This window comes from Protobothrops mucrosquamatus, unplaced genomic scaffold (genome assembly GCF_001527695.2).
Source record: "Protobothrops mucrosquamatus isolate PMUCROS unplaced genomic scaffold, P.Mucros_1.0 scaffold498, whole genome shotgun sequence".
In the NCBI taxonomy this organism is placed as follows: Eukaryota; Metazoa; Chordata; class Lepidosauria; order Squamata; family Viperidae; genus Protobothrops; species Protobothrops mucrosquamatus.
The window spans coordinates 196,023-268,111 of NW_015386814.1; the positions used below are offsets into that span (position 1 = coordinate 196,023).

A 72,089-nucleotide genomic window follows, 5' to 3' on the forward strand; every position below is an offset into this window, starting at 1 on the left:
TTGTTCTTTTTTTTTTTAAGGCTATGCAAACACAAAAAAGAGAAAACATATAGGAACATATCATCAGAGATCAGGGTCTTCTGGCTTTGGAATAAGTCCATTACAAACACTTCTGTGGTCCCAATTAATGTATCCCTTCGCAACAAGAAGAGGAAGAAAGGGGAAAAAAGAAAATGAAATCCCAACAATAAAATCCAAAATTGACTTTACAATCACAGGTACAAATTGCTCAGGTTGGTAACTTCTTTTTTTCTTAAGGATGACTGTTATCTAAAACTAATCAGATCTGCAGATTTCTCAAGGAACTGTCAAGAGTTAACACAAAAAGTGGCATCAAGAAGTTTTCCCCTTCTTCGGTGATGGCAGTCTGATGGGGGTGTTTGGAATTATTGGCAGGTCTAGCCCAGTTCTAGGAGGATGCAGAAGCTTCTTGGGATTTGTTGTTGTCATTTGAGGACTGAATTCCTGTTCCAGCTTGCAGGTTAGGATTCACCTTGTTTTTTCTTTATAATGGAAAGACTAAGAACCCTGAAAAGGTTGAATATTTCCATCCACCCATGAGATTTCCTCTCTCCAGCTTGAGATGGACTTTGTCTTCTCTTTCCATAAGAAGCAGGACTCCATTGCTGGCTGCTTCCCTGGTAACGTCTTGATCTCCAGCAAAAGCAGAAATCACAGGATAGCCATTTTGCATTAAACTGACCTGCAGTACAAAAAAAAAAAAAATGAGCTAAGTGGTCTCGTGACATTTATCTAAAAGTTTAGTTATACTCCCAATATATCATACAAACACGCATTCACATAGTACATTATAACCAAAGGGAAGTCAGTTTCTCCACATGAAGGAAACCCAAAATAATGAGTGGGTGACAAGTAGGATAGAACATATCTCTCTCATACAGGATGATACTGAAAAGGTTTCAGATGATCTACAAATTCCTTCCCAGGTGATCTACAAATTCCTTCCCAGCCTGTCCACGCTCAGTTAGTTCAGTGAAAGGAGACTGACCAGGGATGAAAAATCATACCCCTTACAAAGGCAAATAAGCCCATTTCATAACACTGCTAAACAGTAGACTAATAAATCATTTAGTGCATGGGTCCATTCCTCATTGCCTTATTTGACGAGCCTTTTGTATGAATGGTTTTGTGAAATGAAATAACTGCTCTAAGAAGGAACTCCTAATGTTGGCACATACCTGGATAGTTTGTCGGTTATATACTTTCACAACATGGAAACTGAAGCTATAGATTCCTTTTCTTGGTGCTACAAATATACTGGAAGCGAGGTCAAAATGGTTCCCAATATTAACTAATACCTGGAGGATAAAAGGAAAGAAATCAGGTTGTTCCTTCATTAAATAGAGAGTGAGGGGAGAGGAAAGACATTTCTCAGACAACCCACCCCCCCTGCTCTCCCAGCAGTGCAAAACCACTGGCATTTGCTGTACAATTAAAATGGACTGCAGGGGAAAGGAGCCAGTTCCTAAGGTGTTGTAAAAGGATCGGTTCAGACAGCTGATTGATTTACCCAGTGGTGCACCCAAAGCTTCTTTGAGAGCATGAAAAGCATATGATGGCAGCCTATGTCTGTACAGTGAAGGGAAAAACAGATCAAATCATTGCTGAGACATACACAAAGAAGGAAAATATTCCATTGAACAAGCCACTAGATTTTACATTTTCACACAACTAATTGTGTCTCTTGGGGCTTGCAGCGTTAATGTGAAATGAAACAGGCTTAGTCATGTTGCATGGGATGAAATGTGGAGAAGGGAGTTATTAAGGTATTAAGGTAAGTAGCGTTCTTAATCTGCATTCTTTATTCTTTTTTTCTGCTCCCACACCCATCCTAAAACAAAACTTATTCAATGAAGCTTGAACAAATAAGGAGGATGTATCTATTTTAACCCACAGAGACTTTGAACATGGATTTAGTGGTAAAGAAAATGCCAATTGCCAATTATAATAATGTAAAATGATACCTGATGCCAAGTTATAAATGTTTCAAAGCATCATCAGTATCAGAAAAGCAGAAAGAGTGAACAGTTTTTTAAGGTAAGGAAGGTCTTCATCTCAATATAATGCACAGTGCAGTCTGGTTTCTTAAATCCAGACAATGCAGATTACATAAAAATATGAGAAAGAAAGCTACAGACTCTTGAGAATCTAATGAACATTCCAGAACAAATGTTTAAAGTTCTTCATACAATTAGTTATTTATTGGCAGAATCAGATCTTTAATCTTCTCTATAATCCATATTCATACATAACTATTTGCTAACACTTTTTCTGGGATCTTATTTTTTGAATAGGTAGGCTTCCAAATGGGAGGATCCTAATACAGTCACTGTTCATTTGTTTTGTCTGGTTCTGAATTTCCAAGCTTATCTTCACCTGTTTTAAAACAGGTTTCATGTTACAAAACAAACAGAAATCAAAACTTCTTTTTTTTTTTACTTCTCAGAGATCTGCAGTTCTGTGCCCTTTTAAATAGAATTAACTCCTAAGGAATTAATGTCCTTCTGGGCACACATGTAAAAAATTTCTGTTGTGTGACTGGATAAACTGGACTTTATTTTCTTAGATACAGGATTCCAGCTTGATCTTCTAAACATAAACTAGCAATTTTTACAATTTATGTGTACATACAAAAGCAACAATTATGAAACTATAATTTAATATTTTGTTTTAAGATGTTTCATGAGTTGAAGATATGAATATGACAAAATGGTAGACATAAAGCATTTCTAGAATGACATATTTATTTGCCTTTGTGTATCACAGAAGACTCAGAATAATTCTGCTAATATTAAAACTCTGCCATTTATGCTGCCATATTTTTTTATTTTCTTTTTTTATATTACAACAAAATATATTTAACATAAAATTCCTATGGGTTTGAAGAAGCTATTTTTCGTTGAGGAGTTAGATAAAATGCAACAATAGTACACACAATGCATATAAAATTATTTTAATCTACTTAAGCAATTAGCCTGAGGTGTACATATGTATCCATACAAAGATTTAATAAATAGTTAATTTAAAAATCCCAGTGTATCCTTTTTATATTTCTGGACTGACAAGAACCCAATCGGTTCTTTAAAGATTTCCTTATTAAATTTTTCAGCTTGTCCCCACTTGGCATGTTGTGTAGATTTCTAGACTGTCCTCCCTGTCCAGTTTATAGAAGGATGTCTCGGAGTCACCAATTTGGAGAAATGAGATGTAGCTATGTCTTAGAAAAGGACACATGCACTGAAGTCAAGCTTGTTCCAACAAAATGAGAAAGGTGTCCTTGGCGGTATTTATTGGTGGACACTAAAAGGAAATTCATAAAATCACGATTCTCATCCAAGAAGTTGATGAGAAACAAGTGCTGCCAAGAGGCTGGCTGTGAATTATTGTAGTGGATGTTCTTAAGATTCCTGAAGCAAGCTTGAACCTGACAAAGAACTCCGGTGAAATAAGAATACGTTAGCAGAGAGGACACACATGGAGGAGGGTTTAATTGGAATGTGGGCAGAGAATACAAAGTAAGACCATAGGTAGCTGGTGCAGATAATATGGGACGCTTGGATAGAGATGGAATCAGAACTGGGGAATTAATAGTGGTCACAGATGCTAAGGGGAAGGACTCAGCCAGGAGGAGAATGAAGATGGAGCTAAGGACCAGAAATGTGTGACCCATCCTTCTCAACACAAGGGGGAGCAGGAGCAAAACGGTTGGCGGCTGGATGGGATGAAGGCTTACTGAGTTAAAGGGGGAGGGAGGTAAGGAGGGCAGCTGGGCGGGGCTTTGACTTTGTTACTGATTCTGGGCGGGGCTTAACCAAGAGCCAGGTTGGGGAGGGGAGAGAAAGGAGACTGGCGCGCCACCTGACCTGGTCGAAGTAGATGGTCATGGTGCGGTTGCTCATCTCAGACGGCTCGTGATTGGTGCTGCGCGTGGCCGAGAAGGCCACCTTGGCGCTGCCAGAGCGCACGGAGATGCCCAGCGATGAAGTAATGGCGCCGTCGGCGGACGGGCTAGAGTCGCATACCACCAAACACTTGCCCTCCAGCACGATGGGCTCGGTGTCATTCTGGGCGCCCACCGCCGGGCAACTGGTGGGCAGCAGGAAGAGCAAAAAAGCCAGCACGGCCGCCATGCAGGAGTAACTGCCAGCGGGTTCCGCCAGCGCCCCCCGCCGCCGCCGCCACCACAACCGCCGCCCGGGCATCGCGTTGCGGGGGCCCGTCACCAACCGCGGAGTCCAAAGGGGGCGGCGGGGCGGCAGCGAACGAGAGCTGCCTTCACTTTCCCGGCGGGCGCGTAAGCCGTGGCTCTGCTTGCCTTGGCCCCGCCCGAGCCCCTCGCAGCGCTTCCTCCCTCAGCGACGGACGGGGCAAACTGGAGACTTCACAGGAAGGTGGGAGGCGCGCAGCAGTTGCAGCCTGCAGGAGGGAAGAGAGCGAAGAAAGGGCGGTCAGAACTAAGCGGAGCGTGGAGCCACGCGACCCCCCCCCAGCCCGCTTCTCTTCCCCCCCCCCCTCAGCCCTCTTCCTCACGGGCCAGAGTCTTAGAGCTTTCCCCATGTGGTGCGAGGAAGCAAAGCAAAGGCACGGCGTCTTTTATAAGGAAGCTCTTTCCTCAGGAACAAAGGGGAACCAGACGAAAGGCTGGGGTTTTAGGGGTCCCTAGTCGTGCTGCGTTTGACTAAACCAACCGTCCATCTAGTCCAGTACCTCAGTTCCCACAGTGGGCAGAAATAAATATTTTTTTAAAATATATATATATATATGCGGGTGTCAGCATGCGGGTGTCAGCATAAAAATATTTTATCGGAGGGAAAACGAGCGCGCGGGGAAAACGAGCGCGCGGGGAATGAGGCTTGCCCTGCAGCTTTTCGCTCCCTTCACTCTTCGTTCACGCCGCGACGGTGAGCAAAAAGACAATTTATTTCTCTCTGCGATAGAAGCCTCAACGCTACACCCTGAACCTGCAAAATGGAACAAGTGCTAAGCATAGCTTGAACCCCCAGGGTTGATTTAGACTTGGTGGGACTGGGACGAAACCTCGCCGAAAACACGAGGGACACATATGTCAGACTAAGCTGCGCCTCGATCCTAAAAAAAAAAAAAACCCTAAAACCCCAAAAGGTGGGAAAAGCCGGCCTGCCACTCCCATACCCATAAAAACAACTGTCGGCAATTCTCTTTCAGACACTAGTTCCCTATTTCTCACATTTCTCATAAACCCTGAGGAAAAAAGGAGACATTCCTGCGCCACGCGCCGTGAAGAGTTACTTGGTTCCATCAGGCTTTGAACAACCGAACTGGATACGTTAGTTAAAACTTCCGCGTCTGCCTGCCACTCTGTCTCCTCTTGCCGAGATCAAGTCCCCTGCCTGCGAAGTCCGTTAGATTTTTTTTTTCCCTCCCCTTCACCTTGATTCGGCGCATCCAAGCCGCCTTTCCTGCTCGAATTTCCTTTCCAAGGAACCCCGCTCAGCTTTTACTCCCCGCCGGCACTGACGTCTCCACGGCCGGTTGCGGCAAATCCGCCCGATAAACTCAAGGCGGGAATAGTACAGAACCAGGTTAGCCCCACCTGAGAAGTTTGGACTGGCTGCTTCTGAAAAGTTACACCTCGGCGTCTCGACTCTTGCCGTCTCACACACACACACACACACACACACACACCCCTCCGGCTCTTCTTCCAACAGTTTTATCAAAAAGACACATTGCTAGGAAGTCTTGCTTTCCCCCCCCCTACACTCCCCTCCACTCCCATTCTCAGTTTGTAAGGAAACCCGCCGGATTTTCCAAGTGGTCAAAAGAGCAAGCAAGCGAGCGGAAGGATGGATGGATGGAAGCGCCGGTTACCTGGAAAGTCCATAGCGGAGGAGCGCCGGCTTTGCCAAAGCTGCTGTCCTCGAAGTTGTATTGCTTGGGGGGAAAAATGAGGCGAGATTAAATTGAGGGAATAAAGAAACAAGATTGGCCTCAATCCCCCCCCCCACCCGCCCATTGACAATAATGCCCCCCTTCTTTTTCCCACCCTCTTGCAGACACATTCGCAGCCGTCACTGTTTCTCACACTGGGTAAACTCAAGCAACCCCCCCCCCTCTCACATACACACAACTCAGAGAGAGAGAGAGACGCACACAGCGCTGCCCTCCTGCCCAGCACCCAGCTAGCCAAACGCGCGCACCCGTCCTTTCCCCACGTTGGGGATTCATTCCTCTGCTCAGTTTCCCCAGGATGTCTTTGGAAAAGCCAACCATTACCTCCCGCAGGTGGCAGGCTAAACTTCATCCGGAACGAAGCAGGACGCTCTTCGGATTCCAGTTCCTTTTCAAAGAAAGGTCCCGCTTTCCTTTCATCCCCTTGAGGGGAAAAAAAAAATGAGTAAAAAGAAATCCGCTTCTCTTCTGCTCAGGTCCCTCCCCTTCGTCCAGGTAAAGGGTTAGCAGCAGCCGCGGAAGAGGGCTATCAACTCCTGGAGGGGCGGGAGCAGGGAGCAGCGCGCCCGTTCCCTGCCTTGGAAGTTCCTTTCTGGTCCGGGCAGTGCCAACAGCTGGCAAGTGGTGAGAAGGGCAGGAGGTCTGTCCCTTTAAAACCTCAGGACACAAGAGTTGCCTAGGCGGCAATGCCTTATTAACTGGGCTTCCAAGCCTCCTTCTTTTTTTCCCCAGGAATGCCCAAACGGTCGGGGATTAGATATGTGAGGGGGTTCGGGGGAGGCGTCTTACCCGGATGGAACAGGACCGCCGCTCAGACGAACTCCAAACCTGGTTGTAGAGCGCCACCTCGCGGCCTCCGAGCTTCCCGATAAATATATTCAGGAATGAAAGGGATGAAGGGAACCGAGTAGATTAGAAAAGGGATCTCGGTAACGGCATTCCCGGGTGAACTTTCAGTTAAAGTCTCGCTCCCTTGGCCGATCTGTCCCCCTTTTCTTTCTCCTTCGTTCAATCAAAGGCTAACCCTGCGCCCGCAAACCTTTTGCTGCCTTGGCAGAGGCGCGGCGCCACACTGCAGCAGGCAAAATTAACATTTGTTATTGGCGGTAAAATGCAGACATGTATAAAGCTTTAAAAACGGCTTCGGAGCTGTTGCTCCCGAAAAATAAAGCAGAAAGGTCAGAGAAATAGAATCCCTTAGAATGCTTTCATTTATCCTACGATTGCCTTTCCATTTTCCACTCAGGGATTATGTAGGTCAATTTTTATTTAAAAACAAAGAAAAGAACCAAATGTATTACCAGTGGAAAACACCTTGTCTTCCTATCATCAACAATCCCTGTTCCTTAAGAAGTGGTAACATAATAAATGAGTCCTTCATGTAATAGGTCCTGGGGGTGAAAATATTATCCAACCACTTCCAATTTTACAATACTGCTTTATAACATGGAATTTAAACTTAGCTATTCCTAAGAAGGTAATTAAGTCATTAGCTTTGCAGTTTGGAAAGTGATATTCACATCAAACCACTGAAGCCAAATGAAGTAAAACTACATATAGAAACTAACTAACCATTCATTCATTCATTCATTCATTCATTCATTCATTCATTCATTCATTCATTCATTCATTCATTCATTTTTGTAAATAACTCAAGACAGCAAACATACATAATATTCTTTCCTCTTCCTATATTCTCCACAGCAACAAATTGTGAGGTGGATTGAGCTGAGAGTGAGTGACTTGCTCAAGGTCTTATTTTTATTCAAACACATATGGGTAATCCTTGTTTACCAACCATGACCAGAATCTCCTTTGGTGAGCAAAGTGATTGCTAAGTGAAATCTTGCTTCATCTTTCTTTTGCTTTAGAGCAGGGGTCACCAACCCCCGGTCTGTGAACCTACACCAGTCCATGGCATTCCAGCAACGGGTCCACACAAACAAGCGAAGCCCCATCCGGGGGATGCAGGCAGCATGCAAAACCACACACCCTTCAGTCCATGGAAAATCCTTTCTCCATGGAACCGGTCCCTGGTGCCCAAAAGGTTGGGGGGCACTGCTTTAGAGACCTGTGAAGGTCATAAATGTAAAGGTTTGGTAGTAAATTTATTTTTATCACTTTTGTAAAGGAATCAATCGCTAAATGAGGACTATTTGTATATGCAAAAGGTGGGTGAACACTATCAATTTTGTTCTAAATAAGCAGTAAACAACTTTCTTCCCTGTACTGTCTACAAGCAGAAGCTAGAAAGGGGTAGTCAGGAAGAGGAGTCTCAGCCAGGAAACTATTTCTGTCTCCCTCCACATCCCCAATGCACCCTCCTCTTCTGAGTTCTGCAGATTCTGTTAGGGAGTAGGAAGAGAGTACATTGCACACATACCTGAGGAAGTAGGCCCTGAGACAGGACAGCTCTTAAGCAAAATATAATTGGTCTGCCCTACCAGTTTAGCAGCCGGACCTCCCCCATTGAAAAGTGCACACAATTAAATGCAACATATGCAAGAGAATGAAAAATAGTAATAGGCACAATAATAGCACTGTGCTGTTACCATTTTAGCAAATGCTAACACATTCAGATAAAAACTTGCCGTAACTGCCCATGGCACTTTTTATAGTGTTTCTTTTTATATGTCCACATCTACGGTACATCTATATCTGCCTCTGAGAAGTTAAATAAAAACTGCTCCCACTTGCTGTGTCCAGTTTACTGAACTACCAGATGAAATTAATCATCCAAGGGACAAATTTCCTTTTTTTTGACTGAGTTTTTACTGCATAACCTGGCCACTTAAAAAAAATCATGCTTAAGTAGTAAATGTTTTGTAATGGCTCCACTCATTCCCCCCTCCCTCCATAAGCAGAGTTTTATAACTCATTGGAGTTACATTTTATGAAGGCAGCATGTGCAGGAGCATATGGTGAAGTGCCTTTCCAGAAATAGACTTGTGGATATATTTTTAATGTCTCTTCAACTTTTTCTACTTCTGCAATTTTTTTTTAACCAATTCCCACATCGAGAATGAGCTTAAGATGGCAAAGTATGTCAGGTATATCTTGTTTAAGATTGCATATACTTTTGTCTAATCTCCATCCCTCTATAAAAACATTTCAGTTAAGGTATGGATTTTTAGTTAACAGGTTATCATGGCCGGAGTGCCAATTCAGTCCTAAATTTCAAGAAATAGTATCCTCCTCTGGGAGAAGGTTTCAAAATATTTCTAGCAGGACTCCCCGATTCTGTAATAGCTTTATTCCCTATGCCACCCATCCGGTAAACTCGCAAGATTAGTTTTTCTCGCCATGCACATGTATGCATAACCAGAACTAGACTGTTGTTTCTCCGTGTCATATAATATATGTGGGTATATGCATAATTCTGTATTTATTTATTTATTTTTGTCATATTTATGTAGTGCATATCGGAGGTGGTGACCCTTTGAGAGCTGTATGCAAAGAATTTCATTTTAATGTATGCCGGTTAGTGTACATTCAAAGTGACAATAAAGTTATTATTATTATTCTATTATTATTATATTACTCTATTCTATTTCCAGGTCAGTCAAAAAGATACAGTAGGTGAGTTGATGATTATTCCTTAGTTTGCCTTGGGGAATTAGAAGAGGAATATGAATAGCATTTTTTAAATACCAAGGTCATTATAAATTCTCTCATCATACCAGATAGTACCTAATTGGTTTAAATTAAGAAATGTTGAATGTTACACAGAGTTTCTAACAACAGCTATTCATCTGTAGAAAGTTTAAGGAGCCCAAGAGGCATTCAAGAAGAGACTGTTGTTGCTACATGTTGGAGACACTTTAATTTAGATTTCTCTGTTTATAAAAGTCATCTTATTAAGTCACTATTCATCCTGTTTTCAAGATTCTTATTTAAGCTTAATTTCCCCTCTGAATTCAAACCATTCTTATCAGTCATAATTTTCTCAGTGTTAATTACCACTCAATATCCAAACTTTTCATTCACATATACCATCCCAATATTTTTATATTTCATATATTATAAATAATACTATACTACATATATCTTATCCCTCTTATTGTAGGGCCCCTTTATATCCATAATTTATCTATTCTTTTAACCATATTCAAACAAGTGTTTAATAATATAGTACTTCATCTGGTAAGTCGAATTAAATCTCTTGAATGTAACTCTAGCCTTCTTCTTTTGCAAAGTAGCTTTCCAAGTCAGTGTGTTCAGTTTGCCAGGGGATTCTTCCTGTATTTTTGTGAATGTTGTTGGGAATAGAAAAGAGAAGTTAGGTAGGATGTGTGTTTTTTGTCTCCCAAACTCTGATAATTCTCCTGGCTGTTCTATAATCCATTTTGTTAGATCTTCTTTCCTATCTTCAAGTTTATTTTGAAGTCCTGAAAAATAAGATATCTTTTCTATTTCCATTGTTGGAACATCTTGCAAGTTTTCTTTTGTTTGTATTAGACTGTGGTTCTCTTCATTTGTAGCTTCTCCCTTTGGGTCACTGTCCTCTAGTTTGTATTCTGTTATCTGGTTGGTTTGTTCATTCTTTGTCGTCGTTTTCTGAGAATTTTTTAATTGTAGGTTTAAGTTAAAGATGTGCTCATTTATTTGTCAAAGTTGTTTTTAATCTCATCATGATTTGAAATCATTGTCATTTGAATCTGTTACAGCATTGCATACATTTCCTCCTGGAAAGTATTTACCTTGTCTTGAAGTATTGCTCCTGCAGATCTCTGATGTTCTAGGCTAGGGCTTTCAGAAGGAGATATTAGGTGTGGTTTTTTGCCACTTTTAGATAGGTATGTAACATCCATTTTATTTCCACCCTCCAGATAGTCTTTCACCGGTACCATATTCTCTGTAATTAGCCTTGTCAAACCAGCCAATCTTAAAGTCCAAACAACCAAATCTTATATAGTTCTTATCTTTATATATGGTTTTTATAATCCAATGTATTTCCAATTCTCAAAGTATCGCTAAAAGCAGTATTTTATAATAGTTTTTCTATTCAGGGGTCTTACAATTATCAGCTAGTCAAATTTTAACCAGAAAGTTTAACCACCTAGGACCTTTCCAGTAAACTCCCCCCTAGAAGATTAGGCAAAAGTCATGGTTTTTCTTTCTCTGCAAACAATTCTTAAGTTTAGAAATCACAGCTCAGTAAGTATTTATACTCCCAGAAGGAGGATTAGTTCTCACTCTGTAATAGGTAGCCCAGTGTGTTTTCTTTCCTCTGTTCCCAACTGTTCTCCATTTGGCGAAAAGCCACTGCAGTTCAAAGGAACAAGTTGTTCTTTATTCCTGGGTGTCTTACCAATTTCTGAGTCAATGCAGCTGTTGTTTTATGCTCTAATCCTCCACTAGATGTCAGTAGCTATTTATTTTCCAACTTTTAAAGCAAAGAGTTATTTTCTTGTAATTTCATCAGTACTCTTTCAGATGTAAAGTCTTAACATTTTCATAATTTTCAGATTTATCTAGACTGTTGTATTATTAAATTCATTTCAATGTATTTCTGTCCTCCATAAAAATTAAATTGCTGCTTCTGTCTATGGAAGGGTGGGTGTGTGGTCCTCTCCCTTCTCACTTTCAGAGGATTTTTTGCTTCTTGGGGATCTTTTCCAGGAAATCAATTACAAAATAGAAGAGAGAAGATCAATATTCTCACCCAGTTCCAAGCATGCTGTTCACGGTTGTTCTAGTTAGTGTTTTTGGACTTCAGCTGCTGGTAGCTTGGGCTAGTCACTGGTGTGCAGCTAGCCTTTCTCCTGTCAAGTTGGAGGGCTTCCCCCAGATCAAACGGATGGATCAGCATCTTTCCCTGGGGGGGGGCTCCCTCGCCACTTCTCCGGGGTGACTTTAGACCCATTTGGGGTCCCCTGGCAGGGCAAAACCACCCGTGGGGTGCAGAGCTCTGCAATCCCTCGGCCTTACACTATGGCGCAAAACCAGAAGTCTCTCTCATATGACTTCTGAATTGTGAGTGCATCAGGACAGAGCACTAACTTCTGGTTTAGTTATGTAATCTTGAACTCTTATTTTTTCAAACAGATAGGTTAGTAACAAAGTCACAATGGGAGATCAGTGGGTTCAACAAAGACATCTGGAATATAATATTGATATCATATTGTTAAGTCTAAGTGGTATAATTTCCAATAAACAGATCCCTTCACAGGGTGATCTATGAACATATGAAACAATTTAATGACTGTATGTTTGGTCATGTCTCTCCTATATTTATAGAAATTTTTCAAGTAACTGTGACAGAGCCATTTTTTAAAAAAAATTCACTTCTGTTATATTTTTTGTATTAAAAAAGATGCCACAAAGAAGAGGGGGTCAACCTAATCTCCAAAGCACCTGAAGACAGAACAAGAAGCAATGGATGGAAACTAATCAAGGGGAGAACCAACCAAGAAATAAGCAGAAATTTCCTGACAGTTAGAGCAAGTAATCTGTGGAATGTTTTGCTTTCAGAAGTTGTGGATGCTTCATCACCTGAGGTTTTTAAGAAGAGATTGGACAACCATTTGTCTGAAATGGTATAGGGTCTCCTGTTGAACATGGGGATGGACTAGAAGACCTCCAAGTCCCTTCCAACTATCTTATTCTGTTCTGTTAAGTTTTTATTCCATAATTGAGTTAAGTTGACCCTCTTCTGTTTCGCCCAAATGCTTGGCTGTACAGCCTGCATATGGAAACACTGAATAATATTTATAATAATTAGGAGTGGTCAAAAATAAAGCTCTTGCCTGAGGGGGGGAATGTTGAGACTGTTCCTCAATGTCTGGGTAATCTTGTGTTCATATTATTGTATGTTGTTTAAATTCTATTGCTTGTTGATATGTAATCCATTCAGAGTTAGTTATGATTGAAGTGATGAATGGATGGAAGAGCTTAATGTCATATTAAGCCTGTGTCCAGTAGGTTGCATGCTTCAGATAACATAATTTGCAACTATTCAGTGTCCATAAAGCATGTTCTCGAATTTTAGCAGCAAAACACTCAAATTTTGGCAGCACAAATTCAACCCGTTGGCAGGAAGAGGAAATTAGCAGCAGCTTTTAAGGATGGAAATAATGCTGTGCCACCTAGTAGCCATTCCCATTCATTTCTCCAACACAAAAAATGATCCTAAATAATTTCACATGGGGTCATTTTCAATTTGGGGAAGATGTAGAGTGGAAATAGCAGCCACAGACCTCTGGGAGAAAAGTGTACTATTTTCCTTAAAACCCTAGAAATATTATAGGTCTGCAGAAAGTTGAAAGGCTGAAATACAACCACCAATATACCCCAACCCCACAACACATACTTCCTTTCTTTCCGAAGTTGAAAATTCTGAATAGGGTCAACTTATTTTCCCAAGCACCAGAAGGCAAGACATGAAACAATGGATGGAAACTAATCAAGGAGAGAAGCAACCTAGCAGAAACGTCCTAGCAGTGAGAAAAGTTAACCAATGGAACGGCTTCCCTTCAGAAGTTGTGGGTGCTCCATCATTGGAAGCTTTTAAGAAGAGACTGGAAAAGCCATTTGTTTGGAAAGGTATAGGGACTCCTGTTTGAGCGGAGGCAGGGGGGTTGCAGTAGAAGACCTCCAAGGTCCCTTCCAACCCTGTTACTCTGTTATTCTATTCTGTTATAAAGGCTGCTATTGCTTGAAATGGTGCCTCTAGCTACTAAGCGCTGGATGTGGATCTTACAGTCCAAAGAAAAGACAGTGGCACCTCAAGCATCCTTGGCCTTCTCTCCAGGTCTTTACTCAGCATGGATATAATTAGGCCAAAGCTCTCATTGTGTGTAGCAAACACAAAGTGCCAATTGGGCCTAGCCAGGTCCCCAACCTTTATTACCAGTGAATCCAACAGCTACTCTGCCTCCCCTATGACATGCTTAACCATACTTGAAGTACCTAACTACCGGAAGGCCTTTACTTTGGCATGATGTCATGCCCTATCCTCAGCTGTCCTTGAAGGATGATACAGAAAGATCCTCTACCCTGTGACTCTGGACCGATGGGAACAACAGAGCATGTACTTTTCCAGTACCTGCACTACAGAGATATTCATACTAGCCTCATCTCACCATTACTTCACAAATACCCAGGGAGCACCGGACAAGTGTACCTATCCCTGTTGCTTTCAGATACCAAGACTGCTACAACGTATAATTTGCCAGGTTCTGTGCAGCAGCGCTTAAAATCTATCAGAAACCAATTTTAATGAGGACCTACTGTAGTTCATCATTCTAAAATGCTTTGTATTGCGATAGTTTGACATGCTCCCTACACCGATCTATTGCTCCTACGCCTTGTTTTAGATTTTATTAGATTTTTTGTTTATATGGTTTTTTTAGCTTTTTGTAAAAAATGTATTTTTTATTTTGATGTATTTTGATGCTTTTTAAATTGTTTGTATCCAACCTTCTGTATAATGGCCTTTGACAATAATAAAGGTTTAACTTGATACAGCCTAAAGAATTTTGATCTGAAAGCTACATTTTTCTTTAAATAAGTATAATAGTCAAAATTGTGTCCTGAATTCACCTTTTCCTCCAACTTTTATTCTCTGCTTTGACTTGCAGTTTTTTTAATGTTCATGGAAAGAGAAAGAAATAGAAGACAGACAGACATTGAGGATAGAAAAAGGGGAGAAATAAAGGGAGCACAAGAATAGAGGGAGAGAAAGTATATAAAGAAAGGAGAAGTGGCAGGGGGATACACTGGTTATTTAGGAAGAGACTAGGAATATAAATGAATGCCCCACTCGATATTGTGTCTAGTTACTACTGCTGGCTCATTTTCTTATTGTTTAGATAAGGTTTCTTTATGCTCAGTTGTCCCCAATTCATTCCCTCTATCCTTTTGATACGTTTGATTGTTTATTCTATGCAACTGAATCCAAAAGACTTTTTGGTGGCTGTAGAAGCAGGTTCAGCATTGCAAAGAAAAGGACCATATTAGGAATTGGAAATGGCAGCATTCATCCATCATTCTTGTAGGAAAAATCCACAGATGCACATAACATCCACTTATGAGCTGCTAACAAAGATTATTGCAGCAACGGAAACTTTCTGAGACTGCCTCATTGGCTAGGGATGAGAGAATCCAGTGTTTTGCCCCATTCTCCCATACTTTAACTTCAGTCTTGTAGAATACTCCCTTTGAGAGTGTAGCATAATTAAGTGCTGCTGCTCAGGGCCACATTGTAGAGAACTACCAATACACCAATGTCAGGCAAGACAAACCCCTGGTGAATTTATGCTTCAAACTTCAAGCATTTGGTTCTCACCTCCACAATGAACAATCCTAAGAAATAATTGACTCAGTGATTCACTATATGGCGGTGGAGTATAGTATGTTTTCATCCTAAAGGAGTACGTGCCAAGGATGCAGCATGGTTTGCAAGGTTGGAATTGTGAGAGTGTCACAACCCCCTCTATATACAGGTTTCCCTATTTCTGATCCAAATAAGTAAGGAAGATGCATAGGAATATACAATATTCGTTCTCTCCTTACAGATCTAATGCCATGGTTCCGATAAATGAAACCAGTCGAAAGAATTTCAAGGCGAAAAATTTGTCCTTGAGAATATTTTTTTTGGAAACAAGATATCAGCACTTACATAGTTGAACCCAAAACTGAAAGTTCCCTCCCCGATACAAAGTTACAAGTTTTAATTCCCACCCCAAACCAAGCTGTCACACATCACATTCCCCAATGACAAATAAGCACGGGCTTTTTCCTCCCACCCTCCTATCGCCAAAATTCTTTGCTCACAATGACTTTGATTAAAAATGCAGCTGCAGTTGTTATGACTAACTAAGAACGCTCATACCTCTCCCTCCCCCCTTATTCTATCTACGTGAAAAATCCCCAGCTACAGAGTGGAAAGTTACAATGAACAACAAAAGTAAAATGACTACAGTTTCTTCTGTTGTCACAACGCTGACATCTACTACAGATGTTCCCAGCAAGAATTAAACTTCACTTACCAGGAACTCATGAAGCCACCCAGTGCAGCCAGATTCTGACAGAAGGAACAATACAGCAAGAAGTTGTATGGATGGGCACCTTATAAGTCAATTTGGTAGCATTGGGAGGATCATTCGTGGCTTTGGGGTGGATTTCCATCAGTACGCTGATGATACTCAATTGTACATATCCACCCCGGGCCACCCCAATGATGCCCTTGACGTGATGACCCGGTGTCTGGAGGCCGTGAGGGTCTGGATGGGGAGAAACAGACTCAGGCTCAACCCTTCCAAGACCGAGTGGCTGTGGCTACCGGCGCCTCGGCATAGTCAGCTGATCCCATCGCTGACTATAGGGGGTGAAATTCTGGCTCCCTCGGATGGGGTACGCAACTTGGGTGTCCTCCTGGATCCACGGCTGACACTGGATGACCAGTTGGCGGCCGTGACCAGGGGGGCGTTTTATCAGGTTCGCCTGATTCACCAGTTGTGACCTTTTCTGGACTGGGACGCCCTATGCACAGTCACTCATGCCCTTGTCACCTCCCGCCTGGACTACTGCAATGCTCTCTACATGGGGCTCCCCTTGAGGAGCACTCGGAGGCTCCAGCTAGTCCAAAATGCGGCCGCGCGGGCGGTGTTGGGAGGGACTCGTCGCTCCCATGTAACACCGCTGCTGCGCGAGCTGCATTGGCTGCCGGTGGCCTTCCGGGTGCGCTTCAAGGTGCTGACCATCATCTTTAAAGCGCTCCATGGCATCGGACCCGGATATCTTCGAGACCGCCTCCTGCCGCAGANCCATCGACCTGTACGCTCCCACAGAGTGGGTCTCCTCAGGGTGCCGTCGGCCAGACAGTGCCGGCTGGCGACCCCAAGGGGGAGGGCCTTCTCTGTGGGAGCTCCCACCCTCTGGAATGAACTACCCCCAGAGATCAGGGTGATCCCTGATCTCCCTTCCTTCCGCCGCGCCCTTAAGACATGGTTATTCCAGCTTGCGAGACTGGCCTAGGGGAAACTTTTAGAGGGGGTTTTAATTATAATTTTAATTAGACCAATTATTAATATTTCCCTTTTAATTAACTTTTTAAATTTGTAGTTTGATATTTTTGTATTTTTATTCGGTTGTTAGCCGCCCTGAGTCCGCAAGGAGAAGGGCGGGATATAAATCTAAAAAATAAATAAAATAAAAAATAAATAAATAAATAAATAAACCTCCTTATGCATGGCAATCAACCATCTATTATTCCAAGGAGGCATTATCATTTGCCTCCTAGAAGGTCCTCAACAGTAAGACTTGAAGCTTTCATGTTAGTCCATGCAATGGCAGCAGGTGCATGCATGCCTCAGACTTCTCTTCCTATAAACAAAAAAAAAAGGTGGAAAAAACCCATGCAGGCTTTGGCCAATATAGCCTTGCACAAATATATTGATGTACACTATTTTTCAGACTGTGAGATTTGGGGATTAGTAATGCAGAAAACAAAAGAGGACCTTGTGGGTTCAGACATAGTGTTTTGCTACCCAACCAAAGGACAGGTTGTAATTACCAGATGCCACTGCAACAGCCTATGTTTTGACTCCTATGTGGATCTAATTACAGTTCCAGGTGCAATTTTTAGGCCCACTCCACAATGTCTCTGGGAGCACAGTTGAGGGTGGATTCTCATGTTGTGAGCATCTAATCCATGGACGTAATCAATCATTGGCATGTATATAATACACATATATGAATTTGCAAGTGACTCCAGATCGGGGACGTCCAAACAGGAAGGTCAGAGAAATAAGTGAGAGGAAGAAATGAATCGTAGAGTTAGGGAAAGCAAAAGTGCTGTGAAGTGAAGAAGAAAGGACGGGGTTGGGGCCAAGAAGCATCCCTAGATAATGTCATGGTTCCAACAGATGAAACTCTTCAAACATCTCCATCTGTTGTCAAAGCAAAAACATTCGATGTTAGCAGCGTTGACAGATACTTTACTGCAGACCATGCCTGGATTCCATGCCAAATCAAGGAAGAAGAGACATTGCTTGGGAAACTGAATTGACTCCAGGTGTTAGATTAGAATAAGAAATTGCAAGAGAGTGGAGGCTACTGCAAATCAAGGTAAAGAAGAACTTTGGTTTTATAATGGGAGATTAGCAAAAATTAAAGGTTACAGATTAGTGGTGACTAAAGAAGTCTAAGTAGAAAAGAGATCAAATGCTTCCATTTATGACAAAGAAAAAGAAGTTGTCAAGGAATTTAGAGCTAACCTTGGGGAAGATACGGATAAGGAAGGAACTTGGAGAAGAGATTACACTTCCCAAAGATATAAGAATATGTGAGAAAGAAACTCAGAGTCACCCTGTCTTCATTTTGCTCAGTATAAGATGGAACAGAAAGAATACTGGACAGGCTTTCAAGATTTTATTAATATACCTATTTTAATAAAGCTAATATACCTACTATAATAAAATTATATTCCCCATGCCCTTGGTAACACAATTTCAGGTCTCTTTGGAAATCCCACAATTCTAATTATTTCCCACTGTGAGATATAATTTCTTTCTCAGTCTCATAATTGGAATTAGTTTGATCAGGATCCAAGAGAGACTACATCCAAGAAGAAGACATGAGATCCAGTAGAAGCCATAGCACATTTGGCAATAGAAGTTTTAAAGTATCATACAAATACTTATGTGCATATTTAAACCAGAGATAAACCAAGTGTAACAACACAATGGTTCAGAGAAAGTGTAAATGTATAACCCTTATGGAATATCTGTGCAATGGAACATGCATTAATAAGGAAGTCCAGTCCATTACCAATAAGCCCTATATAGCTGTATAACCATGGCTATCATTATGGATATCCATTAAGTGCAAAGACTGACCACATTAAAAGCATTATCCTTACCATATGAATGGAGACTTAGATTTGTTATTCATCACTGACCACCCAGAAACATATCTTAAAATGCTTAATGTAAGAAGTAGAGTAATAGGTAGACAAAAAAAACTTGTTGGTGTATATATCTTTTCCTGTGTATCTAAAACTCACATATTTATCTTGTTCTGGGTATATGAGTTACTTAATATTCTTGAATTGCAGTATGCATCTTTTATATCATTAAAGGTGGAGAGGAAAATTAAACGAATTAATATTAGAAGAAACTGTGGATGGTGGGAACTATTAAGTTGGCTTTTACACCACTCTGCTTATTAAATTATGCTACAGGTATAGGTTAATATGCATTGAACATAACAAAATGGCTAATACAATAGAAGATGTGAAATTAATTTATCTGCAGAATTGCAGTATGATAATAATTAATTTATCTGTAGAATTGCAGTACTATGAGTTTTTCCCCTCTATTTCATACATTATTGAGATTTACAAATTTGGTAAATTGAATGAAAGTAATGTGATCACTACACAATGAGGCTCCAAAATTATGGAATTTACTAACTGATTTATGAACTGATTATTTTTAACATTCTATTTTACAAGGTTGTATAATTTCACGATTCCTTTGTGTCTCTGGAATTTAGACTGTATACATGAGTGTGAAAAGGATTCCTAGCTTCTTACTGAGACATTGGGATTGTATAGGTACAGTAGAAATATGGAAGGAAAGAAGCTTAGCATTTGAAGGGAAACAGATATGGGCAAGATTTTTATTTTCTTGTTTCACTGTTTTTATTTTATTTGTTTTATTATTACTATGAGCCACTCAGAGTGGCTTAAGATAGGTGGCCATATAAATCTTTTAAATAAATTAGTAATAAATACTTAGAAGTCTCCAGTCAGCATAGCTATTGTTGAGAATTCTGAAACTGAAGTCAACGCATCTAAAACTTGCCAAATATAAATAACATTTATTGATCAACAGTGTACATTCTACAGTACACTGGTGGACTGTAGCATTAGCACATATCATCCCAACAATCTAATCTGTTCTGAAAAAGAGAAGCCAATTATACCTTGTAGATCAATTGCCAATGTTAACAATAGAGGGAAATTGGACTTAATAGACTGGCCAATATCTCAATAAAAACTTGTGATCTACAAAGCTCTCAATTTGATGGATTTGATCATATGTTTAGTACAAACATGTTTGAAGAGACTGAGAGAGGTAAACCTCTCTGTGTTTCTTTGTTTTTCCATGTGTTTTGAAACATCACAAGGCTAATAAGGTCTGTCATTCTCACCTTACAGTACGCACCTGTCATACTAAAGCACATTAGAGAATTGATACATAAATCACATACAATCTACATTAGAAGCAGAAGCTATGTAGTCTTTTGACTGCCAGGATCTATTTAAACTGAAAATGCTAGGATGTGGGCACATCATGCTTCTGCTGGTAAGCTATCTCTCACCTTATGTAATAATTTGCTCTTCAGTCAGAATGTATGTGTGTGTGTATGTATGTGACTGTGCATTTGTGAATTTATATATTCTGATAGAAGATAGACAGACAGACAGACAGACAGACAGACAGACAGACAGACAGACAGACAGACAGACAGACAGACAGACAGATGAGAGAGCAAGAGAGAGAAAGTGAGGTTGATAGATGCTAAATTGTTGTTTATTTATCAGACCTAACTGTCATGAACATTTCTGCTTTGCTTTTCAGTTTACACTTACAACCCAGACTGAATTGTGTCTTACTATAAACCAAAAGCAATTGCCACAATAGCTTTAGAGTATTCAAATTTAACTCATGGACGTGCAATTATATGAATATCCTGGTAAGCATGACAGAGGGGAAATCACAGTAGCTACAAGTGGAAAAGAAAAAGTAAATCAGACCTTCCCTTAAAAACTGTTATCCATAATACAGATTTAATACTACTTTCAAAGCACAGTTGCTCAGAGCTTGGCATCATTTCCTAATGTACATGGCCCAGCAGTTGCACACTTTTCAAATAAACGTGCTTGATTAAATCATTTTTACAGTTAAGCTTTGTTTTCAGTTAACGCTCTTTCAGGCTTTCAGATTGCTTTCAGGCTTTCAGATTTACTTACGAAGCATAAACATAGGGGAAAATTCAGAAGCATCTTTATTAGGTTCAGGATGGTACTAGACCATGAGACCTAAAGGAAAGAGGATGAAAAATGCCCATCCTGTTAAGGAAAGAGTGATAGAAAAATCCCAACCCGTGTGATTAGTTTATGATTCAGTATGTCCTATGAACCTAGAAAATTGGGATAATGATGGTTTCAGTTAACCACGGGCAAACCTGAACATAGTTTATTTGTTGAAGATGGTCTCTTTGCTGCTGCTCTTCCTTTTTAAGAAACTCCAAACCAAGCTCTAGTCTTCCTTCAGGTAAAAAGGACAAACCTGTCACAGAAACTCTACTCACAATGGGAAAGAGGGACAATATGTTTCTCCATTCCAGTTCTCTCAGTCCAGCTTTCCTTTGGATTGCAGCTAACTGGCATGGCGGTTGCTGGAGGAAGCACCTAAGCATTCCATTGGCACATTGCATTTCTTTCGTAATTTGAGTAGCACTAGCCTACAGTGAATTGCTTTGCTTCTGTTAACATATGTGACCTTCATTCTGTGTGAAAATCCACTGGGTTTTGCAATAAGGAGAGACATTTACAGCTGCAGAAGAATCTCAAAATTCATTCAATTTTCTCTTTGTGTGCACCTTCAAGTCAGTATTGGCTCCCGATAACTACCTGGACTCATCCCTTGCAATTTTCTTGGCAAGATTTCAGAAGTGGTTTACCATTGCCCCCTTCCTAGGGCTGAGAGAGAATGAATGGCCCACAGTCACTAGCTGGCTTTGTGCCTAAGGCAGGAATAGAACTCACAGTCTCTCAGATTCTAGCCTGGTGCCTTAAGCACAACACCAGATTGGCTCTTATACTTACTATTAATCCACTGCATAAATTCCTCTTTACTAAAAGTTATACATCATAATATTTCTTGTTGGTCCCATGCAGGATGATAAATAGATTTTGTTTTTACTTTCTAGTCCAGGCCGAGACAAAGTGGCTGACTCACCGTATGCCTAAGAGAGGACTACACTGTGGATATCTTTGCTCATAGTCTAATATGTTAACCACAATACCACACTGACTCTTCCAGGAATGTATGTACATATGCAAGTGCTTTTGTGCGACTTCAGTCATGTAATTCTAAGTAGTTATGAACAACTACAAATATGTAATACTATAATAATCCCCAAAATTAAAAATAAATAATTACAGGATACATTGGGGGGGGGGGGAAATCAAGGTGGATATTGAAATTCATCTTTTTACTCTTATAGAAGCCTTATTCTTAACATACATGTACACCCCTGTTAAATAAATTGGGAGCAGGAGAGACTAAGTTCCATATGTAGCATTATGTACTTCCTTTTTAACTTTAACCATTTAATCACCTATACTTTCCTTGTATTCTAGTCTAATACTTTGCTTCCAGGTCCAATTCAAGGTGCTGGTGGTCACCTTTAAAGCCCTACATGGCTTGGGACCAGATTATTTGAAGGATCATCTTTTCACAATCACAACTACCCAACCCACCAGAGTGGGGAGGCAGTGAATGATACGGGTCCACTCTCCTAAGGAGATCAATCTAGTAGGACCAAGAAAGGCATTCTTTGTGGTGGCTCTGTGGAACACCATCCCCAGAAAGATAAGATTGCTAAATTTGCTAAAACAAAAGGGGGTACTTTCACATTCCAGCCACTGCAGGGTGCCACCTTTTCTTTGTCAGTGACAAATTTGGAATTTTTGAGCACATTCTAGGTGCCCAAACAAAATGGCTACAATTTATTTATATGATTTTTATAGCCACCCATCTCAGTAAATGACACTACTATAATGGACATGGCTAATTATCAAAAACAGCTTGCTAAAATGTAACACCCCTGTTTCCTATTTCTTTTTATTTTTTTCCAACCCAGTAAGATACCTTACACTGTGCATGGTTCTGTTTTGATTCTGTCCTTTTGGAGTACATGTTGAATTAACTACCAACCAAGACTAAGTATCTATGTTAAAGTATAACATTGGTTTAATTCAGGTTTAAAAGTACTGGCCATTAGGACAGAAATCAGCAAAAATAAAAGTTTCCTTTGCTAAAATCTTGTTTGGCAAAGTTACATATTTTAGCAAAGTATTGCCAAAGCAAGACACAGAGCAGTTGATAATTAATCTCAGCCTGTGCCTAGCAAAGGCAAGAGAAGACAATTATTACTGGGAATAGCACCACAGCAGTCACTCTATAAATGGCAATTGATGAGCTAGTTGCTGAACTTCTGTTGGGAAATTCCCAAAAAACAATTTAGAAATATTTTCTTCAGGATTTATTAGCAATAGTCAGACCACAAAGAGAGATAGCAGGCTTCGTATGGGAAAAAAACCCAGCTAGAATTATATGTCCCAAAGTTTGCTAGAAGAATGTTACATTCTCTGGCTGAATCATAACTGTGCTTAACACTGAAGTTTCCAATTTTATCAATTAATGATTCAGCACCTTAAGAAAGCTTGACAGTCAAAGATTGGAAGTGAGGTCTGATTTTTTTTTAGACGCTCACTATTCTGCTATATTCTAAACACTCTGAATCTGTTTTCATTATCATACCAGTTAGAGAAAAAGCTGGAAATATTGAAGGGCCCTTTCAATTTGTTACATTGTTTGAGTCGGGCAGCCTTATGAATATAGTAAATAAATACTTTTTTTCCTGGTGTATGTGTCAGGCATGCTGTATATTATTTTATCTTTAAAGCAAAATCTTTTCCCCCCTATATTGTATCCCATGGAACCAAACATGTGTCAGTATCAGAATCAATATGAAAGTTTTAGATCAGTAGTTGGACATAGAAAAGCATTCAGATAATCAGAGGAGTGATAGTGTACATTTCTAGATCAATATGCCAATTAGGAGCATGCAAAAGTTTGAAAGACTGTTTTGACTCAATGAAAGTTTGTACAAAAGTTTGTCCACCTTTTCAAAGCTGTTTCATGGGCTAACATCAAAGCATTAGTTTATGATTCTTTAAGCATCTTACATTGTCTAATGTTTGTAATATGATACCTCACAAAATTGGCATCAGAATCAGCCCCTCTCTGTCTCAACTATAAACTTGCCAACTGAGGCACCTGTTCAGCACACAGCCAAGGAAATACTCTCAACTGCTCCATTTTTGGAGGGAAAAAATATTTTTGTCTTTTAAATTCAAAGAGGAATCTGGAAACCCGGGCAGAAAATGGAGCTAATGTAATGGAACTCCTTTGATTAAAGATTACTATAAGAATCTGCAAATCCAGGGAAGAAAAGAGGGTTCTTTGGCTTCAGGAATTCCATTTCTCTCTAAGGAGTTGATAAACAATATCATTTAGAAATCCTAGGATTTTATTTCTTTTTTAATTATGTATAAGTTTAATGATATGGGCTCTGGTGATTTAATTTTTTCTAGGCGAGCTCATTTGTTGGATATTTGTTGCAGTAGATTCCAAGATGCATATTATTCATCATATGTGTGTATATATAATATTGTAGGGCCACTTAGTGTTAAAAAGCATTTTCCTCTCTACTGTAATGCTGCCTATAATTCCCCTCTATTGCTGCCTATGATTTCAACAGTACTGTGTTTAGTTCCTCCAACATTTTTATTTTTGCAGGGCCACTTAGTGTTAAAAGTAAACATTTATATTTCTTTTTTTTTCTTTTTTAAAGATTTATTTTTAATTACTTCTTATGAGACTGATTCCCAGAAGGAAGGAGAAATTATTTCTTTAGACACACATCTCAATGCTCCATAGCCAGGAGATGGCACTATAGCATTTTATGACAACTTTTTTTAGTTTATATTCTTCTCAGCAAGGGATTCATTTTATGGAGTCACTGTCTCTCCCAAATGCAAGGGTTAAGGCATCTCCCTGAAGGAAATTAACTAACCAACAGCTACAGTACATTAAGGCAGGAAGACTACAATACAATACCTAGAGGAATTGTGCAAAAGGAGACCTGCCATCCTATGAGCTCAGTCCTGATGCTACAATACTATAGCCTGGTTCTTCCTTGGCATTTCAAAACTTCTATGTCTTCACATTATTATGTTTTATACAATTAAAACATGATGGGCTGCACAAAGCCTCAGAACGTGAAAGGATGCTGTTTTGTATTTTCTATGGATCAAAGAAAATATCATGCAGTTAGGAGAGCTCCCCCCCAATTCAGTGGTGGGATTCAGCCGGTTTGCACCACTTCGCAGAACTGGTAACTAATTTTTTGTTGTCCAAGCCCAGAATGGACTTCCGGAAGCGACATCCACACAGAGAACCGGTTGTTTACATATTTGAATCCCACCACTGGATGGATCCCTTTTTGCTATAAGCTCTTTCTGAAAAAGCTTCTATCTTTATGACTCTTTCCCACTCAGTGAGATGCCAAGGGCTCTTAAGAGAGCTCTACACTAAATATTTATTGATGCCTTTTAAATTAAGCTGAGGATTATGTGCAGACCAGAAAATGTAGAATTCTTTACTCAAAGGTTTAATTAATTATAAAAAAAATATTTTCCTGCCTTATGTAATGCTGTCCTTGAATAAGAAAGAATAACTCACTACTTAATGATTATACCTTTGTGCACATCTGTGCAACCCTTCCCGTAAACCCAGGAGTTTTTTTAAAAAAATAAATTCTATTAAATTTCATTATAAGATAAAAATACAGAAAATACAGAAAAAACAAAAGTTAGAAAACTAAAATAAAGAGAGAAAAGTGCAAAAAGAGAAGGAAGAGGTGGGTGACTTCCAACTGGAAAGTTCAGTACAGTAAAATACAAAATATATATACAACTTTAAACTTTTGCTTTACATTTCATAGCATTTCAAGCCATTTGTGTAATAACAAATTGGATTGCAATCTTTATATTCATACCTCACAGCCTTATTTGGTAAATTACAGTGGGATTTACATATAAACAAACATGTATAAGTGTGGAATCCAGGCCTGGTCAGGTTTGTAAATGTTGTTTTTATTGGTGTTTTTATTACATTATAATCATTTTTTTCCCATTAAATCATGTCTGGTTTTCAGAAACTGCCTGGACAAGTCCCTACAGTTTTCTTAGCAAGGTTTTTCAGAAGTGATGTGCCATTGCCCGCTTCCGAGAGCTGAGAGAAAGTAACTGGCCTAAGATCACATTCATATGAAGAGACTGGACAGCCATTTGTCTGAAATGGTATAGGGTTTCCTGCCTTAGCTGGGGGTTGGACTAGATGACCTCCAAGGTCCCTTCCAATTATTATTATTATTGTTGTTGTTGTTGTTATCTTGATAGCAATACATAAGCTATTTACTGTTGTCTTTTGGCATCCTTAATACTTGCAGAGCTTCTTCTCCTTTCAAAGCCCAAGAAATGTATCTTCTGATAATGATGTATTTTTTTAAAAAAAAAAAATCAGATATGGGACAGCACTCTGTGAGGAAGGGGGAGGGGGAGCAAGGTGAGCTGAGAAGCAAAACTTCCAGAAGCTTCTTTCTGTTGTTACTGTAATAAAAACTCACTGACTTCTTGAAATAAAAAGTCAACTCCTACCTATAAAATAGACAAGGACCCTAAAGCAAAATTGATGTCTGGATTGATATTTTCTTTCCATCTATACCTTTGCAGAAGATTCTTAAACAATCAATGGAGGGGTAAAAGTGAACGTTGTTATAATGCATGACATTCATTCCAGCTGCTTTTTTCCAGCTGCTTTTGTTGATTTGGATTATCACATAAGTCTTTTGCCTGGTTTTATTTTTTTTCTGAGTACTGAGAGTTTGAAACTTAGGGAGAACTATTTTTAACTTAAAGAAAGTCCATCAGAAACAGCTTCTTATCAATTAGAGCTAAAGAGTCTCCTTCTAGTCAAGCTTGGCTCCTGGCATCTTCATGCAATTTTCTTGTCGACAACAGAGAAATAATACCTCGCTTTTCCCTATTTCTCTCCCCGTTCCCCCCCCCCAGACACATGCCAGCATGTTATTTGGAATATTTGATTTACTTATGCAGCCAAAGCAGCATTTTTATAGGAAAAAAATGAATATAGGCTAATCTGAGTATTAATGTTGCATCCTGTTCTTAGCCCCATCATGTTTGCAAGCGGATAATACTGTTTGAGAAAGCTATTACTGCCATCTAGTGGAAGACTATGTGGTTTATAAACAAAGTTCCTTCCTTCCTTCCTTCCTTCCTCCCTCCCTCCCTCCCTCCCCCCCTCTCTCTCCTTTCAATATTAGTTTGCCTAGTTGAAACAACTGACAAATCCGGAAATCAAGGCAGGGTGATGAGTAATGTGAAGGATCTTTGGTGCTCTCTAATCTTGGTTGTTTTCTTGCAGATGTTTCCTTATCCAAACTATGAAAACATATGAAGAAGGGTTGCAGGAATCAGGTATGTCTCATTTAATGTAAAGAAGGACTAGGGATGACATGATAGCAGTGTTCCAATATCTCAGGGGTTGCCATAAAGATGAGTTAGTCAACCTATTCTCCAAAGCACCTGAAGGCAGGACAAGAAGCAATGGATGAAAACCAATCAAAGAGAGAACCAACCTAGAATTAAGGAGAAATTTCTTGACAGAATTAATCTTGCCTCTAGAAGTTGTGTTATGTCCAATACTGGAGGTTTTTAAGAAGAGATTGGACAACCATTTGTCTGAAATGGTATAGGGTCTCCTGCTTGAGCAGGGGGTTGGACTAGAAGACCTCTAAGGTCTCTTCCAACTCTGTTATTCCTGCAATCATGTGATCCCCATTTGTAATTTTATCTGCCAGAAAGTCCCAGAAAGTCACTGGAGAATCTGGCACAAATGATTGCATGCTAAGCAGATGTTGGATTTGAGGTTCATGTCCAGTTCACTGAAGTTCCCCTTCCAAGAAGAGAGGGGAAATCCTCTAGCACAGTGGACGAATGGAACTCAAATCTATCAAAAAAAAAAAAAGTAGGGAAGTCAGTGTTTTCAGCCTTTCAGAATGCTGTTTGGTAGTGTTTTCTGCTCCAAAGGCGGCGGTGGCGGGGGGGGGGGGGAATGCTAAGGAAGGTGAGTGTTTGAGCACTCCAGAATGATGGTGTTCACTAGCATTTTCACCAGCTTTGAGGTTCATTCCTCCAGCACACTGAAACCATTTCCATAAATTCCTCAGCATTCTTCAGGTGGAGGAACGAACCTCAAATTTGGCAAAAATACTAACAAATGCCATAGTTCTCAGAATGGTTCTTCCTGGAACAGTGGGGAGACCCCAGACTTCCTGAGTGTGACAGGAGGCCTGTTGTGCTTTCTCCTCACCCTACCAGACCCTAGACCAGGGGTAGTCAACCTTGGCTCTTTTATGACTCGTGGACTTCAACTCCCAGAATTCCTGAGCCAGCTAAGCTGGCTCAGGAATTCTGGGAATTGAAGTCCACGAGTCATAAAGGTTGACTACCCCTGCCTTAGACCTTCTCCCTGGCACTCTGTTTAATTACCACAATTGGGAGAGCTGGTTATGTGGGTTGTTCAGCAAAGTAGTCACATGGTATATTGCTTAATGACTGCTTCACTCAATGACCAAGATTTTGGAGCCAGTTGTGGTGTAAGTGGAGGACTACAAGTATGCGTAGATTTTGCTACATGATGCGCCCATTTATTTCAAATGGCAAGAGCCAGCCTTTTCTTTTTATAAAATGGCTTCTGCCTGTACAATCTTTCCTTAAATTTATTGTAAATATAAAATAAAAATAATCCAACACTATAAATAAATCTTAAAGCTTCTGTTGCTCCAAGTTAAGTTATGACAGAACTAGAAATAAAGAAAGAAAATGTATGAAACTGCTATCACTTTTCTCAACAAAATAATTTGCTCAGAATTTTTGATTCTGAGTGAATTAAGCATATTCTCTTCTTTGCCTTTAGATGTCTCTGTTCTACTTCAGAAAGAGAAGTTTTATCACTTCTGCAAATCTACACTGAGTCTTCTTAAATACAGCTTTTATTTTATTTTGGAATGCACTGAGAAATAGCTTGTACTAATATGTTATGCACACACACACAAATACAGAGCTTAAAATGTATATGTACATATGACACAAAGAAAGATTAATCTACATTTTGGTCATTAGCTTCGTTTTTACCTAAATAGGACCAGATTAAAGGAACAGTAGGCTCATGGAATAAGGATTTAAGTTTATAACCTGGAGCTAATTGAGCAGAATAACAATGTAATGCCTACATAACTGTTATGAGAATAAAGATGAGAAAATATATACAGATGTGTGTGTATATATACACTGTGTGTATGCATGTCTATATATGTGTATGTATGTAGTATGTATATGTGTGTCTATTCTATTCTGTTGTTATTTTTCTGGAATTCTCTCCAGTTCACTAATTACCGTATTGTATAATCAAATCAGCATTAAAGCTTTAATACCACCAGATACAGTAAAACAACTAATAGTAAAATTGTTGTCTGTCTATCTGTCTGTCTGTCTGTCTGTCTATCTATCTATCTGTCTATCTAATCTATCTGTTCATCCATCCATCTATCTGTCCATCCATCAAATAATAATTGAAGGATAATAGTTGAATTAGGCCCTGGAAGTTTTAGAATGTTAAAATTAAGAAGAGTGAACTATATATTATATTTGTTATTTAAAATTATTTCAGAACAAATTAAGTAATCAGAAAAGCTAGAATAATACATAGAACCATTAATATTATCTGATTAGAAAGCAATCAAACATTCTCTCTCTCTCTCTCTTCCTCCCTCCCTCCCACCTATCTCTCAACAGTATTTATTTATTGTTAGCTTTATGCCCCACTATTCCTCCGTGCTCTATGAGGTAGTGTCCCAAAGTCACCTAATAAACTCCCATGACGGAGGATGAATCTTTTGGTCTTACTGCAACTCATTAAGACCACACCAATGTAAAAGTAAACCATAAAGAGAAGATCTCCATTGAAGCTTTGCATAAAGTTAATAAAGAAGTGGGGTTGCAACATTTACTGCCCACTGCTACTCCATCAGAAATACTATATATAGTTATGCATTTTTGCTTCTTTCTTTACTCATCAACAGCCCAGTCAGATGCTTAGATAGAGTGAAGCCACTTAGCCATCCTTCTGTTCTATTGGTTTTCCAGGAAGCATACCTGTCTTGTGATAAAAACAAACTAAAAAATCCCTGTATCCTGCTCCCCCACACACACCAAAATTTGCATGGATATTTGACATACACACTAATCCCACCCATCAGATAGCCACATTAAGTTATTTGCAGGATTGCATCTGAGAGAATCTACCCATCCTACTAGATTGGTTAGGATGGGCCGGTGCCAGTTCTCTTCACTGAAATCTTGCCATCTAGTGGAACCTCAGAAGTGTGCCTTTTCCATGGACCCCCCCCCCCCCCAAGTAATCTGACAGTCTCTCACAAATAAATAAATCTCTTCCATTATCTTCCTGTGATGTGAATTTTTTTAGACCAGGGCTACACAGGGCCATACATTACCTTCAAACTTCCCAAATTCTATTTTTAATGTGGTAAAGAGGAAAATACCTGGATACAAACCCTTTTCACCCTGTCAGTTTAGTTAGATCCAATTTAAATATTATTAAATTGTAAAATGACTTAAATGTAGCTTTTGTTCTGGGGCTGCCCTATTTTTTCCCAGACTTTTTGAAGATCAATTAATAACCTCCCTCTCAGAGTCAAAGCAGAGGTCTCAGTTTGACAGCATTTGGGCTGAGACCAGTTTAGAGAATGGAATCTAAATAAATCTGCATGCCTGCGTGTGTGTGTTTTTTTTGCTAGCATTCCAGCTTTGAAGTGTCAAAACAGGCGTAACTGATGACAATGAAATGTTTTTTTCTGATTTTTACATAGCAAGACATGTCAAGGAGCTTGGGGCGCAAAGAGGAAGCATTTAAAATGAAATTTGTTTTGTTCACAGAAAATAGGCAGAACATAGCAAGAATCCATTTCATTGTCATTTACATCAAACGATAGCTCATGGAGACTTTTTATTTCAATTGTTTGTCTTTTGATTGCCACATAGAGGCTATGAAATATTCTTTTTCATAAAGGATTCTTATCTCGAAGCTGATTTCCTATGCCATCCTTTTATATGTACATTCAGCTCCCAAAGAATCTTCACTAATATCTTCACTCTCTAACTCCTATTCATTCGCCATGCCTTAGTACTTTCTGGTATCAGTTTATTTCAATGTAGTCTGGATTGGATTTTTAACACAAAAGTTGTATTGTGAATCTTAAACCAGACCAATTCATTAGACATGTAGATGGATTCATAAGGAGAACAGCCATTCCATGCATTTCAAGCACCCTGTGGGGATTGCCACTCCAGCTGCAAAACCTATTGTAGCATGATTTGAATTTTGGTGTTTCTCTCTGCTGTTTTAAACCTGAATTATCCAAAGTGCTTTATTATTAAATCTTTCAAGGGTTATTAGATTGTTTGAATGCCCAACTGATGTAGTACCACAGATAGCGTTAAGATACCTCAAATTGTAAAAAATAGAATTAGATGCAATATTAATGTGTCCTAAAATTGTTAGTAGGCCAATGTCATTGTCAAGAATGGAACACTGTCCTTTGCATCTCACAACCTGTAAGAGTACAACTTATATATTAATGTATACAAAGCTGAAGTACATCTCCTACATTGTGGAACCAACATTATCAGGAGGTGTTCCACATTATATGACACAGATAAGCAGCACAGATCATATTTGGCTTTTGAAATTTTCCTGTGGTTTCTTATTTGCCTGGTAGATTAGCTGGGGAAAAAAAGAGAATAAGAATTCACAAGTGGGCAAACGTCCTAATCTAATTTCCTAACTATTCCATCTAATCATTCCCCTTTAATTTTTTTCTTGATCATCAGTGCAGGATAAGGAGTGTCTCTGTTTCAAAACAATTTAACTTATTTTGGAATTTCTAAAACCTAATTCATCATTCCCATCTGCATCTTTGAGCAATGTGTATTGAATGCCTCTCTTTTTACTTTTCCCATCTTTAATCATACAATAACCTATTTACTTTATAAAGCTTGTATTGTGTAGTTGCTGAAGCTTTGACCTATAACTGGGAAGTTCAAGTCTTCCTTAAGCCATGAAAAATTAAAATATGATTTTGATCCAGTCATTATCCAATCTATTGCAAAGGGTTATTTGGGGGGGACATGCCTGCTGTGAAGGAAGGNAAAAAAAAAAAAAAAAAAGTAGGGAAATCAGTGTTTTGAGCCTTTCAGAATGCTGTGTTGGGTAGTGTTTTCTGCTCCAAAGGCGGCGGTGGCGGGGGGGGGGGATGCTAAGGAAGGTGAGTGTTTGAGCACTCCAGAATGATGGTGTTCACTAGCATTTTCACCAGATTTGAGGTTCATTCCTCCAGCACACTGAAACCATTTCCATAAATTCCTCAGCATTCTTAGGTGGAGGAACGAACCTCAAATTTGGCAAAAATACTAACAAATGCCATAGTTCTCAGAATGGTTCTTCTGGGAACAGTGGGGAGACGCCCAGACTTCCTGAGTGTGACAGGAGGCCTGTTGTGCTTTCTCCTCACCCTACCAGACCCTAGACCAGGGGTAGTCAACCTTGGCTCTTTTATGACTCGTGGACTTCAACTCCCAGAATTCCTGAGCCAGCTAAGCTGGCTCAGGAATTCTGGGAATTGAAGTCCACGAGTCATAAAAGAGCCAAGGTTGACTACCCCTGCCTTAGACCTTCTCCCTGGCACTCTGTTTAATTACCACAATTGGGAGAGCTGGTTATGTGGGTTGTTCAGCAAAGTAGTCACATGGTATATTGCTTAATGACTGCTTCACTCAATGACCAAGATTTTGGAGCCTGTTGTGGTGTAAGTGGAGGACTACAAGTATGCGTAGATTTTGCTACATGATGTGCCCATTTATTTCAAATGGCAAGAGCCAGCCTTTTCTTTTTATAAAATGGCTTCTCCCTGTACAATCTTTCCTTAAATTTATTGTAAATATAAAATAAAAATAATCCAACACTATAAATAAATCTTAAAGCTTCTGTTGCTCCAAGTTATGACAGAACTAGAAATAAAGAAAGAAAATGTATGAAACTGCTATCCCTTTTCTCAACAAAACAATTTGCTCAGAATTTTTGATTCTGAGTGAATTAAGCATATTCTCATCTTTGCCTTTAGATGTCTCTGTTCTACTTCAGAAAGAGACATTTTATCACTTCTGCAAATCTACACTGAGTCTTCTTAACTACAGCTTTTATTTTATTTTGGAATGCCCTGAGAAATAGCTTGTACTAATATGTTATGCACACACACACACACACACACACACACACACAGATACAGAGCTTAAAATTTATATGTACATATGACACAAAGAAAGATTAATCTACATTTTGGTCATTAGCTTCGTTTTTACCTAAATAGGACCAGATTAAAGGAACAGTAGGCTCATGGAATAAGGATTTAAGTTTCTAACCTGGAGCTAATTGAGCAGAATAACAATGTAATGCCTACATAACTGTTATGAGAATAAAGATGAGAAAATATATACAGATGTGTGTGTATATATACACTGTGTGTATGCATGTCTATATATGTGTATGTATGTAGTATGTATATGTGTGTCTATTCTATTCTGTTGTTATTTTTCTGGAATTCTCTCCAGTTCACTAATTATTCTATAACCAAATCAGAATTAAAGCTTTAATACAGATACAGTAAAACAACTAATAGTAAAATTGCTGTCTGTCTGTCTGTCTGTCTGTCTGTCTATCTGTCCATCCATCAAATAATAATTGAAGGAGAATAGTTGAATTAGGCCCTGCAAGTTTTAGAATTTTAAAATTAAGAAGACTGAACTATATATTATATTTGTTCTTTAAAATTATTTCAGAACAAATTAAGTAATCAGAAAAGCTAGAATAATACATAGAACCATTAATATTATCTGATTAGAAAACAATCAAACATTCTCTCTCTCTCTCTCTCTCTCTCTCTCTTCCTCCCTCCCACCTCTCTCTCAACAATATTTATTTATTGTTAGCTTTATGCCCCACTATTCCTCCATGTGCTCTATGAGGTAGTGTCCCAAAGTCACCTATTAAACTCCCATGACGGAGGATGAATCTTTTGGTCATACTGCAACTCATTAAGACCACACCAATGTAAAAGTAAACCATAAAGAGAAGATCTCCCTTGAAGCTTTGCATAAAGTTAATAAAGAAGTGGGGTTGCAATATTTACTGCCCACTGCTACTCCATCAGAAATACTATATATAGTTATGCATTTTTGCTTCTTTCTTTATTCATCAACAGACCAGTCAGATGCTTAGATAGAGTGAAGCCACTTAGCCATCTTTCTGTTCTGTTGGTTTTCCAGGAAGCATACCTGTCTTGTGATAAAAACAAACTAAAAAATCCCTGTATCCTGCTCCCCCACACACACCAAAATTTGCATGGATATTTGACATACACACTCATCCCACCCATCAGATAGCCACATTAAGTTATTTGCAGGATTGCATCTGAGAGAATCTACCCATCCTACTAGATTGGTTAGGATGGGCAGGTGCCAGTTCTCTTCACTGAAATCTTGCCATCTAGTGGAACCTCAGAAGTGTGCCTTTTCCATGGACCCCCCCCCCCAAGTAATCTGACAGTCTCTCACAAATAAATAAATCTCTTCCATTATCTTCCTGTGATGTGAATTTTTTTAGACCAGGGCTACATAGGACCATACATTACCTTCAAACTGCCCAAATTCTATTTTTAATGTGGTAAAGAGGGAAATACCTGGATACAAACCCTTTTCACTGTGTCAGTTTAGTTAGATCCAATTTAAATATTATTAAATTGTAAAATGACTTAAATGTAGCTTTTGTTCTGGGGCTGCCCTATTTTTCCCCAGACTTTTTGAAGATCAATTAATAACCTCCCTCTCAGAGTCAAAGCAGAGGTCTCAGTTTGACAGCATTTGGGCTGAGACTGGTTTAGAGAATAGAATCTAAATACATCTGCATGCCTGTGTTGTTGTTTTTGCTAGCATTCCAGCTTTGAAGTGTCAAAACAGGCATAACTGATGACAATGAAATGTTTTTTTTCTGATTTTTACATAGCAAGACATGTCAAGGAGCTTGGGGCGCAAAGAGGAAGCATTTAAAATGAAATTTGTTTTGTTCACAGAAAATAGGCAGAACATAGCAAGAATCCATTTCATTGTCATTTACATCAAACGATAGCTCATGGAGACTTTTTATTTCAATTGTTTGTCTTTTGATTGCCACATAGAGGCTATGAAATATTCTTTTTCATAAAGGATTCTTATCTCGAAGCTGATTTCCTATGCCATCCTTTTATATGTACTTTCAGCTCCCAAAGAATCTTCACTAATATCTTCACTCTCTAACTCCTATTCATTCGCCATGCCTTAGTACTTTCTGGTATCAGTTTATTTCAATGTAGTCTGGATTGGATTTTTAACACAAAAGTTGTATTGTGAATCTTAAACCAGACCAATTCATTAGACATGTACAGTAGATGGATTCATAAGGAGAACAGCCATTCCATGCATTTCAAGCACCCTGTGGGCATTGCCACTCCAGCTGGAAAACCTATTGTAGCATGATTTGAATTTTGGTGTTTCTCTCTGCTGTTCTAAACCTGAATTATCCAAAGTGCTTTATTATTAAGTCTTCCAAGGGTTATTAGATTGTTTGAATGCCCAACTGATGTAGTACCACAGATAGCGTTAAGATACCTCAAATTGTAAAAAATAGAATTAGATGCAATATTAATGTGTCCTAAAATTGTTAGTAGGCCAATGTCATTGTCAAGAATGGAACACTGTCCTTTGCATCTCACAACCTGTAAGAGTACAACTTATATATTAACGTATACAAAGCTGAAGTACATCTCCTACATTGTGGAACCAACATTATCAGGAGGTGTTCCACATTATATGACACAGATAAGCAGCACAGATCATATTTGGCTTTTGAAATTTTCCTGTGGTTTCTTATTTGCCTGGTAGATTAGCTGGGGAAAAAAAGAGAATAAGAATTCACAAGTGGGCAAACGTCCTAATCTAATTTCCTAACTATTCCATCTAATCATTCCCCTTTAATTTTTTTCTTGATCATCAGTGCAGGATAAGGAGTGTCTCTGTTTCAAAACAATTTAACTTATTTTGGAATTTCTAAAACCTAATTCATCATTCCCATCTGCATCTTTGAGCAATGTGTATTGAATGCCTCTCTTTTGACTTTTCCCATCTTTAATCATACAATAACCTATTTACTTTATAAAGCTTGTATTGTGTAGTTGCTGAAGCTTTGACCTATAACTGGGAAGTTCAAGTCTTCCTTAAGCCATGAAAAATTAAAATATGATTTTGATCCAGTCATTATCCAATCTATTGCAAAGGGTTATTTGGGGGGGACATGCCTGCTGTGAAGGAAGGCAATCTAAAATAAAGCAGGATATAAATCTAACTAATCAAGAGCTATATTCTTAATCATCAACAAAGGTAGATAACTTTTCTAAGTGTAGCATGACGATGAACAATTTCAATAGGAGATACAGAACAATCAGGACTTTCAAAGCTGTTCTGAGACTTCTTGAAATTTTATGTCTTATGGATTTTCTGAATGTTCATTTTTTTAATGGAAATATATCATTATTCTGGATAACATCAAAATAATGTAGCAAAAATTGTAAGTTATATTCCAGGATTTAGTTTAGCTCATTAGAGTTTTTCCCTATACTGATCTTCTAAGAAATAGAAAGAAATAGGTTTTAACTGTACCCTTTATGCTGAGATCTAATTTTGGAATTGCATTGTTCATTCTTCTATCATTTTGTTCTCTTTAAAATACAATTTTGTTCACATCTGCCACTGATCCACTCTCCCTTCCTGCTCATTTTTCATTTGAATAAACAGACAAGAATTCCCAGTTTAAAAAAAATTACCCTAGTGCTTTTTTAAAGAGACTATACCTATTATCTAGACAAATTTTATGAAACAAGAGTTTGTCAGAACCAGTTTATAGTTGATTGGTAACTCTCAATGTCTTCTTTTTTGTGTAGAAGTCCTTTGATTTCTATTTTTTCAGCTCAGAGGGTTTCACCTTTGAGAATCTATTAGCTCTATATAAATTATCTGGCAGGAAGAAAAAAATGACCCTATAAGGAATTCTGGTGGAAATAGACCTCTACTGAAATAGACAGCTCCCTAATGCTACAGATCAATATTAATAATCAGCTTCCTTCTTGCTATTCATATTGCATGTATCCTTGAACCTATTCTAGGCTGGCTGTATGGCTCACTTAGAAAGAGAAGCAAGTCAAATAGACAACAACAGTAGGAAAACTAGATTTGAATAAATGTAATTAATGTGCCATTTTGTTATATCTTTGGACCTGGAAATAGAAGTTGGTTTCTATCTCTTCTTTCCTACAAAAATCCCACCATTTTTTTTTGGGGGGGGAGTTACCATTGTATGTAAGAGAATCTCCTATGATAAGAAAGCAGCTTTGTAAAAGGCAATATGGAATTCAATTTCACAGTTTAGCTTCCCATTGCTTTCCCTGGTATTAATTTAGTTTAGTTTAATTGAAATAATTAAACAATTAAGCATAGGATGTAGTGTAAATTACTAAACATAGTAAACTATTCAAATGAAGTAATAAAAGCATTGTAAATATCAAAGTGTTAAGTCGTGTTTTCAAAGTCTTTGGTCCCATCAGATATCTCTGAAAAATATGAATTCACGCCTGCTTTCAAATGTTGAGTTCAGGACCAGATTAAGGCCCACTAATGCCCTAAGCTTAGCCCAACAATGGTTCCCCTTGATGCTTCATTTCTTAAACTGATATTAACACTCAGTAAGTACTGATAGTGAAATAAAAGATTAAAAATTCAAATTTTGTTAATGACATTCCCCCAACCAGACCCCTATATTACACTTTTTATAAACCATGCCCACCCCATTGCCAGAAATGGAGAAAAAGCTCCGATACGTCATGCGAGTTTGACATGTCTGTTTTAAACTATACTCATTTTTAAAAATTATTTAACACTAAATAGCAATAGTAAACAATATCTAATAAAATTATTGTAACTAGAGCAACATAAAAATTATTATAACTAGAGCAACATAAAAAATGCACATTTTAAAAGTTGATGAATAAAAATAAAATTTTTATTATTAAAATTTTAATAAAATGTAATAATTTAATAGTTTATTAAAATATTTTAATCATGCCCACAAATATTATAAAGTAAAATAAGATTTGATGTTATATTTCCTTAAATTACACGATCCTGGGAGCGCAGTTTTCAATTCTGAAAATTCTTCAAACCAAACTTTTAATCTTTTGTTACCATAACAATGAAAATATTTTTTAAAAAAAGCACATTAAAATTGAACATTGTCCTGCTTCAGGGTTCAAATACTGACTCACAATTGCTATAGTGCAGTGGTGGCGAACCTTTTAGCGACCGAGTGCCCAAATTGCAACCCAAAACCCACTTATGCATCGCCGGGTGCCGGGTGGGCGTGGCCACTGAGTGGGCGTGGCCACCGAGCTGTTGGCTCGTGCTTGCTCACTCGCTGTCCGCTCCAACCCGTGCTCACTCTCAAGCTGTCTGCAGCAAATGCTGCTTCCGCACAGTTGCTTCTTTTATAGCCTCTCACCTATTCCCAGACTGCACATGCGTGAGAGGAGGAGGGAGCAGCTCGGGCCAGCAATGGCTCACGTGCCACCAGAGACAGCTCTGCCACCACGGCCCTATACCATTTTAAACAAGTGACTGTCTAGCCCAATGATGGTGAACCTTTTAGAGACCGAGTGCCCAAAAACGGTCCCCTGCCTCCGCTCTACCTCCCATCCTGCCTGCCCCCTACCTTGCCCACCCACAGGGCCACACACCGCCTCCATGGCCCGCTGTAGCAGATTGCCCAGGCAGCCCTGCAGCGCCATGGCAGCCATGCCCTCTGCCCACACCCCACAGCATCATCTGCACGCTATGGGGCGCAAGGGCGGCGTCTTGTCCCTGCTGTCTGGCTATGTCCTTGGCTGCGCTGCTCCATGCAGGCTGCGCCCAGGGGCGACCCTCCTCCAGGGAGGCAGCTGGTAAGGAGGGGGCCACAGGGAGAGACGGGGCTGAGGCGACAGCGCATGTGCCCACAGAGAGGGTTCTGAGTGCCGCCTCTGGCACGCATGCCATAGGTTCGACATCACTGCTATAGTGTCTGACAGTTTACTTCAGATCAAAAGATAATAACAGTCAAAGTATGCAAACCAGACAGAGTCTCAGATGCTTCCCAAAACGATATGCTTTAAAATAGGAGAGTGCAAAAGAATAATCCAAAATCAGTCCAAAGTTCCATGAGCGGGTTCAGAGTTGTCAGCCTGTCCAGAGGTCAGAGGCTGAATGTATCTTACACAAACAATATTCACAGGAACATCATTGAAGAGCCAGGTATCAGATAGTTGTTTCCAGCAAAGGAACGTAAGTCAGGGCTGCCTGTCAAATCAGGCTGCAACCAGCTTCAATAATCACTTGAAGTTTCATAGAATTGCTCTGCTCTCCTTTCTTCTCACCAGGTATGGGGTCTGGAAAGCATTAGATCATCCTTATCTGACTGTTCCAGCTATCCAGGTGGTGATGTTTTGATCAGCCTTGTGTGACTGTTGGTTGGTGTCAGCTGACATCCCACAGATTCAGCTGGAGCAGCTTCTTCAGATTCAGAATTGGATTCCTGAGCCTGAGTCATGACAAACATGGCAGAACAATTAAAAACAATTCAACTAGAGAGTATGTCAGTGAAAGAGTTCAGGGCATAATTGTTAGGAGAGAAAATTTTATGATGCTCTCCTATTCCCTTGGTTTTCTAAACACCGTGCTATTTTGCTTAATGGTTAAATGTTAGCATTCTAGGATGCATAACAAATATTTCTGAAGCAAAAGGGATTAAAAAAACAATTCCCAATATATAGTTAATAATCACCAACACACACAAATTAAAAAAAATGGAATAAACATATAGTGCCCTAGTAGCTTGAATGATTATAATAGTATCTAACATAATAAAAGACTCACCCTTTTGATCTTCAGTATCACTGCAAGGATTGTAGGAGACAAAGAATAGAATGGCAATTATTCTCTGTATTTTTAACCATATTGTTAAAAGGCATATTCATGCATTGCCTTTTATTTTACTTTATTTTTTTGTTATTGTTATTGCTTGCATAAACAACTGTTTTCCAAAACTTCCAAGGAATTTTAATAAATCTCCATTTCCCCTCACATTTTCAAACAGCACATCAGTTCCACAAAGACTTATTGGGAAGTCACCTGTATATGCTGAACATCAAGGGCCGCTCTGTTTAGATTCCTTTCTTTCACTCCAATATTAATTACCTTGTCAATGGATGAACTAACATTTCTTGGCTTACTCAAGTGTCATTTCATTTGTTCTTTCTTTAATCTCTTGTATACCTCAACTGCAGCTTCTTATTGAAAAGTGTGCTCAATTCCTTCTGGGAAGAATGTGAATTAGGTTATGGGACTATGCTTCAATGTTCAAAATAATCTCTTATTTAATAAGTAACTTTGATGTAGAATTTAAGTCTAGTTGGAAACCATTCTTGGATTATGCTTTATGCTGTGTATTTGAACCACATTTTAAACGAGGTTTTTTTAGTTTTAGCATTTACACTTCAATTTTATAAATTGGATTAGTACTGTGTTGATTGATAATTTTAGTTTGAAGGTTAACTGCAACTTTTGGACTTTTCTTTAATAAGTAACATAGCATGTCACAACTATATAAATAGCAAAGAGTATATTGAAAACCTGTAATCTCCATGACATTTTAGACTCATGTTTAGTTATAGAGGAGGAGGAGGAGGAATAGTACTAGTTTAGGAAAAGGTAAAGAATCCTCAAATATAAAAGTTTTATTTTTAACACTTTTAATTTATAAAGTGGATAAATCATATCAGCAGCAGCAATATCTACTTTTAAAACTGAGGAAATGAATACAACGCATCTCCAGCAAATGAAAGAATAGAATAGATTTAGGTCAAGTATTAAGTTGGCAGATACATTTAAAGAAAGGGTTGAATAAAGTGGAATCACTAGCTGAGCCCATTGTCCATTAAATGCATGCTTATTAAGAACTGGTTGCCTTGTTCCTTATTAAATTCAAGTCAGATAACATAAAAGACAGGCATTTTAAATCTGTAGCAGAAAATAATTTTAAAAAGTGGCATAAAAACATGTTTTGTGTCTTTAAACCTTATGGAATTTTTCAGTTTCAGTGTCCCTTTCCATTGATCATTCTTTCCATTGATTCAGGTAGATAACATACGTATATTAAATGTATTTTATTTATGCTGAGCAGCATACCATTAACTGACAACATGGATACTTTTATTTTTTTACTGAACTCTCATAGAAATTGCTTGCTCAACTACAGCCCAATAAGGGCAGAAGCGAAGACAGAAATATTTGCATTTCTTCCTTTGATGCTTTTGATTCTAAGTCTTATCAGTATAGGTCAGGGGTCTGCAACCTTGACAACTTTAAGACTTGTAGACTTCAGCTCCCAGAATTCTGGGAGCTGAAGTTCATAAGTCTTAAAGTTGTCAAGGTTGCAGACCCCTGATATAGATTATAGTGCCAAGTGGCAATGTCAGGAGAGAAACAAATTCAAATTAGCCCTTTCTTGTTGGGCCAGGCACAAGGCACACACACAAAAAAACCCCAAACCAGCAACTCCTCATAATCATTTTGGTTTATTGTTGACTCTTGCAGTAAATCAATTTTTTCCACCAAGTTCAAGAACTCCAAAGATACAAAGCCACTTTATTCCTTTAAGGCGGGGATCTCCAAACCTAGTAGTAACTAAGACTTGTGGACTTCAACTCCCAGAATTCCTCAGACACCTATGCTTTAATGGTTAATGAGGTCAGAAGGTTCTAATGGGAAAGTGAAGTAGATGGGAAGAATGAGTCAAAGACATATTCTATTATTCAAATTTGGACTGCTGACTTTGAAAAGAAGACAATTACAACAATCTTACTGCCTTTTAACTATTTGCATCAACCTTTCTGTTTGGGTTTGTATTACTTCTGAAAGAAACTTTAAAACATTACCATTTTGCAGTTTTACTTTCAAAGAGCACAACATACAATTCTACTCTATCCCCTATTTAGTCTTTTTTGTTTTGTTTTCACTGCTGTCTTGGTACATTTCTTAGAGAAGACTAAAAGCACATTAAAAAACACTTTAAGCTTCCATACTGTGTGTTAATATAGATAAATGATTTTTAGAACAATAGCAGAGTTTTAAGAGCATTATTATGTGCTAATGGGTATGCTAATGTACATTTAAAAAAATAAGTGGTTTTTTTAATTGTTAACGCTGAACAATGTTGTGCCTAATCACCATATTATACTTTTTTAAAAAAAGCCAGAATCTCCCTATTCCCAATCACTGTCTACCTGGAAAGTAGTATTAGAAACAGCATGGTTTTATCAGGTACAGCTCAACATTAAATATTACTAGAAATGAATTTAATAACAAAAGCCACATTGTTTTTGAAGAATTATATTATATTATCTATAATCAAGAAGAAAAAGACAATCACAACAAAGAAAGTCCTGGATAAATATATTTACTTTGTAAAATGCAAAAGTAGGAAAACAAACAAGAATCTGAATTAGAATGTAGAAAGAAGAGGGAAGAGGGAATAGGGGGGAAAAGGACAATGTTTTAAAATTTGTTGGATTTGAAGTTCAACAACTAATCAGACCTGAAGGATATATCAACATGAACAATAAAATGAACAATCAGTACTGAAAGATGTACACAAAAAGGTAATTTTATTGAAAAAAACATACATATGGAGTTTCCATAGTATAGATGGTAGATACGAGGTAATGCCACTTGACAAGATTAGTCTGTCATATCCCCTCTGAAGTTTATGGATTATCAGGAAAACCTATCTTCATAGGAGATACTGTCAAATATATTTTAGCTCTAATTTCTGTTATAACCAAATCTTGAAAACTATTTCAAAATATTTAGAATATAACACCAGTCATCATAAAAGCATATAAGATATTCTTGACCTACAACCAATTTTGATCATAAGTCATTGAGGTTGCAACCTAACCACGTGACTAGACTTGTAAAGTAAGTCACTGTGGTTGTTAAAGAAATCACATGGTCGTTAAGTGAATCCAGCATATCCAATGGATGGGTTTTTCCCCGTTTTGTCAGAAAATAGCAAAAGAAAGTTGCATATCATGGTCACATGATCACAGAAGTTTGCATCATAAATGTGCTTTGTTTGCCATGTGCCCAAAATTCAATCACAACACTATAGGAAGCAAACTTAATTGTAATTTTGAGGACAGGTCATAATAGCTTTGAAAATTCTAGTATTACTCCAAATGGTTATTAAACAATCGGCTGTAAATTGTGGGCTACCTGTAGCAAACAGTTGGTGTTCTTATATAAAGTTGAAAAATTCATCCATAAGGGACTTGTGTATCCAGCCAATGAAAGATGCTTTATTGCCAAATGAAGGTAAATTTGCAGAGAGTATCACATAGCCCAGGAATAAAGGCTTTTCTTGTCCCTTTAGAATAACTCTTTCTGAAAAGACCTATTAATAGCTAATGCTGTTCTGATTGTACGGTGAATAGGGAGATTTATAGCCCAAAGACTAGCCTGAGGGACAGATTTTCTACCATTTCACAGGGCCTATATAGTCACTGCACTGGTGTCCGAGGGCTGGTTTGTTCTTTTTACACTCTCATGATCAATTTTAATGGGTCTCATTCCAAATGCTATCTTCGTATGGTGGAGACTGCAGGATTCATTTCCTACTATGTAGTGATGTCAAGAGATTATAATGCAGAAATTTACACCATCTTATCCTTGAAAAAAGAAATGCTACCAGGAGTGGGCCTTTCATATGACAACATACTTCCTTTGAATATTACTGAACAAAAAGGTAAGGAACAGTATTGCAGCACTACCATCCCGGTTACCTAAGAACATGGTGTGTTCTACTGAACCATCAGAACTATGACTTCCTTATTTATCTGTTAGGTTTATATTTCATCTTATACCTGATGTTGGAATATCATTTGAAAAGATTGAAGAACAAATGTTCCTTGTTGCAAGATGTGAGAACAAGGAGTTACTGCCGTAATTGGTGTTTTCTGCAAAAGGCAATTGGACTTCCTTGAGTTTTTTTTTTTTTTTTTGCTTTGAAAACGTTTTGCTTTTCATCCAAGAAGCTTCTTCAGTTCATGAGAATATTGACTTATGGAAAAAGCATGACCGGGATGACTGAGAATCTCCATAGATACTGTTGTAATTGCATTTCAAGGATATTTGTAATAATGCATGGGGTAGAGAAAAGTAATATATAAACCCAATAAAGAACAGCCCTGAATTTTTGCAGGTGAATATTTTAAAGGGCAAAAGAGCTTCTGGAAAGCCTATCATATTTATGGTTCACAGTTATGATGTTCAATTTCTTCCTTCCATTCTTCTTCTTGCTTGTGACAATATGTGGATCAAACCAACAAATGAGTTAATAATCAGTGAGAATTGAGATATGTAGCATTAGCACTGAGGATAAATAATTGTATGTTATAGGTTGTGTAAAGTTTTGCAATGAAGAGTATCCAACTAATATTCTTATCTCTTCAGGGCTTGCAATGCCATATTTATGCCATTGGTTCTTTTTGTCTGCTAGATGCATAACTTGACTGATGCCAAGTGAACATATGCATAATATATTGAAAAATAAAAATAAACAAAAACTAATGGGCAACGTTTCTTTGGTTTACATTTTCATATTACCAAGAGTAATCGCACAAAGTAATACACAACCTGAAATTTAATTATCCTTTACTTTTCACTTGTCAACTGCTGTGATGTACACTGGAAGAAACAAAATACAAAAAGACCTTAGAATATTTGTAAAAAAAGTAAATATTAAAAGAATTTATGTGCAGAACATATACAAATTTTGTGAGCCCTTTAAAAATGCATACTGACTGAAAAATGAGATAGAACATAAAACACAAGTGTGGTAAGTGTGAAAGTCTAATTTGTCCTTTCCTTGAAACAAAAATTAATATGAAATTCATAAGAACACCAGCAAGAACCATTTATGAAGAATGGTCACTGCAGCATGTAACAAATAGACATCTATCACAAAAGGATTTACATCAGCCTGATTAGTTGCGCAGTCAAAATTTACTTTTACATTGGATTTTGCTATAATTAATATTTAAGCTAAGCCAACAAATTGGATAATATCACTGCAATAAAAATAATTATTTTTAGTTTTATTAATTTCCCGTTTCTTAAATACATTGGTCTTTATGAATCTGGTAATGGCAAACTCAGGCAGTTGGATGATTATAGCAAAACAAAATTAAAACTGCTGCTGCAAAACAACAACATGCTTAAGACAAAACTTGAGCTACTTTGAAATATCAAACATTATAACCATTCTCCTTTTTTCCAAGCAATAGCAATAGCACTTAGACTTATATACTGCTTCACAGTGCTTTACAGCCCTCGAAGCGGTTTACAGTCAACAATCTGGGACCTCATTTTACTGACCTCAGAAGGATGGAAGGCTGAATCAACCTTGAGCTGGTGAGAATCGAACTGTTGGCAGTTGGCAGAATTAGCATGCAATACAGCATTCTAACCACAGCACCACCACGGCTCAACAAAACTAGGTCATGATCATCAGGCTAACAGGGACTTTAATGCTCTTTCAAAATTACACAGGCAAAGGGGGAGTCAGTTCTGACAGACAGCTAAACCACTGCTTCTATAGACATCATTGCATGTGGAATTGCAATGGCCAGACTGCAAGTTTAGCCTTTTCAATCCACTTCCACTCTGGTTGTGCAAACTGAAGGGGAGAATAAATTGTAACATTGTAAATTGTCTGTACCAACAATTCTCTATTGCAGGTTAGTATGGTTCTACTTACAGCCAAGGCTGGAAGCTAAGTGCCAAACCAGGACAATTTTCGTTAAACCAAAAGGTACGGTAACAGGGTTTTTAGTAGCTTCCAGAAGTCATAGAAAGTCCCATGGAAATGAGAAGTAGAAACCTCAGAAGATGGGTGCAGAAAAACTGATCTGTGTGAGATATCATCCCACAGAACCACATGGCTAGCTGCTTTAATATTATCCTAACTGATAACAAAGATTATGCTAGAGGTCCTTCTTATATTTACAGATGGTTCATCTATTTATGCAGTTTTGAGCAATGATCAGCTACTAGTTAATTGTAGAAGGCTTTTGTTTATATAAAGGTATTTTTTAATCTAAGATACTATTGGCATGTAAGTGCATCATAATGAAAACATGTTTGTACCAGTTACATGAGATATTTTTTTTTCAAATATAGCCAAAGTTTTTGTAAACAATTCAGATACCATTGGGTTTAAACATTCATTGTCAAGTTAGCCCTCACCACAAAAAGTGCACAAACATGCATGAGCGTATATGAAACTACTTACCATACTTAAACATCTTCATTTAAATTCTTTATTAGGCTATCCTGCAGTCCAGCAGACAACAGACTTTCTCTTTCTTTAATTGATTAAAGGATAATGCATTTGGCGTCTTTTCTCTCGAAGTCTTCTTGTTGCTTTGCCTTTGCAGCATTCTGAATAATTAAAAAGTTCCTCTGGTTTTTGAGAAGCCAGAGCAAATTAGAGGAGCATTGATGAAATGAGTTTGATGTTTGTTCTTTTTACAATGAGAGCTTGGCTTATTGAATCAAACTCAAGGAAACTTCTCTTCATATTGTAGCCATCTTTCATGACATGACATAGCATCAAAGACTTGTAATAAGCGAGGCCATACATTTTAAACACTGAATAGTGATCACCACAGCCCACCAGAAATACAAAGTGCACTTTTTTATTATTCCAAGATTTCCAAAAACTCCATAACTCCCCACTTCACCGATCTATGCAATGTTCAATTTAAATGCAAGGGAACTGACTATTTAAAAGAGGGGTTTCTTTGCAGTAGAAGCTTCAAAACCTAAGTCAATGTTACTGCTAATAAAATTTACATAAATAGACAAAAATATAAAACAATCCGTTCTTTCCTCATGCAGCATAACTGCTACTCTATACTGGAAGCATAATCACATGTCACAGACTTTAAGATTAGTGCCAGTGAATTTCATGAGATTTGTTTGTGAATATATATTTTTAAAGTTATTTTGAATGCCTTCTGTTCTTTGAAGCCAGTGAAACAAACACTTTTTACTCAACTGCTTCGTTTATAAAAGTAGTTACTCCAAAGCACACATTAAAAAATATGCTATTCGAGGTAATAGAAATTTACTTTAAAAAATTACAAATATTAAATAATTGCAATTAATCTATAATAACTTTCAACACTGGACTACATTTAGCAATTTACAATATTTGATAGTTTATCATCAGTTTTAATTTGAATCTGAGAGCTGTCACCCATCTGTGTGTACCTTTCAAAACCACAATGATTCTGAGATTTCAACATCTGTGAACTTCAGTTTTTGAACTTTCAACATTTCAGATAATATGTCACATTGATAAAGTGAATAAAGAGCTTATGCAACATTTGGGATGGTTAAATAAAAGTTCTAGCAAAATTGTTTTTCAACACTGAGACAGAAATTTTCACCAAATGGCATGTGAATTCTCTAATTCATAAGGAAAGGTATTGACAACACACATTATTCCTAACGTAATCTATCAGAAAGTACTGAAAGTACAGAAAGAACAGAAATAACACAAAAACAAAGATATTGCAGAAATCTCATCTTACTTGGGTTTTTTGGGGGAGAAATTAAAGATAAATTCAGTATTTATTCGTACTTGCTTCATTCCCTTCTAGAACAGGGATCTCCAAACTTGCCAACTTTAAGACTTGTGGACTTCAGGATGCTGACTGAGGAATTCTGGGAGTTGAAGTCCACAAGTCTTAAAGTTGCCAAGTTTGGAGAGCCCTGTTTTAGATGACTTTCAGAATTTCAGCTACTAAAAATGATTCATCATTGTACACTTAGATGTGACCCAGCAAATGTACTATAAATCCATTATGAATCCTTACCTAACTGCTAGAGTAAATAAAAGACTACTGCAAAACTCAGTTTAAGAAATTATTATACATTGTTTTATGTAACATTATAGAAAAACTTACAATTAGCAAGCATATGACACAAAGAAATGGATTGGAATAGCAGTAAGTATGAATGCATGCTTTTTACAATGAATCTCAAACTTTTTTTTTTTTTTTTGCCGATTCAAATATTCGGCAACATACATGCAGATCAATTTCTCAGTGTGACCTTCTGCCACATTATTAGATACGTTTTCAACTGATATTTCTGTTGAAGTGGTTATGAATTCATAAATACCTGATTTAATCATTTGTTCCTGAAAGTGGATAACTTTTCTTTGTAATCAAATAATAAAATAAATAACAATATAAAAGAAAAATATGATTACAATAATAAATATAGTAATAAGGGTCTTATTGCCATTCATTAATTTTGCTTATTATTGACTGATGGGTTTTTTTCACGAAACTGGAGTAGTTCATTGGAGTCCAGAACATCTCTAGCTTGTAGTTCCAGAGCTGATACTTTCATAAGTCACTGTTGTCTATTCAAAATCACCCCGGAATGCACTATTCTCAAGCAGTCTACATAATGAAAACAATGCACATATAACAGGTTCAATAGAAAGAATCTTGTTTGACACAATATGTAAAATACTGTACCATAAGAAAGATATTACATTGATAAGACACCATGAATTCAACCATGAAAAGAAATGTGATTTATTTGGAAGCTGGTTCTCTGCAAAAGGATGGAAATTGCTCACATGAGTCTGCTTTTGTACTTTAGACCTAAAAATCCATCCACCCATCCATCCATCCATCCATCCATCCACTGAAAGGGATTAATGATATACCTAGAGAAGATGGAGCAAATGTTTTTGTCCATTGGAAGGGTTAGGATTTTTTTAAGGGTTGCAGCAACAAAACTACTTGTGATTGGCCACCTGAGGGCAAAAAGACATGTGAAGCCATGTCACATATAGAATATCATTTCTGATTATTAGAATTTGGATAAAATAACACTTATGAGCACAGTAATTTAGAGAAAGGGATGAACAGCTGACCACTGAGCAGACTTATTGGCCAGGGTCAAGAATAATTTTTTAATAGGTGTATGTTTGTGTATGTATGTATATGTACACATACACACACATAAATTCACATGTAAAAAATAGAGCATATAAATGCAGACAAATTAATATAAATGTATAAAAGAAAGCTATAGCTTTAGCTACCACTATTAATCAGTTTCCAAATAAAATATATTTCAAATAAAAATAAATTACACACAAATAAACTTAGGAGCACTAAAATTAAACATTTTTCATTTTGGCATGTATGAAACAGTGGCATTTGCACCTTTTTTCCTCCAAATATGCCTCTAGGTGTATCTTACTGTTCAGTGATAACCACAATGTTAAACTTCACTTAATACACATAAGTTTGAAAATGCCTACATATTCTACATATGCTACTTCTGAAGTGTAGGCTGATCTCCTAGTTTATTTTCAATAGGGAAAACCAAGTGTATAGAATTCCCCTGAAAACTTAAAATAATTGATTTTGTGGCATTTCAGGTATGGTTTTGAGCAGAAAGTCAATATGCTAATTGTGGAAAAATTAAAAAACAAAAATATAAACCCTTTTTGAATTTTTCAAGAAAACGTATTTCTTGCTAGCAAAATGAAACAGCAAGGTTGTATAAATGAAACAAGTGAGTTACATTTTCACATGGAAACTGCTTCCTATGTTTTCATATCATATCATAATCTGGCAGTGCATTTAAGTGGTATTAACCAAACAGCCTGATTTCCACTTGTGTACAGCATAATGAGAAGTAGGATCAGTTCTACTTTGACATCAGGAATAAGACACTGGATGTTTTTCCTGATGGGTCTCAGAAATTAATTTTCTGCACTTCCTTTGTAGTTCATTACCCAGGTCAGACATTTAGTTACAGGTTTTTGTTTCCTTCATCTTTTCAACAGTCACAAATCATGTGAAACCTGAACTCCTGGATCATATGCATCCTCCAAAACCTTGGGGTATGGACCAAAAAATGCCACCAACTTGTGCTTTGCAAAGTGACACAGGGCAAAATTATTACATTTATAGGGACAAAGAATTTATTAAATCTATTCTATTAATTTATTTTAATTAAGTAAAATAAAATGTGTTTTTTGCCTAAAGATCTTGGACTATAGCCAAATGTGGTTGTATATTGTTGGGTAAGTACATTCACAATAATGCATCAGTAAATGCCATTCATAATACTCAAAATAAATACCTAACAAGGATATTATGGAGAATGGAAAAATGAAAAAGAGTTCAAGGATTTCAATAAGAAACAAGTTCAAACTCCTACTTCATGAAGATGGCCAATAGGCTTTAAGTAAAACCAGCTTCAGTGAATTGTGAGGATAAATAAGAAATCATCTGCATATTAATTCAACTTTTCTAAAATAAGCATGCCGTCAATTATGACTATAGATAGTTCTAAAAGATAGATTCTCTATTTTCCTATAGTGTGTATCAGAATGGAAGTTATTACCTTTTGAAACATTTTAAACACTGGATTTTAAAAGAGTAACAATCAAAGTGAATGGTCATGCCAAACCTTAAAAATCAAGCTTAAAATGCCAAATCATATTTTGCAGGCTGTTATAATGGAACTGAGGAAAGTGACTGAATAAATTGTATGTGTTATTGAAATTACAGAAAATCCTTTAAAATTCTTTGTACATTCGGGGATTAGCAACATTTTTCAAACAAGCCAAAACACACAACCACAAAAAACAAATTATAAAAAGATCTCAGATTTTTTTCCCAAGAAAATAAATGGAATGCAGGAATGGTGAATTGGGAACAATGTATTAGTTCACTTACCTTCAGTTGTCTTTTACACCCTAGTTGTGTTGTACTCAGATTCATGTTTGTTTAGAGACCCAATGAGGCAGAACCTGGAATGTTATGGCTATTTCATTCAACATAATAATGTTTGCATAGGAAAAAAAGAAATACATGCATATACATCCTTTACTGAAACATATTTAAAGATTCAGATAAAATTAATTTAAGATATCTAAAACTGGTAGGCTGGTAGGAAATAATAAACATAATAATGCTCTTATTAACTTTATCAACCCTCTAAAATTAGTCCATTAAAATGGCTTGGTTAACAAAGTGCTCTGAGAATTTGGGGTTGGGGTGTTTGCAGTGAGGAGAGGTATGTCAAGCAATGCAGACAAAATAATAATAATGGGGCTCCAATCACACAGTTGTATCCAGCAATTTAACTTGTTTTATTCCTCCTGTAGACACCCCATGTTTAGATAGCTTTTATGTAGACTATGGAAAAGACTGAACACATGAACACAACAATATGGAGAATAATAAAATATATGTGTGTGGAGCCTAAACCTATCACAATTTTCTGGCAGTTTCCAAGTACATTGCATGTAAATATTTTCCAATTCATATTTACTCATAATCTTTTAAGCATTTTTATTAACAAGCAGGGTGCATTTCACAGCAAAAGAGTTCCCATAATTTTCTTTGAAACAGTAATTCTGCCAGAATTGATTTAGAAAGCTTCTGCTCTGCTATGTTTTTTTTTTCATAAGCAAATCTAAAAGAATATCAAGTTAAAGCATAAAAATGATTCCCTAGTCTAAATCGCAAATAAACAAGACAAGTAATGATAGATCAACTACAGATATCACCATATCATATTTCAAAATATTGTGTTTTGCTATATAAAAGAAACATGAAAGACGAAGGGATTTTCTGATTGATTTATCTCTCCCTACAATTTGGAAGGACAACATATTACATTCAAACTCTAAGAAATCAGCTCTGCATGCTGATTTTTCAAAGAAAACTGCCCTTAATTTAATCAAAAGTGTCTTTGCTGGGAAAGTCTATCTACTCTTTCATACATTTTTATATTTAATGAAATTAAAATAATAAGACCACCATAACACTCCTGAAAATAGAATAGACAATTTTTGATGATAGAATAGTATTAGAAAAATCAAAAACAAACAAGCAAACAAAAAAAAATCAGACAGGCAATGGGATATTTGCAATTAGAATTTTCCATAAAATATATATGTATATATGTGTATATTTGTATATGTGTGTGTGATATATATATATAAAATATAGAAAAAAAACAAACACCAGGATAAAAATAAAACAAACCTGTTTAATACAAACAAGTTTGTAAGTAAAAGAGTTACCAAGCTTTCATCGGCCCGACTGCCGACGTCATCAGGGTTGGAATGCTAGGTGATTAGGAAGCTTGCCTATATAGCTACTTGTCTCTGCGCCCGGCTTCTCGAACGCATAATCGGCCCATTAGTTGTATTAATCTGCAACATGCTAAATTGATTCACATCCAGCAGCCTGTTGGTGGACCCGGTGGTTATGCCCAGATCCTCCATTACTTTTCTAGCCCACGTGCGAGTGCCTGGGGGACGGCTGTCAAGCTGTCTCTGCCCCCTATCCCCCAGGCGCTCGCACGCGGGCTAGAAAAGTAATGGAGGATCTGGGCATAACCACCGGGTCCACCAACAGGCTGCCGGATGTGAATCAACTTAGCACGTTGCAGATTAATACAACTAATGGGCCAATTATGCGCTCGAGAAGCCAGACGCAGAGACAGGTAGCTATATAGGCAAGCTTCCTAATCACCTAGCATTCCAACCCTGATGACGTCGGCAGTCGGGCCGATGAAAGCTTGGTAACTCTTTTACTTACAAACTTGTTTGTATTAAACAGGTTTGTTTTATTTTTATCCTGGTGTTCATTTTTTTTTCTATATTTTATTGATATGTGTTTGCCCAGGATTTGCATTTTTAATGTTATTAAGGATATATATACACACACACACACACACACACACACACACACACATATACATACATACATACATACTGTACATGTAAAACCCAACTTAATTATAATTAACAGTATTCTTTAGCTGCTTTAAAAATTAAAGAAGCCTCCCTAGGAATAGCTGCTTAACTCTTTCCTTGTTTGATCTTTCTATGCTATAAATCCCTCCACACAATTAGCTCTTGAGTGTTTGCATCTATGGAAAGGATGAAGGCTGCACTCCAGAACTAAAAAATATTTTAGAGCCTAGATTAGTGAACAGTCAAAGACAGGAAAGTTTCAACTTCATTATTTTTTGATTTTTAAAGCCAGACAATAAAGACTGGTACCATAATGGTCTCCATGGCTACTTTATGCCAAATAGCAGGTGAATATAAATAGAAAGAACCTATTTTCATCTGCCAAAAATTGCCAACGAATATTGTCATGGATTGGACTATAAGTTCTGGTAAATGCCTAAAAATATAAATGATGACCATTTTGGATTCTTTGCAAGCGGAATCACTGACTTGGGTATTTTCATGGGATGATACCAAAAGGACCTTCTCCTCCTCCACCCCCTTCCCACCAAACTCTCCTCCACCATGCATAAATGCATCCTGGAAAAAGAAGAATGATAGCTCACGAACAATGATTGGACTGTAAACGGGTATGCATATTAGAAAAAATAAATAAATAGAAAATAGAGTTGAACCCAGTCTTCATGCAAAAGTCTTCATCAAAAATCTATTGATACTGACCGCTGAACAGCTTTATCATGTCTGGACAGCCTGTGACTCGTGGTTGGTACCTCTTCAATTTCATCTATCTCACACACATCTGCAGCATCTTGTGAGTAGCTATGCTTCATGACGAGGATGTTTCTTCTGTTCATAGGTTGGATAAGGGGCTTTGCAGGCTGGGGTTGAATTTCTGTCAAGATTGGTGTATCTCTTGTGCTAAGATTACTATGGCTGCCCTTAGTGCTAGATAATTGTGATCCACAGTGGTGGTCATGAATGCATTTCGAAGATGACCTACGGAGTTTATGATAATTTTCAAAGTCATCTGCAAGATCTGCAAGGTCCAATGAAGTTCCTGTCCCTCTAAGAGTACATAACTCATAATGAGGAGGCTCAAAGACCTCTTGGAATACTGTTTGATCAAAGTCTGCTTTCCTCTGGACAAATCTTTTACGAGGCTGTTTGATCTGGACTATTACAGAGATGATGATAAGGAGGATCACAATGCAGGAAGTCACCCCAATGATTGTCCCACTGGTATTTGTAAGCTGGTCCCACAGGCTGGCTTTTGTCTTTTCTGAGAGATGGGAAGGGGAATAAAAAATAAAAGACAAAATTAAAATCCACTTTTTTTAAATGACCATTTAGTTTTATGGACTATTACCATGATGATTCTTTCTCAATCTTTCCAAACCTGTCCAGATGCGTTGCAACTGCATGTTTCAATAGATTTCATTGCTATACACCTGGACACTTTGATAATTATGTTCCAATATATCTGAAGACTGATATAACAAAGAATACAAGAAACACAGAATTTTATGGCAGGATAGCATTTTGCTGATCAGGGGCTGAATTCAATTCTCTGGATTTGCTCCAGCCTTATAAAACCTCTGTAAGTCAACTAGTTGGATATACAGTCATTTTATAGTCAGAAGTCATTTTCAGTGAATTATAATTTGAATTTGTGTAAAGTACAAATCAAGTATTTAAAATACAAACAAAATAACAAAATTGGTGCAATCTGATGAAACCTAAGATTTTTTTTTTCCTATTTAATCAAATCCTTGAAAGTGCAATGAGAGACTTTCCAAACTTCTCCACTATGGTGAGATCCCCAAGAGGGGACAGCTAACCTTTTATCATTAATTCCCTAAAATAATAACCTGGTTCTCAAACTGAAAATTTAATTAATTATCTTTTCCTTAGCAGGCATTGGAATGTTCATTCCATTCTTCTCCAAAATAAAACAACTGCAGGTAGGGTGAAGTTTCCCATTATATCTATAGACAAATCTTTTTTTAAAAAACTGGTCCTAGAATCTGAAAGTAGGTCAAATAGGTTTGCATTGATATCTTAATGTACAGAGTTAAAAAGGAAGTATGCCATTTTTGAACCTTGCTTTTTCAATTTGAATTGAATCAAAGTTGGTCTAATGTTGATTTATGGAAAATTTAACATAAAAGCTTCCTTATCACTGACATTCAATGTTACCCAACCATAATATTTTTTTAAAGTATTGCTGTTAGTTAACAATTATGTGTCTCAGGAGAAAAAGCAAAAATTATTATAAATACGATTTTTAAGAAGAAATATGTACTTTATGTACATTGTGTACTTCTTTTAATAAGATCAATTCCAAGGTTTATGAACACAAATCACCATCCAAGATTCAAAAGGATCATCTTCATAGACTTCTTGTCACAGACTTATACTAATAACATGAATTTTATTTACTATGTTCTGCTAGCCATAATACTATGATTACTATGCAGAAACTGAGTCCTAATACTGCCAAGGTTTATTCTAAAAGACATTTTGTCTATAAACTGACATCAGTTAGATCAAATTAAGCAATTACTTCCTATTTTTTTGTAAGGCTAGGTAAGAGAGCTGAGTTGAGTAAGACAGGAATGAGTGGTTCCTAGGCCAGAAATAATTTTTATGTGAATATACAGTATGGCCATAGATATTTGGTCAAAGAAGAAAATAAATTACAGGCTGATATCCTTGACGATATAAAAATCATTTACATGTTCTCATTAGCAGTGAGCAATCAACTGTTGTCTTAATTTTTGCCTAATTTTTGCCTTAATTTTTGTAAAGCTAAAGTATATTGAAGAGTTTTCAGCAAAGTCTAGCTGAGGAGTTGAAAGAAGCCATCATCTCAAGTAGGTATTTCTCAGAGGGAAAAAAAACAGATTGGGCACCAGGAGTAAAGTCCAAAGGACTGGTTGCCAAGAGAAGGCAGATGCATTAACCTAAGAAACTATGAATTTATCACTGAGGATTTGGGGGCATTGTGTCATCAAGGAAAGCGTTTCAGTTTGGAGGACTAGAGAATCAGATTTCATGATGAGAATATAGCCAGCCCCTGAAAAATGAGACTAAAACTTTCCCTACTCAAAGAAATCTGTCCCTCCCAATTCTATAGCCTCCATACACTCATGAAGGCATTATGAAAATGGAACAGTCACTATATGAGTATTGTGGATAATCTCTCACTACTTTAAGTCTAATGATATCAACTTCCTTTCAGGCATTTGTACATTCAAAATAAAGGCAAGAATGCTTCAGCTTCTAACTAAGCTAGAACTCAGTTGTAGCTTACATGGAAGTCGATACATAAACAGCTGTGTGTTCATAAAACTGATGTGGTTCATACAATATTGAACAGAGACACTGAAGGCATATGTTATATGCATATACTGCACATAGACACAAACTTATGTAGCAGTTTTCTACTGTTTTGTACAAAAATACAAAAAGTTTTTAGAGGTATTTTTTGGAGCTCAAGACAATTAGCTCTACAGACCACCACCACCCAAAAAAACCCCAAAAAACCAACCAGATAAAGCTAAAGGAATTGCTATAGATTTATTTGCTTGTTTTATTGTTCATTGGATTAGATCAAGAGTCAGTCTAAATGAAGCACAATTTACAGCCATGGCCAGTCAGATGCTTCAACACATTTAACTATCAAGACACTTATATGTCTTCTGCATACAGTATGACATTGATGCTTCTTTCTGAATTCCATTCTACTAATTATCTATTAAGAGTTTATATCCCTATCTGATTCATTTTAGACTATACATTTAGAAAACATAGGAAATAATCTTGTATGCCTTGTTTGTAACTTTCTTAGAAGCATCTAAATGGAAAATAAATGTTGGGTAATGTGAATGTTAGTCAGATACAAGTGTGCCTGTCTTTTCTATTAATTCTAATAGTTTTATTCATAAGTACATTACAGAGATTAATAAAGACAATTTCCCATAACGTGAAGATAAGCGGGCAATACCATCGAGCACTGGAGGGTCTCAGGATTAATTGGGAAAATCTACTTATTTCTATTAGAACTATCCAACTTTTCTCCATTATGGGCCAGATGTAACAGCTTCTTAAAAGAGTTTTGCCTGTGTTATCCTGCATTGTCAGTACTGCTCGAACTTTCTGGAGAAGAATTCAGCCATTCTTTGACATTTTTGTTTCTAAAAGAACTCTTCCAAAAACTTATCATAAAAGCCATCCCTCTCAAATCTTCTCTAAATGCAACTAGTTAAAGAACTAATATAGTTCAGAAACAATCCAGGATTGGGATTCAAATCTCTTTAATGAAAAATTTATCCTGTCCTTTTTATATTGCACTTCTTAATTAAAATTAGTAATACACTGATGATTTGCCACTTATCCTAGCACACTATGAATATGTTTTGAGATTTTATTCATCTTGGTATCCCAAGGAGATAGAGAGAAAGCTTTTAAATAAAATTAATATTCATAATAAATTCTGATTGCTTCTGACATGCTAGCAGGGACTTTTACTTCTGATCAGTGGCATATTTGGAAATGCTCTTCATAATCCAGTGGCCTACAGTATTTGATGGTAAAAATTAATCTGTTCTTATTTCACCTGTTTCATAATGATATATATTGTCAGCACCACTTTTGAAAAGAGGAAGGTAAAAAGCAAATGGTTGATTGGCAAGTCTTCACTCATTAATTGTCCAAAGGAAACTAACTTGTTGAAAAGAACAGTAAAACTGTATATTTGTTCCAACTTCTGAATCACATGATTGCCCAGTCCTTATCTGTTCATTGAATCAAACATCTGAGTCAAATTCACAATCATGCATAGATAGGTACTTTATGTAGAATTCTGAATGTGTAGGCCAGCTATACTTTCTGGGAAGATACTGGTAGAACAGAGCCAGCAAACCACATCAGACATTGATATGAATCTGCTGTCCTTCTCATAACATTAATATTGAACAGTTAGATTTAAGGCATGGAAGAAAGCTATCTAAATAGCTATCACAATCATTCAGGAACTTAAAACTGTCAATTAGTGAATAGATTATTTGCATTTACAACAAAGAAAACATAAAATTGTAACTGTCTTTCTAAGAGATTATTTGCCATTTTAAAATCTTCTGTTCGAATTACACTTCAATTTCTTGTGCCTGGCTCATTATGCTGGCTTTGAGTTAAGGCGAAGCATTTTGCAAGCTTTTTCCATTTCTTCCTAAATGAATAATGTCCTGTATTCTTTACCACTCTCCAAAAAAGCTTTCAAAGGCATAATAACCATGGAAGCTGTTGCTGAAATAAATGATCCCTCTTCTTCTTTATAATGAAGACAAATACAGATACAGAAATCCGCAAATCTAGAGGGCTATGGCCAAACAATTGTAATCAAACTGTGCTATAAAGCTTGAACATGAACTCTAGTTTTGGTTTCAATTTTTCACATTAGAAACCAATGAATTGTACAAAATTGTACTTAGACATGGTATAATAGAGTTAACTGTCATTGGAAGTTGGAATTTTATCTTAAGAAATATTTGGCTTTATTTCCCAAAACAATGCAAAGAAATGAGTTGTTTTGCTGTTTTTGAGTTACTTTCTCATGAAACAAAGGCAGGTTTACACAAGGACAAGTGTATACATTTTACTATTCACATTCAAGACACACACATAGAAGGGATGGATGTTTTTACTTTTCACGCGTTGTTATGGTGTTATATATTCTACTTTTCACATGCCAATGCTCTAGTTTTGTCCCATATAGCTCTAAAGATCTTGAAGCATTGCAATTTCACAAATCATAATACATAAGTCACCATAACTGTGAGTTTATATTGTGAATGTTCTTTTAATAATGTTTATATTTTCACAAGCACTGAATATTAACTACCATTAACAAAATGAGGAACCCAAGTGATAGAATTTCTCTATCCAAATACTGATCAAAGTCCAACAATTTATCTTTTCCAGGGAAAATATAGGACTTTTTCACTCTAGGTATTCAACACTCTATTTATTTTGTAATAACTTTTGAAACAAGTTCTAACAAATTTTAGAACTCGGTAATATACAATTTTATGCATTCATTGAAAAGCATGAAAATATTCCTTCAGTCAGTTTCAAATAATTAAAGTAAAACTAATGTGGCATTAACTGGAAATTTAATCCATATGCTTAGCATTACCTTTGCAGTGGTTTTCATCCCATGGATATACACAGTTCTGGAGTCCATTGCAGACCAATGTATTATTAATACACATATTACTATGGCAAAAAAATGTGTTGGCTTCACAGGGGGCTAAAAGGAGAAGGGAAAAAATGCATTAGCAGGACTGCACAATGAATTTACTCTTCTACTTGGAAGCAATAGAGCTATTAGTGAATCTAATACAAAACCAAGCAAAGGGATCTGCAATATTGGATCTAAAAAAAAACTTTGTATTTTGAATGTAGGCCAGATGGCTGTAATTCTATGTAATCAGCATAATTGCTTCACTGTTTATTGTATAAACAAAATTTAGGATTTAAACTGCAATTTTCACACCTGCAGTCAAACACAGTCATGTCTTCATTGCAATCAACGTAATGTGTGTGTGTAAATATAAGAGAGAGGTACAGGAAGATAGCATTATTTAACATAGTTAATATGCATTTTTTTAAAAAAAATAAGCCATTAACTTCAGTTCAACTTGATGCTTATAGATATAAATTGGGACCGGTAAAGAAGAAAATTTCAGTGATATGTTCAAGCACATATTTTTTTATATAGTAGGTAGGTAAGGAACTGCAGAAACACTTGCCTTTCACAGTCCCTGAGCAGGAAGTAAAGTGTAATTGCCTAAGGCTCACAAACTAGTAAAATCAAGTTGCTAATATTACTAAGGCCCCAGAATAAAAGTGTAACTGGAGGCTATATACTCTATTATCAGGCTTCACTGGGAAATCCAAAATTCTCAAGGAGAAGTTTACAACCCGGTGGAGATTATTCAGTCATTGAACATTTCTAAATTCAACTCAATGATATATTTTTTATGTTTGCACAACTAGATGGCTATCTGTATAATTACCCCAAGCCTGCTTTTAGAATTTTTAAGTGGTACTAAGGGGAAAATGACATATTTTAAAGCTATATTAACCTCTCTGAAGATCTGAACATATATTTACAAATAACCTTGGATTGGATTGAAGGACAGTGAACTCCCTATGATAGTTTTTATTTTTATTTAGTCATACAATGTAGAGGCTGCCTGACTTCAGATCATTCTGGGGAGTTTACACTTTAAAAGCAAGAACAATGAATTTCAAAAAGTACAGGTCATACGCATACAGAAGAAAAACCATACACAACAACAAAAACCTTACAGGAGTCAACAACCATTGAATCTCAAGGTAAGGGAGAATAACTTTCTCAACATCAATGGAGAAGAGAGAGGAGAGATATGAATATCTGGAAGAATGCTATCCCAAATATAGAGAGCATTTAAAAAAAGGCAAATATAATAATTTGTAATGAGAAATGAAAGGAAATTGATAGGTTATTATAGATGTTTAATTAAATCACCTTCTAATGCAGTGTTTGCTTTTAAGAAGGAACATTTGAGCTAGAAGAGAGAGAGTTTGCTATCTGAAATAATTGACATTTCCGTATAATCTTCCATAAATAACCTATATCCATGGTGGCGAACCTATGGCATGTGTGCCACAGATGGCACTCAGAGCCCTCTCTGTGGGCACGCGCATCATTGCCCCAGTACTAGCCTTCAGCTGGGTTTTATAAAACCTTTGTGCTTTAGGCCTCCGCCACCTTGTGCAAAAAAAAAAGGTTCAATCAATCAATTTCAACTTCTTGCGGGAAAAAAAAGATCTTGCAAAGTTGGAATTGATTGATTGAACTTTAGACCCATCCAGTATGCAGTTACCACTGCCACCACGCCCACCCAATGGGCCATGCCCACCCAATAGGCCACACCCACCCAATGGGCCACACCCACCCAACGATACGTAAGTGGGTTTTGCGTTGCAGTTTGGGCACTCGGTCTCTAAAAGGTTCGCCATCACTGACCTATATCAAAGATCCTGATATGAAAGATTGTTGTTAACAAATAACAACAGAGCAGTAATAATTAGCTTTCAGCAAGGTCAGATTCTTCATGTAGCGAATTTTTTTAAAAATGAAAACCACTGATACATCTGCTGCAATGCTGCTTTTCGATTCCCTGCTGGGCATCCCAGTAGTTGAGGACTGGGTTGCAAACTTCTATCATTTCGAACAGGTTAGACAGCAGACAGTCTCACTTGGAAAAGTGAATGGGTGGATGATGGAATTCATGGAAAGGAAGGTGCAAATAGATGAGCAGAGAGGTAAAAGAAAGGGAAATGAATAGAATGAAAACAAGCAGTTATATAGTTAATGGCAATGATGCTAAGCAAATTATTAGGCACAGAGCACCGGTATCTTCTGGGACAGGAACACTTTCTTTTGTAACTTGATTAAGTTGATTAGTACTTGTAAAAACAATACAGAAAGAACAGCAAAGCAAGTTCTAAAAGTAATCTTGGTTCCTACATTTGAACAAAATACCTCTCCCACCCACCCACAACCAGCACACCACCAAAAACCAGGAAAAGGGAGTTGGGGGTTGTAATCCTATGCACCTTTTCCTAGAATAAATCCTAATAAAAGCCATTGAACAAATAGACATGCTTAGAAGTGCTCTATACATGCCAACAATTATCATGTTTACAGTAATTGTATACAAAGAGAATATCTCCCATGCTTTTTTGTCCAGCTGCTCACTCGTTTTATATACCTGTGTTTCTCCTATCAGTACAGGACCATCCATCAAAAGCTACTGTCTTGCCAGCTTCACTTCAACCTTCTTTTGCAAATTGTTGGACAAGATAAACAATGGAGACATAATAACATCTAATGAGAAAAATGGGGATCTATACCTATTTTTCTGGAGGGTGGCAGGAATGGGCACGCAAGGAAAGTGAGATTATGATAATAATTCCCAGCAGGCCTTCTTCTTCTTCTTCTTCTTGTGCCATATCCGTTATCGGACATTGGCGATCATGTTGACGATCCTGTTTTTATCAGCAGCCACACGAAAAAATGCTGCTCAGTTTTGTCCAAACCAGTCCCTTAGATTTTGAAGCCATGATGATGTTCTTCTTCTGCCTAGACCTCGTTTGCCTTCAATCTTTCCCTGGAGAATTAAATGGAGTATACTGTATTTTTCTGGGTGTCGCATCACATATCTGAAATATTCTAACTTTCGTTTTTTAATTGTTTTGATGATTTTCCTTGGCTTTCCCAGGAGGCTTATCACCTCCTCATTTCTGATCTTGTCAACCCTGCTTATACTTAACAGCCACCTGTAAATCTATATTTCAAATGCTTCTAGTCTCTTCAGGTGGCCTTCTGTCAGAGACCAACTCTCTACTTCATAGAGCAGGATAGAAAAAATATAACATCTGACAAGCCTGATTTTCAGTCTTAGGCTTATGTCATGACTGCAGAAGACCTTTTTCATTTTGAAGAATGCTGTTCGAGCTTTCTCTATCGTCATATCCCAGCTTTGATGTAAATTAGAACCAAGGTGCGTGATCCTTTCAACTTTTTCTAATGGTATTCCTTCCAAATTTATTGGTGGTAAATTAACGGGTTCTTTGCTGACGACCATGATCTTGGTTTTTTGAGGTGTTAAGCTTCAAGCCATATTTTTCAGATATTTCTGTGACTCTGTTGATGAGGAACTGAAGGTCTTCACGCTTACTGGCAAGCAGAACTGTATCGTCAGCATATCTTAAGTTGTTGATCCAAACACCGTTTACTTTGATGCAAGCTTTAAAAACCTCAGTAGATTCATAGCAAGAAAGAGAAGGAAAGTGGTAAATTCAGGAAATGATTCAAATGATTCAAATGATTCTTCTCATTTGAAACCAAGATCTCAATCTTTCCCAGGGACATCCAGGCTGATATACTGGACGCTAGAAATAGAGCAGCAGACAGCATGTTCAAAGGCAGTACTGTTCTAATAAGATGTTTATTCCACAGGGAATACATTGTAAATTGGTCAAAAATGCAAAGTTTCAAATGTTCACAGTTCATGAGAAAAATCTAATTTATCGATTTTTCCAACAATGAAAGTTATGGTTTTCTGTTGCAAACACTGGTCACAAGGTGGCAACCTAAGTCTAAAGGAGCCACACATATGATTTAAACCCAAGGATATGAATTGATTTTACTATTGGGTCTCAAGAAACATGTTTCCTGTTTATCCTACGGGAGAAGGGCGGGATACAAATCTAAATAATAAATAAATAAATCATTGAGGACAAGAATATAGAACAACCACTCAAATATGTAAGGATCTGTAAAAAAAATTTATAAAGCCAGAATGATGTTGTACACCAATAACTAACTTTAGGTTGCAAAAATCTCTCACTATAACAGTTCCTGAAAGAATTATCTTTAAGTCATTTTTTTTTTTTTTTTGCCTTCTCAAAAGTTCTCTGGGATTACAAGTCCTCATTTAAGGACCCAAAGGACCTTACTTCTTGAGTGCAAAAAGGTACTGGTAGTTAAATGTAACAATGACAGAAGAGCGGAATTCCATATAAAGGATGCTTTCTCATCTTTTATGCAGCTCACCTTGTGATGTGGCAATGAAGTACTTGAAGTTAAGAATCCAACCCAGCTTTCACTGCTATTGTGAATGGAACACTGGGCTGCAAACTCCACCTCTTTCAGGCATATATCTGATATTGTGATACATCTGGAAAAGGGGCGGGCCAAGCGTTGCAACACAATTTTACTTTCATTAGTCTGACTTATTTTCCCCCCTCTGCAGACATCACTTATCCAAAATCGCCCAATGACGGTACTGCCATTTTAACAGTTCATTAAAAATAATAATAAAAAATATAGTTGTATTGTTGCCATAATACAATAATGTTAAGTTCAAAAAAATTAACTTAAATTATAATTAAAATTAACTTGCTAGTAAATGTTTGTGCCACTGCGGAAAAATGCAGATATAAATTTTGATCAAGATATGCAGGAGCATTTAAAGCAAAACAAAACACATCTGAGAATGGGGAAGACATGATGAGAAAGTCATAAAAGTAAAAACCTTGATTCTGTTGGGTGCAAAATGGGCAGAAGAAAATTCTGACAGATATTCAAAATGTTGTTAGTCTATAACAATAAACTTTGTAATCTTTGTGAAATCCTGACCTGGTCTCTTTGATATGCCAAGTTATACTACCATTATATATAATACCGTCAAGAGCTTATCATTAGTTTTAAGACATACTATCTTTATTTACAAAATATTCTAGATGGAAATTGAGACAATTAAAAAAGTAATTAACAAGAGTGATTAGAAAGTTTGTATGACTATGATCCAACCCCCCCCCCCCCGATGTGATGTCACCCTCACTAGTTTGGATAGTATACAATAGGAAGTACAAATAAAATGCAATGACATCTCTTTCTAGCCTACAATGGAAGAATAATGATTAGATAGAGCTAAAGCCACTGTTTGTTTATTTCTTGGATTTATGTGCCTCCCATATTGTCCGGTTCTCAGTTGTAGAGGTCTTCCAGAAAGGCCTCTTGACTGGGAAATGCAGTCCGAGTGCCATTCTCAGCTGCAAAATGAAGCTGCTTTTTCCGGCGAGGCAAGTGTTGATCCATGGGAGGCCTGGCTGCAATGGTAAGCTCCATCCCCCACCACCCTAGCTTGATTTTTAGGGGTGTGCCTCACCCCAAAACTAGGGTTTGTTTTTGGGGTAGGCCTTATATTAGGCCCACCTTTAAAAATCAAGCCAGGCTTATTTTCAGGGTAGGTCTTACTTTCGGGGAAATACGGTGGTTATATTACAAATTATCATTAAAAGATTAAAAGATGGGGGAGGGGTAAGGAGCATGAAGAACATAGCAGGATGTGGAGTCTTCTTTCAATCTATTAACCACCTCCAGAGTCACAAACACATACACACACACACAGACACACGTTGGTGGCCCAGGCCCATAGCAGAGCCAGGTCTTCAGGCCCTTATGGAAGATCAGGACAATTGGTGCAGATCTCATCTGGGGAGTTTGGTATAATGTTCCAAAAGTTAGGAGTCACAGCAGAGAAGGCTTAAGAAACAGTTTAACATTTGCAGACACAAAAAAAATGTCCTAGATTAGTCTTTTCCAATTTGTTACTATCTAAGCAGTCCAAAGTATCAGGAGATTTAGCTTCTTTAACCATGAAAAGTTGTATAAAGCAGAAATACCTTAAAAGTAAATGTTAGAATATAGACATTTCTTTTTTTATAATATGGTTGAGTAATTATGTGTCCTCACATCAATGTTGATTCTTAGTCAAGAAGCAGATAGATTTTCTCTAGAAGGATCTGTTCCAAGCACGATGTTTCAGGTCTGAAAACTGTACACTCCTTTCCATTGGAACTGAGTCCAATGCTGCTGGTTATTTTCTTCTCATCTTTTCTTCCAGCTTTCCCAACAATAAATATTTTTCCGAAGAGTTAAGTCTCCACACAATGTATCAAAAATATAATAATGTGAACCTGGTCATTTGTGCCCTACTGAGCTCCTTTGTTTTCCTAGCTATTCATATTATTCTCAGGAATCTCCTCCAACACTAAAGCTTCTACCTGTTTCTTCAAAATCCAAATTTCACTTTCATAAAATACCACGGAGAAATCTGTCAGCTGTACTATTTTGATCTATATCTTTGTAGGTAGAGTTATATTCCTTTGTTAACCCAGGGCCACTACATTTCATTATGCTCTGTCCATACTATGGATTCCTGACCTTGTACATAGGTTTTGCTTGAGGATAATGAGATGTTTCTGGGATTCCCCTTTTTTTCTAAACTCATTCCATAGTTTGACATGATTGACACAATCAAAAGATTTTTTTATAATCAATGAAGCACATATACCTTTTTGGCTTAGTGATATTATGCTATTATATTTTTTCCTTAATATTTGGCCATCTAATTCATATTTTTGAAGCTTTGAAGGTTTATTTTTTTTCTACACAATGATTCTTTGTAAGTCATAGTTTTATATATTTTTATTTATAATCATAAATAATATAATATCATAAAATTATTCTTCAAGGACATGAAAGGGGCCCCCTTGGGGTTCCCTGGGCACTGGTGATGTCTTTCCAACCTGGAAGTGTCTTGGTAGGTGCTTCTGACATGAATGTAATAGTATAGAAATATTCTATTTATCTAAACATACAGCATCCATGTACTAGAAGGAAATGAAATGAACAGTGAGCTCAAGAAGAACACAAACATCTACTTTTAGGAACTTTTAGGAATCAATTATAAAGCCGTCCTATACAAAAATAGTTGCTGCATTGCTCATCATTGGTAATTTGGTTTCTAATGTATTATTTTGGCAAATGCAGCTATGAAATGAAATTATAATGATTCAATAACTCAGAAAATTCTCTAACTGTATGATATTGCAATCCCCTAAAATGTAAAATTAATTTGTATATTTCTCCTCAATGCCACTGAATAAACCTAATGATTTCAATACAAACTGATTTGAGAAATAAATGAATGCATATACCAACCATTTCAGTAATGGCATTTAATGTATGTATCAAGTAAAACAATGTAAAACCTTACAATTTTACAAAACAAAATATGGACTTAGATATGATAATGTTTTTCACTGACCTATACATGTCTACAGAGACTCCACAGACTACAATATACTACTAAAGGCAGACCTTGGTTAACCATTCATTCAGCAACTATTCATAAATACAATAAGAAGACGTATAGCCAATCCTCAAAGTCGCAGCTGTTGCAGCACCCCTGCAGTTATGTGATCACAATTCGGATGCTTGGCAATCAATTCATAATTATGACAGACACAGCATCCAGCAGTCATGTGATCACCACTTGCGACCTTCCTTGTCTTCTTCCAACAAGCAAAATCAATGTGGAAGGCAGCAAGGGGTTGCAAATGGCAATCATATGGTTTCATGCATAATAACCACAAGTGGAACTATCTTTGTAAGATAGCATGGTCATGCAATGTCGTACTTTACAACTGCATTGTTTGCTGACAAAGTTCCCAGTCCAAATTACCATTGTTAACCAAGGATTACTTGCACATAACATACTGGTAGTGGTGATTCCAAAGAAACACAAATATTTCCAAGAGAGGCCAAATCCAATTGCTTGTGGTCAGAGCCAACAAACTACCATTATCCAATAATAAGCACATTATTATAGATGCCACTTGCTAGATAATCTTTGACTTATAGCCACATTGAGTCCAAAATTTCTGTTGCTAAGCAAGACAATTGTTACGTGAGTTTTGCCCCATTTTATGACCTTTCTTGTCACAGTTGTTAAGTGAATCACTGCAGTTGTTAAGTTCGTAACAGGAGTGTTAGGTGAATCTGGCTTCCCCATTGACTATGTTTATCAAAAAGTCACAAAAGGGGACTTTGGACACTGCAACTGTCATAAATACATGCCAGTCCCAAGCATTAGAATTTTGATCATGTGACCATGGAGACGTTGCAATGATTGTAAATGTGAAAAGCTATCATAAATCACGTTTTTCAGTCCCATTGTAATTTCAAATGGTCATTAAACAAATGATTTTAAGTTGAGGATTACCTGTAAATAAATAAATAAATGCAACATCATGATGCATATCTGAAAGAGGGAGGACTTTCATTGTGATATGACCTTACTTTCATCATTCTGCCCCTCCTCTTTCCCACAGTGCAGGTGCTGCTGGATACACAGATGTACATCGTTTCTTAGTTGTAGTAAAAAAAAAAATTAGATAACTTGTGAAATTTTTTGTGATGTGGAATTTTGTTAATTCATTATAGCAGTTTGGTGTAGTGGTTAAGGCACCAGGCTAGAAACCAAGAGACTGTGAGTTCTAGTCCCATTTTAGGCCTTTGGGCTCGTCATTCTCTCTCAGTCTAACTTACCTTATAAGGTTGGTTTGGGGAAAATAGGAGGAGAAAGGAGTATTAGATACTATATTTATCAAGTGATCAAGGCAATATATAAATAATAAAATACTTTCTTTCAAAACAGAACAAAATTAATTTTGTTTTAATCAAACTAATAGTGACATCTAGTGATGAGGAGCATCAAGGCTAATAGGCCATGATTTAATTTGGTGCCTGACATTTTGTCAGCATCGTCAGGGTTGAAAGTCTTCTTGGTAGTTCATGGCAACTGAGCAGGAATCAATTGAGCTCTTTCATTTTTTTTTAATAGGACTATTTAGACCATGTCATTGGATTTTTGGAAAGTCTGTGTTGATATAGTAATAAGGACAATTTTCAGTTTCATAATAACTAATCTATGAAAAATTGATTGAATGTCTATTATTACATACAGTAATACAACTTCTTTGCGTGTACTGTGGCTTAGCTGACCAAAAACTGTAGAGTAGAAACCTTTAACTAACAGATCCTTCATCCTACTTCACTTGTAAACTATTTTTGCTTTTTAACAAAGATTCTAGTGTCAAAATACTATTTTTTCACATTAAACTTCACAGTTCAATACTATCTTCTGATGAAAAACATGGGCACAAGATTCCAACACTGTCTCTTTGGTTTCATCATTAAGCTCCATGGTCTCTTCAAATTAAAAGTAATATTTAAAAAGTGCAGCCCATAGCCGAACAAATGTCCTGGCTCCACTCCTATACATTGCAGTTGTTTACACATGCACACTTCACATTACCTCCATTTTGCTTCTGCTGGGCCAATGTACATAAAGCCTTCTGTAGGACTGTGGGGCCTGGTGTGCTATGGTCCATGTGGTCACAAAAAGTTGGACATGACTTAGTGACCAAACAACAATAATACCCCATAAAAAATATTTTCAAAATTTGTCTACACTCTGAAATCTGAAATTTTAAGTGCTCGTTACAGTCATGTTTCCATCTTTCCTCTTCGTATGACATCTCCCAATGCTTTCATATCCAGGTTTTGGAGTTCCCAATTCTTAACTCTCAGTAATCAGTTCTTCAAATTACTTACATTAATATTCACACATTTCAGTCTCTGGTAACAGTGTGTTAAAATTAGTAGGATAAAGGCAAGTTGCCAGCTATTTTAAAATAACAATAGAAACAGCTTTCCTTGCCATCCTGTCATAATATAGTTCCTTCTTTTCTAGCAAAATGAACTTACTAAATGCAGTGATTTATGAAGATGATGTACAGCACAGTGAAATGCCATCTGTCTCTGCTGTTGTATTTTCATTTAATTTTATGTTTGCTTAGACCAACAAACTGTAAATTCTTTGGTGATACAATATTCTTCAGAATGTTCTATAGTTTGGGAAGTAGAAAATCCCACCGTATCTTTAACCATTGTAATTATTACCACGTTTTTCATAAGTAGTTTAATTTGTCACTATGCATTATATATCATTACTATTTTTATCTACCATGTTTAATCCAACTAATGTGGAATAGATAAGCAACTCACAGCATAGTTAAACCTGTTGTAGAATTTAAACTATTCTTCAAGGTTGCTGAATAAATGAGTATCTTATATACTTTAAACTCCAAAATTTGGCTTGGTAAACATCTACCAAAGTACCTCAGAAAGATCTTAGATTCCCTGAACAGAGATCACAAAAATAAATCTGGCAGCTCTTTTGGTAAACAGAAATCTTCCTAGCATTAGTTGTTATACAGTCTATAATGGAGCTGAAAAATAATCCCAATCACTTGGACAATATGGTTTTAAAGAATGGTGTCACTTTTTTGAAATATACTTCTACAAAATACTGAATCCCCAATGCTTTCACAGTTGTCTCTAAGGTAACAATGACTTTGATTTGAACAAATAAAACTGAATATTAAAGAATGTTTTAATCATAGAAAAAATACTTAGGAACAGCATCAGAATTATGCAGAGATTATCACTAGGGTCAGCTTGATTTATGAACCTGGGAACTTTAAATTATCATTTTAAGCTGTATCATATAAACTAATACTACTAATACTACTGAGAATGCACCAGAATTTTCTTAACCCAACCCAAATTACTCAGAGAACTTTTCTCCATATATTTTCAGAGTGCTGCTCTGAATGGCCTCTGCTGTATCAGAAGATAGTATGTCAAATAATTGGTGGGGTGTTTTTTTTTCTCTTCAGAAATAGGCAGCTTTCCTGGCACATTCCTAACTACTGATTCTTCACTTTTTTTTATCAGTCTCTTCCAGAAAAACATTTACCCCTTTCCATTCTGTAAGATACACTCAGTTGGATAAGTAGATTTTTAAAATATGGATACAGATTTGCATTAAAAAAAGGGATGGGGAAATTTAAACCATATATTTAATTTCACTTGATAAATCATTTTCTGTTAAACAATTGTTTTCTTCCAGTCTTTGACAATCAATACTACAGAAAGGAATTCTTCCTATTTGTCTCCTATAAATCAGGTTTATTCGATGTATATACAATTATATTAATAAATCTTACCATGTGGATATTGGTTATTTTTAGTTATTTGGTACTGACATTTAAATAAGTTTGATTGCATAGACTTAAGTGCATTTAATTAACTTGTAGACATCAAGTGTGGGGGATTGATATATGCAATTCAATACACAATAGAAAACAGCTTTCTCAAGATTGTATGAGTAGGATTAGAGAGTCTTACCCATTGCTCAGTAAAGACCACTGAGTCTTAGCCACTGCTCAGTAAAGAAATCCAATTTAAATTATCCATGATAAACAGTCATTCTGCTTTTGCTTAACCTATCAACGGAAGGAGATCCCACATCCTTTTTCAATAACAACATTGATCCCAGTTTCATAATAACTGCTGTTACTAAAGGCTTTTTAAACAAAATGGAATCTGTCTTTCTAGAGCTTAAATCCATTAATCTGTGTCCTGAAGACTAGAAAATAAATTTGATTTTCAATGAAGTACCTTCTCTGTTATTTTAAAAGTATTATCACATCACCCTTTGGTCTTCTTGTTTTGAAGACTAAACATTCCAAACTTCTTCACTTTTTTTTAATAACCCTTTTCATAACCCTAACCCTATATCAGTGATGGCGAACCTTTTAGAGACCGAGTGCCCAAACTGCAACCCAAACCCACATATGCATCGTTGGGTGCTGGGTGGGTGTGGCCCATTGGCTGGGTGTGGCCCATTGGGTGGGCATGGCTGCAGTGGTAACGGCAGACTGGGTGGGACTAAAAAGTTCAATCAATCAATTCCAACTTTGTAAGATCTTTTTTTTTCCGCGAGAAGTTGAAATTGACTGATTGATTAAACCTCTTTTTTTGCACATGGCGGCGGAGTCCTAAAGTGAAAAGGTTTTATAAAACCCAGCTGAAAGCCTAGGACTGGGGCGACGGTGTGCGTGCCCACAGAGAGGGCTCTGAGTGCCGCCTCTGGCACCCGTGCCAAAGGTTCGCCACCACTGCCCTATATTCTGGCTTTTCTGAAGACTCTCCAGAAATTGGCTATCACAGGGAAAGTCCACAATTTTATCCTACGATTTATAGTTTCTAGCCTAGCATCCCTCTTTAAATCTATTCTAGTTCTTCTGAATCTTTCTTACTAAATTATGTTTAAAACTAGATATTCAAAGTAAGGTATTCTGACATCTGTAGAATAAAATCAAACTATTTATGCAGCCATATCACACTGCTGGCTCATCTTTAATAATCAGAACGATGATAAAAACTTTTGCGCAAGGACTATTATCAAGGTTGTTACCTAATTGAAAGCTTTGCTCATGTCTTTGTTCTACTTCGTTTTTCTATTTTTGACATAGTTCTCTAAATCACCACAATAATTTTGAATTTTGTTTCTCTTTTCTAAGATATTAAACAACTCACTCTTGTAATGTCTGTATATTTGAAAAAGATTTCTCATTCTTTGTAAGCATTGATATTTTAATCCTCATACATATTTCTGACAAGCAAGGAAATCAAAGTCGCTATGTACCACCTGGGGTTCCCTTTATATATAGATAGGGCATCTGTAGAGACTTAGC

At 37.1% G+C, this 72,089-nt stretch overlaps 2 protein-coding genes across 2 annotated transcripts in view; both read right to left on the reverse strand.

Moving 5' to 3' along the window:
* Nucleotides 1-505: 505 nt before the first annotated feature.
* On the reverse strand, nt 506-4,223 carry CBLN2 (cerebellin 2 precursor). Its single transcript, XM_015816786.1, has 3 exons — nt 3,885-4,223; nt 1,200-1,319; nt 506-703 (listed from the first exon to the last, which is right to left on the reverse strand). The coding sequence occupies exons 1-3, from the start codon at nt 4,221-4,223 to the stop codon at nt 506-508; spliced, it is 657 nt and encodes a 218-aa protein (XP_015672272.1).
* A 44,271-nt stretch (nt 4,224-48,494) lies between these two features.
* LOC107288199 (neuropilin and tolloid-like protein 1) overlaps nt 48,495-72,089 on the reverse strand; it is a 79,147-nt gene continuing 55,552 nt past the window's right edge. Inside the window, 4 exon segments of the mRNA XM_029284292.1 lie at nt 48,495-48,618; nt 48,621-48,681; nt 53,739-54,297; nt 59,215-59,328. Coding sequence (XP_029140125.1) covers nt 48,511-48,618; nt 48,621-48,681; nt 53,739-54,297; nt 59,215-59,328 — 842 coding nt within the window. The 3' untranslated portion in view covers nt 48,495-48,510.

Coding starts and splice junctions, on each gene's coding strand:
- CBLN2 (XM_015816786.1), bottom strand. CDS start 4,223: ATGCCCGGGCGGCGGTTGTGGTGGCGGCGGCGGCGGGGGGCGCTGGCG. Junction 1,320..3,884: donor TGACCATCTACTTCGACCAG/GTCAGGTGGCGC, acceptor TTTATCCTCCAG/GTATTAGTTAATATTGGGAA. Junction 704..1,199: donor ATAACCGACAAACTATCCAG/GTATGTGCCAAC, acceptor TTTGTACTGCAG/GTCAGTTTAATGCAAAATGG.